This window comes from Lolium rigidum, chromosome 6 (assembly GCF_022539505.1).
Source record: "Lolium rigidum isolate FL_2022 chromosome 6, APGP_CSIRO_Lrig_0.1, whole genome shotgun sequence".
NCBI classification, from domain to species: domain Eukaryota; kingdom Viridiplantae; phylum Streptophyta; class Magnoliopsida; order Poales; family Poaceae; genus Lolium; species Lolium rigidum.
In genome coordinates this window covers 929,978-1,002,066 of record NC_061513.1, presented here as the reverse complement: position 1 = coordinate 1,002,066, position 72,089 = coordinate 929,978, and the positions used below count along the sequence as shown (strand labels likewise).

Sequence of the window (72,089 nt, the reverse complement as noted above, 5' to 3'; positions counted from 1 at the left end):
AAGCTAATGTTCATGTGATGGCATACATGTCACTTAAAGAACAACTCAATTTTTAGTGTTGTTTTTTAGATTCTCAGGGAGACATCTCCCCGGTTCCATTTCATATGATAAAATGAAACCAAAGTTCAACACACTCTACACCTCACTGCTTACAAGCACCCAAACCACAGCTAATGTTGTTTTTTTAGTGTTGTTTTTTAGTGTTGTCGAGTGTCGAATGGAACAATCTTCAAACTTTTTTCAGTTCTATCTGTTATGTTTTCAGGAGAAGGGTCCTCTGTTTACTAAATCAGACAACAAAGTGAAGAAGGCTACTATCGGCTTTTGTGCTAGAACTCCAAAACGGCAAAAATATGTGAAGGTGACAAGGAGGAAGTTAGAGGCCGGCGGTACAAGCTGAATGTACACGCTAGCTTTCCCATTCAAGATAGTAGCGGCTCAGCGGTGCCATTCTTCGTGGTGAGAGCGGTAAGGTAACGCTGTCAGCTTGGGGTCGTCCTAAGGAATGTATGTCAGTTAAATACAATTCAACAGGGAGATGCAACTTGTTAAACGATTTTGACCGTGATGTTAGTGCAATTTTTGTCGCGGCGTAACTCACCAAGATGTTAGTTAAATTATATTGCGATGTAACTCACCCGAGATGGTAGCTTTTTTTTTATCACCAACGTAACTTACAGGGATGTTGATTAAATTACCATGATGTAACTCACGTGTGATGTTAATTAAATTATGGCGATGTAACTCACGTGGGATGGTAGTTGTTTTTATCATCAACGTAACTTGTCGGGATGTTAGTTAAATTAGTGCGATGTATCTACTTTGTCTAGTATTTTTTTATTCAAGCGAGGATTTGTTTGATGAAGGCATATATGCTTGCTCTATCTCGTCATGGTGCTATCCACGAAACTTAGGTTAGTTTTTTCCCTAGTGTATTAAAATGGCGAACTTCAAGTTATGCCATCCTTTTTCCAGGTTCAGTGCCATGGTTCTATGATTTGATTGTGTAAGCTGAGGCATGACATTGGGACAACTTGATCGGTGCATTGTTATGTCATGTAATTTTTTTAGATGTAATCCCTTTTTTAGTTCGGATTTAGATGTATGTTTTCATGCCCCGTAGATGTTTCAGGTATACACATATATGTAACGGATATGTAGCTTTGCTACGTGTACTTTATTAGATGGGATTTTCCTCTAGCTAGGGTATCCCTGTAGATGTAACACATATTTTTATAGCGAGTACTGCTGCAAGTAAGACAAATTCCATCTGATGCTTGTCCGATGTTTCCATCCAGCCGTGTGTATTCTATTTGCTGGACCGCCAAGGCAGGGCACCGTAGCTTTCTGACTTGGTGAAGCCAAGTCACGAAGCTGCGCCAAGGAAAGGAATGGTCGTACACATATGGATAGAAAACTTCATATGCACAACATTTTTTTATAGCTTTTGCTATGTGTAATTTATGAGATGGGAGTATTTCGGTTAATCGGTTATACTGTAGCAATCATGATAGGAGGTGTAACACATCATAATTTCCCTAGCTTTAATCTACTAGATGGAAATTTTCTAGATCGTAGATGTAATACATATGTCATTTTTCTAGGTCTAAATTCTTTAGATGGGAGTTTTTCTGGCTCCTAAGATGGAACACGTGTTAATTTTTGTAGGTCAAATCTGTTACATTGTAGCAATGATAACATGAGGATTTTGACACGCTATAATTTCCCTGGGTAAAATCTATCAGATGGGAGTTTTTCTACTATATCGTTGTAACACATGTCAATTTTCTAGCAGTAAACATTTTTTCTAGCCTGCAGATGTAGCATATGCAAACTTTTTTGTAGGATAAATCAGTTACATTGTAGGAATTATGACATGATGTAACACATGGTAATTTTATGACTAGATGGTACTCTTTCTCTGCTGTAACCGATTTTTGCTACTACTAACATACTACTGTTGTTTTTTTTCAATCATGCATGCCTCATTTTTTTACTACATGTTATTCTTCCTACATCTTTTTACTAGATGTTACTCTTCCTCTACTTTACAGGAAATGTTCCATCCTTTTGTTGATTGGATGTGATCTGAAATTAGATGTACCTGCATGCTGATGTTTATATGCAGTTAAAGTAGATGTAGCACGGATTTCAGATCACAGACCATCCCGATTAGATGTTCAGATTTTACTTGCTCAACTATGAATCCATGCATGTATCATACACAAGAATAGCAAGGTGTAACTGTTAAGTTTGTTAGAGAAGAAGGTGCCGTGGGGGAAAAATTATAGGTGGTCTGTGTCCCGATGGAGGAAGGGAATTTTTGCTGGGATGAGATGTAACTGTTCGAAATTATCTGTGTGGTCTGTGTCCCGATGGAGGAAGGGGGTTTTTGCTGGGATGAGATGTAACTGCTCGAAATTATCTGTGTGGTCTGTGTCCCGATGGAGGAAGGGGATTTTTGCTGGGATGAGATGTAACTGCTCGAAATTATCTATGTTCTTGTTGTTGTTCTTCTCTTTTGTTCGGTTTGAGATCTTGATGTAACACCCCGGTCTTGTTTCTGCTGTTCTTCTCCTCTGTCGTTTGGTACTTTGGTTGATTTTCCGAATGTAACTGGACGGAGGATTTAATTTCGTTTGGTTGAAGATGTGATCCGATGGGGATTTGGCAGAAAAGGTGTTGTTTTGTACATCCGGGTTGTGGTCCCGCACGCGTTTAATGCCAGGAGGGCTTCTCTCCGGCGAGCCAGCTATTTCTTTCTATTTCAGGAAAGTGTGGTCCCTCCGTGTTGCTTTTTATGGTAATTTCGGACTGACCTCGCGTTAGGTAGAAATCAAGGTCGACCTCGGTGTAGCATGGCCCATTACAAATTTACCGGATGTCCCGGAAGGGACTACATTCTCAAAGTTCACAAAATTAACCCGTGATCCACTTGCCCCATCCTACTGCGAGTAGCTACGCCGTCTGCACTTTCTGTTTGATCTCCGGCCGCTTGCACTGCACAAAGCTGGCTCGACGGCTTCCTCCGCCCACCTCTGGCTGCTCGCTCCACCCCAATCTGACACCTCGCTTAGGCCCCGCCGCCGCCAGCCCTGGTTGACGCTCCTTTCCCCAACCTGGCAACCTTTCAACACATCTTGCGTCCGTGGCACTAACGATTCAAAGTTCTTGCCGCTATTGTGGAAACCGAACTATCTATCTTGCTTACATTGACCTATGGCAGGTTGACGATGCTTTCACGAGTGAAAGCAGCGAAAGAGATTCAGCTAGAATGACAGACACAATATGAAAGTTGGAAGCAACTGATTTCAAAAGTTGTTTCAGCAATGATAGATGTATACTTCCAGCAACAAACATAGGCATGCGATGTCTCGCTGCAGCTGGCAACCTTCAACGTCAGCTTACCATCAGAAGTCTCACTGGTAGAAAAACAGGCTTCCGGTGAGCCCCATAAGTCGCGAAGCTGTAGGAACCGCGACTAATGGTACCTTTAGTCGCGGTTCGGGAGGCGAACCGCGACCAAAGGCCTGGGCCCAGGGCGCTCGGTGGCCAGCCGGTGCACGGGGGGGGCTTTAGTCCCGGTTGGCAAGGCCTTTAGTCGCGGTTGGCCAGGCCAACCGGGACTAAAGCCCCCCCCCCCTATATATACCCATCCAGCAGCCAACACTTAGCCATTTGGTGCCATTTTCTTCACAAACTTCACAAGTGGGTGTTAGGTTTGCTTTTGGTTCCTCTTATGCACATAAGGTGTTTGATGAAATGCCCCAAGAGCATGAAACAAACATGATATGAAGTGTTGGAGCCACACTTGAGCTTTCTCATTTATTTTTTCCTCCTCGATCGCGGTTAGCAACTTGAACCTTTGATGTGTCGTTGATAAAATGTGCATGTGTGTGTAGTTCATTGTTTAATTTATATTGTTTGTAGCTAGTTAGTTTAACAAATGCATGATGGTTAATTATATATTTTATATTATAATAATGCAGATGAATCGACAATGGATGTACGGTAACCGACTCTCCGGCGAGTTCAGTACGGGTTTGAAAGATTTCCTCGTAGTGGCTAATGCGAACAAGCGGGGGGTTTTGTTATCTGTCCATGTGTTAAATGTAAGAATCAGAATGGTTACTCTTCCTCAAGAGATGTTCACATGCACCTGCTTCGGCACGGTTTCATGCCAAGCTATAATTGTTGGACCAAGCATGGAGAAAGAGGGGTTATAATGGAAGAAGATGAAGAAGGGGATGATTTCATCGATGAAAGCTATCTTGCTCATTTCGGTGATACTTTCATGGAGGATGCTGAAGGTGAAGGGGAAGGTGAAGGGGAAGGTGAAGAAGAGGCACGTGATGATCCCGTTGATGATCTTGGTCGGACCATTGCTGATGCACGGAGACGCTGCGAAACTGAAAAAGAGAGGGAGAATTTGGATCGCATGTTAGAGGATCACAGGAAGGCGCTGTACCCCGGATGCGATGATGGTCTGAAAAAGCTGGGCTGCACACTGGATTTGCTGAAATGGAAGGCACAAGCAGGTGTAGCTGACTCGGCATTTGAAAACTTGCTGAAAATGTTGAAGAATATGTTTCCAAAGAATAACAAGTTGCCCGCCGGTACGTACGAAGCAAAGAAGGTTGTACTGCCCTCTAGGTTTAGAGGTTCCGAAGATACATGCATGCATCAACGACTGCATCCTCTACCGCGGTGAATACGAGAATTTGAATGAATGCCCGGTATGCATCGCATTGCGTTATAAGATCGAGGCGATGACCCCGGTGACGATGTTGAGGGCCAGAAACCCGGGAAGAGGGTTCCCGCCAAGGTGATGTGGTATGCTCCTATAATACCACGGTTGAAACGTCTGTTCGGGAACAAAGAGCATGCCAAGTTGTTGCGATGGCACAAAGAGGACCGTAAGTCGGACGGGGAGTTGAGACACCCCGCAGATGGAACGCAATGGAGAAAGATCGACAGAGAGTTCAAAGATTTTGCAGCCGACGCAAGGAACATAAGATTTGGTCTAAGTACGGATGGCATGAATCCTTTTGGCGAGCGGAGCTCCAGCCATAGTACCTGGCCCGTGACTCTATGCATCTACAACCTTCCTCCTTGGTTGTGCATGAAGCGGAAGTTCATTATGATGCCGGTGCTCATCCAAGGTCCGAAGCAACCCGGCAACGACATCGATGTGTACCTAAGGCCATTAGTTGATGAACTTTTACAGCTGTGGGGCAGACCTGGTGTCCGTGTGTGGGATGAGCACAAAGAAGAGGAATTTGACCTACGAGCGTTGCTTTTCGTAACCATCAACGATTGGCCTGCTCTTAGTAACCTTTCGGGACTGTCAAATAAGGGATACAATGCATGCACGCACTGCTTACATGAGACTTGAAAGTGTACATTTGCCAAATTGTAAGAAGAACGTGTACCTTGGGCATCGTCGATTTCTTCCGAAAGGTCATCCAGTAAGAAAGAAAGGCAAGCATTACAACGGCAAGGCAGATCACCGGCCGAAGCCTGCGGAACACACCGGTGCTGAGGTATTTGATATGGTCAAGGATTTGAAAGTCATCTTTGGAAAGGGTCCTGGCGGACAATCGGTTCCGAAGGGAGCCGACGGGCACGTAGCCATGTGGAAGAAGAAATCTATATTCCGGGAGCTAGAATATTGGAAAGTCCTAGAAGTCCGCTCCGCAATCGACGTGATGCACGTTACGAAGAATATTTGCGTGAACATCCTAAGCTTCTTGGGCGTGTATGGGAAGTCAAATGATACAAAGGAAGCACGGCAGGACCGAGCAAAGTTTGAAAGACCCCGATGACCGGCATCCGGAACGGTTTCAAGGTCGTGCCGGCTACGCTCCGACCAAAGAAGAGAAGGTCATCTTTTTTGAATGCCTGAGCGAGTATGAAGGTCCCGTCGGGATTCTCGTCCAATATAAAGGGAATAATAAACATGGCGGAGAAAAAGTTCCAAAACCCGAAGTCTCACGACCGCCACGTGATTATGACGCAATTGCTTCCGATTGCTTTGAGGGGCTCTCGCCGGAAAATGTTCGAGTAGCCATTGTGAAGCTATGTGCATTCCTCAATGCAATCTCTCGAAGGTAATCAATCCGGAAGTTCTACCACGGTTACGGAACGATGTGATCCAATCTCTTGTCGAGTTTCGAGTTGGTGTTCCCGCCATCCTTCTTCAATATTATGACGCACCTCCTGGTTCACCTAGTCGATGAGATTTCCATTCTCGGTCCTGTATTTCTACACAATATGTTCCCCTTCGAGAGGTTCATGGGAGTATTAAAGAAATATGTTCGTAACCGTGCTAGGCCGGAAGGAAGCATCGCCAAGGGCTATGGAAATGAGGAGGTAATTGAGTTTTGTGTTGACTTTGTTCCCGACCTTAAGCCGATTGGTCTTCCTCAATCGCGGCACGAGGGGAGACTAAGTGGAAAAGGCACGATCGGAAGGAAATCAATGATATGTATGGACGGCCATTCTCCGACCGAAGACACCACACGCTTCGACCAATTCCAGCTTGGTGGCTCCGTACTTTGAGAAACACAAGAATATTTTACGCTCGGACAACCCTGGGAAGCCTGAATCCTGGATTAGGAAGGCCCACATGGAGACTTTCGGCAGTTGGTTGAGAAAACATTTAATGAGTGACAATAAGGTTGTAGATCAGGCTGTACATGTTGGCCAAGACACCATCTTCGACTATAACGACTTTCCAAGGGTACGAGATAAATGGGAATACATTTTACACGATCGCCCAAGATAAAAAGAGCACCAACCAAAACAGGGGTGTCCGCTTTGATGCAGCAACCGAGAATGGGCAAAAGGTCGCATATTATGGGTACATAGAGGAGATATGGGAACTTGACTATGGACCCTCCTTTAGGGTCCCTTTGTTCCGGTGCAAATGGTTCAAGCTAACAGGAGGTGGGGTAAAGGTGGACCAGCAATACGGAATGACAATGGTGGATTTCAACAATCTTGGTTACCTTGACGAACCATTCGTCCCAGCGAAAGATGTCGCTCAGGTTTTCTATGTGAAGGACATGAGTAGCAAACCGAGGAAACGGAAAGATAAGAAAACGATCGGTACATCATGCGATGATCCAAAGCGCCACATTGTTCTTTCGGGGAAAAGAAACATCGTGGGAGTGGAGGACAAGACAGACATGTCGGAAGATTATAATATGTTTGCTGAAATTCCGCCCTTCAAAGTGAACACCGACCCAAGCATTAAGTTAAATGATGAGGATGCTCCATGGATACGGCACAATCGTAAGCAAGCGGGGACACAAGGGAAGAAATGATGTGTAATAATTATATTGTACCAAACTTTGTTGAATGAATCATGTGAATTATATTACCCGTGATGTGTTTGGTGTCCATTTTCGAATGATTCAATTGACTCGAGATAGCACCGATGATACATGAAATTTGGAGTGACTAAGTCATACTCCGCATGCATACATGAAATTTGGAGTGACTAAGTCATACTCCTGCATACAGGAAATTTGGAGTGACTAAGTCATACTCCTGCATACATAAAATTTGGAGTGATTTAGTCATACTCCTGCCTAGGCGTATAATATGCATACTCGTAGTCTTCATAGCCGCCGCCGTTGTACTGGTAGTCGTCGCCTTCTAAGTTGCCGGCGTCGTCGTCGCTGCTGTCGTCGCTGTCGTCGGGCGGCGCTCGTGGCTCGAGCTGAGGGTAGCGCAGGCGGGGGATATCGCCGGCCGTGATGTAGTCCATGACGCTCTGCGGAGTCCGGCCGTACCACCATAGCCGACGGCCGGCCTCGTGGAAGTTTCCGGGAGGCGGACCGTCCTCCTCATACCGGCGAGCGCCCTCTCACGCCGATTGATGAAGAAGGCGTCCCAAGTATGCTGGTTATCGGGATGCCAACGGGGATTCATCCGCTGCTCCGGCGTGAGGTCGAGGTAGTAGTGGTTCGTGATGGCCGCCCGGCGCGCGGTACCCTGAGGGACGGGAGGGACCGGCACGCCGCCGGCACTTAGGCTCCAGCCGGCAGGGACGCGGTAGCCCGGAGGGCAAGGGTAGTTCGAGGCGCAAAGCTCCTCCACCTGCTGGTAGGTTAGAGTGGGTGCGGTGGAAGCCATGAGTGATGAGAGATTGTAGAGATGTGATAATGCTGGCCAAGCCGGGCTACCTATATATAGTGACAAATGGCGGGAAAAATGGGAGCGGGAAGACAGGAGGCGGGAAGAAAGAGGCGGGGAGAAAGTGGCGGGAAGAAATTGGCGGGAAAAAATTGGCGGGAAGAAAGAGGCCGGAAGAAATTGGCGGGAAGAAAGAGGCGGGAAGACAGGGAAGAAATGGCGGGAAGACGAGGAGGGAAGAGGGGGTCGGCGGAAAGAGGCGGGAAGAGGGGGCCAACGAACTTTTGAATTGAATTAGTTTTATTTTTATGAATTTTTGATAATTTGTATTTTTTAAATTTTGAATTGAATTAGTTTTATTTTTCCGAATTTTTGATATATTATTTGTATTTTTAAGATTTTGAATTGAATTAGTTTTATTTTTATGAATTTTTTGATATATTATATGTATTTTAAACATTTTGAATTGAATTAGTTTTATTTTTCTTAATTTTTTGATATATTATTTGTATTTTTAACATATTGAAATGAATTAGTTTTATTTTTCTGATTTTTTTGATATATAATTTGTATTTTAAACATTTTGAATTGAATTAGTTTTATTTTTCTGAATTTTTTGATATATTATTTGTATTTTTAACATATTGAAATGAATTAGTTTTATTTTTCTGATTTTTTTGATATATAATTTGTATTTTTAATATTTTGAATTGAATTAGTTTTATTTTTCTGAATTTTTTGATATATTATTTGTATTTTATGATTTTAAAAAAGAAAAGTAATTTGAAAAAGACCTTTAGTCGCGGTTGGCCTCGCCAACCGCGACTAAAGGTCTCTCGCGCGTGGAACGGGAAAAACCCGCCGAAATACCTTTTAGTCGCGGTTGGTCTGGCCAACCGCGACTAAAGGTACCCTTTAGTCGCGGGTCGCCTGGCCAACCGCGACTAAAGGGGGGTATAAATGCGGCGCCGAACCGCCGCGTCGAACACTTCGCCATTCTCGTCTTCATCGCGCGCCTGAGGAGGAGATCGTCGCCACGCCGGCCGCCCGGAGGATCCGCACGCCGCCGTACACACGCCGCCGGAGCGCGCCACGCCGCCGTTCGTCTCCGCGCCGCCCTTCTCCGTCCTGCGCCCCTCCTCCTTCTCCGCCCTGCGACGACGTTCGTAGCCGGCCGCCGGCCTTCTCCACGCGCGTGGTGCTGGCCGGGGCCGCCGCCGGCCGCCGCACGCCTGCGCCCCCTGCCTCGGCGCCTTGCGCCCTCGCCTGCGCGCGCGCCCGCCGGCCGGCCGCGTTCGCCGGCGGCCATATGATGTGGCCGGGCGGCGGCGGCGCGCGGCGCCGCCGCGCGCGCGTGTATACGACGAGAGGCGGCGCCGCCGTTCGACCGCGCGAGTGTATACGAGAGAGAGGCGCGCTGCCGCCGGTTTTTTTCTTTTTTTTATGTTATGTTTGTTATTTTTAATTTTAACTATACTTAACAAAAAAAACTTAAAATTTTGTAATTAACTATAACTTCAACTTAACAAAAAAACTTAAAATTTTGTAATTAACTATAACTTCATATATAAAAACTTAACAAAAACTTAAATTTTGTTAAGTTTTGGCCCGTCTTCACCGCGAGCCTCGACACGCGCCGTGACGCCGCCCGCCACCGCCGTTCCTTCGTCGTTGTCGCCGTTCCTTCGTCGTTGTCGCCGTGGTGTCGCCGCCGTACCGTCGCCAACGCCGTCAACGCCGTCAACGCTACCTCTATTCATAAAAATGTAACGCCGCCGTACCGTCGCCAACTTAAAAAGAACTGAAGTTTTGACTTAAAAATTTTGATAAAACTTGAAGGAGATGAATGAGATGACTAAAGAGGGAACTTAATGTAACCGTAACGCAATTTTACTTATACAAAATGTGTCAGACTTATCAATGTGTCCTACGCGCCACCGCCACCGCTCGTCTCGCAGTCACCGCCACCGCACCGGTCTCTCGGTCACGCGGTCACCTGCGTCCCCCCTCTCGCCTCCGTCGTCGCCCTCTCTCTTTATATGTAGAAGAGATGTGATAATCGGCATATACACAATTAATTTGTTTTGACTACATGTTTTCGGGATCGACATATGGCGGACGATAGAGCTGACCCGATTCTAGACAACTATGATCCGGACGCTGAAGACCATATGTTCGGCATCATAAAAGGCGATATTCTATATGTGCCGACCGGACAAGAAGAAGATGATATCTCTTCTTATTTGAACCTGGACGGTGAAGATGAAGGGCGCCGTCAGCAAGATGATGCCGAAGAAACGTCGATAAACGACGATCTTGAATTGGAAGTAGCAACCACCTCCGGCGCCGAGGTATATATATACATTGAGCCTCCGGTGATACAAACTAACCGATTTGAATAAATATGTGTGTACTAACGCGCGCGACTCTCTTTCTTATTTTAGCCCTCGGCCGGATCGTCGAAAAAATCGAGTACGTCGTCAAAGCGTGGCGCAACCAAGACGATGAAACCAAACGAAACATGCACCATCGAGGTTGTCGAGGAAGCAACCGGCAGGCCGCCGGAGCCCAGCAAGAACGCCACCAAGTTTATCGGCCAATGCGGAGCCGTTGTTAGAGACAACGTCTCGATCACCGTCCAGGAGTGGAATGAGCCAAAGAAGGCACGTCTTGGTTTCACTTTTGTCGATAAGAGAACAAAAAAGATTGCTTCAAGAAGCTTATAGAACATTTCGTTCTACCTCCGGAATACCGCGAGATACGATGAGGCGGGTAACAAGATTCGGGAAAACAAGGAGAGGTGCAAGCTAGTCAAACAGTTCGCTCTTTCTAAGATGGCCGACGCATTCCGGAAATACAAGCAAAAACTAGCCCATGACTTTGTCAAGCAGGGCAAGACTCCGGATTTCGAAGGACAATATGAGAAACTGCAACATGATTGGCCAGAATTTGTGAAGCAAAAGAAATCGGAGCAGTTCCTTGAAATGTCGAAAAAAAATAAGAAGAATGCGGCCAAGAAGGAGTACAATCATATTATGGGGCCAGGAGGGTATCGCTTTTGGCAGCCTAGGTGGGAGAAGATGGAGAACGAGCTGAGGACGCGAGGAATCCGTCCAGGTACGGAGGGATGGGACCCAAGGGCCAAAAGCTGGTGGTACGGGCATGGGGGATCGCTGAACCCGGAGACGGGGGAGTGTGTTTATCAGGGCAAAATAATTAAACCCACCCAAAAGCTTATTGAGGCAATGAGGGATGCTCAAGAGGGGAGGATCAAGTTCAACAGAGAGAACGACGCCCTGACAAAAGCCCTCGGGAATCCTGAACACGGAGGACGTGTACGAGGCATGCCCGGGGACATTCCGTGGAAAGTAGGGTTCCCCCAGAACGATGACCCGTACGGTTACAGAAGCCGTAAGAGAAAGATGGATCGGGATGCAGATGTTGTGGCGAAGTTGGTAACGGAAATGGATGTGATGAAGAAAACCGTGAGTGTACTAGTAGCCGAAAGAGATGCAGCTCGGGCGCAGCATGAAGATCATCCAATGGATCTCGGAAGCCAGCAGCGGAGAAGAAGCGAGCGTGGCTTCCACGGAGGCCTCACCGGCTGGTGCACCGACGATCGAAATTACTGCACCGGAGCCTCGCTGGTGGTCGAAATTACTGCACCGGAGCCTCCTCGCTACCCCGTGGACGATATAAAGGAGATGAAAGCATGTCATCCGTATTATCCTATCGGGAACATGTCCATGAAGGTAGCCATCGGCAGTGCTTTACCACCTGGAGCACTCCACCACAACAACCCCATTCAAGATGGCTATGATCGTGTCACGGTGGAGGAGATAGTCCAAGGGTTTGAGGACCTGGACATTGACATTGCTACACCTGAAGGGGTGACAAGACTTGGAGATGTCAAGCGCCAGTTCATTCTATGGCAGAAGAAGTTTATCAAGTTTCCAGGCGAGGCGCCAACAAGTCCACCCCCTACGGTGGTGGTGGTGGCGGCGGTGGCGGTGGTGGTGGTGGTGCTTCACCTACACCTCCTTCACGAGGGCCGACGCCGCCCCCAATTCACCTCCGGCGGGTAAGCAGCCGCCGCCCCCTAGTCCGCCCGGGCGGGTAAGCGGACGCCGCCCCCAATCCACCTCCGGCGAAGAAGCGAAGCAGCGAGTCCTGGATTATTAACCCGGACCCTTACGTACCTAAGAAAACAAAGGTACCGGAGCCATCACTGAAGCCTTTCCCCAGGAGGCCTTGGGAAAGTAGTGCCGAGGAAGTCGAGGCGGGCGCGGCTGCTGATTTAGAGAAATGGAAGGCGAGCTGCAAGAAGAAAATAGAGGGCGAGCCCAAGCCGGTATATTCGATGAGCAAAAGAAGTGGGCTAAGTCATTTTTGAACACACCGTCCCAAGCCGCAAAGAATCCGCACGACGACTATGCACGTGAACTTCGTAGGCAAGCACTCGCGTTCAAGAGGAACCAAGATTTGGCGGAGAAGCAGGAGAAAGCCTTGGAGGAGGCCGAGAAAAAATTAGAAAGGGGGAAAGAAGTTGCCCAGCTCGGGGAACAAAGTAAACAATCGATCGCCCCGCTCATAGTGCAAGCCGCCGGTCCGGATGCCCCCGATATCATAGCAGCTGCGGCAGCTCATGGATTGACCGTAACGAGTGCCGAGAGAACAAGCGGCCGACTTAGGTATCACTCTTCGTGCACTCGTTAGGCCTTGATGAGGCGCCAATGAAGGACGTAGTTTTTACATATGTGAAGAATGGCCCTCTCGTCGAGCCTGCGCGAGGAAGAGGATCTACCTCGACAAATGAAAGGTCTGCTAAATTGGTACAAGAGTTACATAAAACTTAAAAACGCCAAAGACTATATTTATGCGGAAGTTAGAGTTGAGCATCACTTCAAACATTACTATATAACAATTCATCGGAGTGAATTGTTCCAGTCTGTTCAATCTGCGCGACCTCGACAAATCTATCATCGGTTGCTACGTTCGTAAGTGATTTATTAATTTCTACCCCATCTCGTTCATTGCCTGCACTATATATTGTCCTAACTATCTTGTTGTCTACGCTATTATGCAGAATGAAGAAGCGGGAAATGCAAATAAGGAACATCAATGATGTTGGGTTCATTGACCCACACATCGTTAATTCATATGTGTTAGAACACCACCCCGCCGACGTGGAGAAAGACCTGTTTTGGTTTCTTAGAAAACAGCAACTCAAAAGTGATATTCTATTTCCTTACCATTTTGGGTGAGTGTTTCGTCTTGAGCACATTCTCTTTTGTTTACTCTCCATGCATGGTATGTGGCTAATCGATGAGTTATATATGCATGATCTGTGCATGTATCGTGTCCGCGAGTTCCACTCGGATTCGATGGTAATTCAAATTCACACCTCCACAGTTCTCATCCACGACTCTCTCGAATATGGATGCGGCGCTTTGGGCCGACATGAGAAAAATGATGCAAAAGTAATTGTTTTCATTCATTTGCGCTCTATATCGATCGGCCTATTTCGTTCATCATTTCCTAATATCAAGTAACTAATTAATAACTCTCTTGTTCATTTAATTTTCTTTGCCTCGTAGGGTTTGGAGACGGTTCGTAGATGAAAAGGTCGGTGAATTCAAAAAAGAGCTACATTTTAAAAGGGCAGTGCGGACGACCGGGGATATTCAGCCACCGGGGACCAATCTATGTGGATACTATGTTTGTGAGAGGATCCGGAGATACACCAATGAGCGGGACCGGTCGGATGAGCTCAACATCAAGAGGAATAACCTCCGGAAGACGCTTAGTCCGGAAGCTCGCTTCCGACCACTTCGGGAGGAACTAGGCTGGATGGTTCGCGAGGGAAGTCATCGATCCTACAGGACAACACTACGTAGAGGACGTAGAACTATACATGCATTAAATTATGTATGGAAACTTGTTCAAACTTGTATATGGTCATCCGATGATATTGAATATATATTGTATATTCCTCTTGAATTCTTTTTGGTTCTAATTTCAAATTTGTTTGAAATTGTACATTCATATGCATGCATGTATGTAGTACCGTAGAATATGTGAAACGTACTCCTTCAAAATTACAAATAAAGCACAAAAGAAATAAAACAATACAAATTAAACAGAAAACAGGTTTAGGGGGGCCTAAAACCCTAAACCTGCGGCGGCCTTTAGTCGCGGTCGGCCGAAGAACCGCGACTAAAGGGCCTCCGCCCGACGGTCGCCCGGCGCCCACGTGGACGGGCCTTTAGTCGCGGTTCGTAAGCAACCGCGACTAAAGGGGGGGGCCTTTAGTCGCGCTACTTTGGTCGCGGTTGCGCAACCGCGACTAATGGCAGTTGCGAACCGCGACCAAAGGCCCTTTTTCCACCAGTGTCTGCATCAAGTGTGATATCTTGCAATATAAAGACGGTTGCTGAAATTTGTATCTTGGCGGTTTATTTGGCACATCTCATGTCACACGGTGTATAGAAACGCATCATGCACCAGAATTCTTAGTTGAATGTTCCTCATTTACTTGTTTTTTTTAAAAAAAAATCCGGAGCCCATGAAATTTTGGCCAAAATTGAAGTTGTAAAAGAAAGTTTGAGTTTTTCTCCAACTGGACAGCCAAATGAGTTGAAAATTCTGGAGAATGTTCAGTTCAAATTTGTTAATTTGCTGGAAGTTCTTAAATAGTTCGAGGTGTCTTGCATTTTTTGCAAATTTGAGTGAAAAACGAAGCTAAAACAAATGAAATTTGAGGTTTTTTAATCGAAAAATGCTAAGCCAAATGAGTTAAGAATTTGGTAATTTCTGGAAACATAAAGCAGATATCACAAGTATCACATTTTACACAAAGATAACGGCGGTCGCGTCAGCGTGACTTACCAGGGCGTTTCCGTCGGAATCGACGGTCTCGCCGATGAAGATGTGAATGCCGCCGATTGGGACGATGGAGAGCTTGACGGGGTTGGTCCTAGCCGGAATCTAGCACTCTTTCTGAGGGATGATCGGAAAGTTTCCGGCCTAAAGAACACGCCCCACAACGATGGATTCGTCGTAGCTTCTAATGGAGGAACCCTCTCGGTTCCGGCCTCCAGACGCCACTGGCCCCACGGTGGACGCCAACTGTCGTTGTCTATTCGACGGTACCTCGGAGGAGGGATCCTCGCGAAGGGAGAAGAAGTAGGGGCCATCGGGCGGAGAGTCCTCGGGACGGTGGTACGCGATTTACCCAGCTTCGGAACACCTGCACGATGACAGGGCCTACTGCTACTTGTGTGAAATTATCTGCGCGCTTTCGCGTTGTTAGAATGAGTTGTGGTTGTGCCTCTATGGCTCCCGAGATCCGGCTTATAAAGGCGCTCGGATCTAGGGTTTACACGGAGAGTCCTAACTAAAATACAAGATGCCTAACTACGAAATATTACATTGCCGTGCACGTCAAAAATCCACCTTTCCTTACGCGATGTATTGGATCCGGATACTTCATGGGTTTTCGTGGATCCGACTATCTTCATAGGGCGGTTAAGATCCGGCTCCTATTACCTGGGCTAGACTTCATCCATCTTGATCTACAGCAACTGGGCCGCCCGATGGGCCATACGCCACCATCACCGTCTATGGGCCACCCGGGCTTGCCGGATCTAGGCCACGCTGTTGATACACCCATGAAGTATACCCACAACAATGCCAGGACACATGTTGGTCCTATGAGTGTCAGGGCCCTCTTGCGGAGGTTGATCATGAGTTGCCTGCAGATTTTGCTGATTTCCTCACCATGCACGCAGAGATTCGTGACAGCAATGTTCATGATCAACTTCAAGCTGATCTCGTTGAGCATTTGTGGAGGATCAAAGGATTATCAGCAAATGTTGCGGCACCTTGATCTAGCCCTATTTATTACATTTGCTTAGCGGCACGAACAAAACATGTGCCCCAAACGCTCAATCCGGCGCCTTTCGGGGACGGTTTGGGGGACGCAACTGGAGATGCTCTTAGAGCTTGTTTCAGGAATCAGCTCAAATACATAGGCAGTGACACCTCGATCCAATTGATCTAGACATATCTTCATTCTCGCCCCAGGAACACGGGCAATGGGATAACTCAACAAACAAAGGCAAGACCAATATATTATGGTATCACAATACGAATAAGGTTATTATTACACAAGTCAGAGAGATTTTCCGCCGCGTAACATGTGCACACAACAATATTCACATTATTTACTGGACATGATTCTTGAGCCTCTACACAATTCTGACAGTGGGGACGTAGATTTTATTGGGAGGTAATTCCCTGTCTCGGCAGATTGCCGGAACAGAGACTTCTGTCCTCCGAAACTTGTCTTCGGTGGCGGTGGAGCTACGGAACTTTTCTGGGACGAAGGCTGATTGATTTAGGGTTCACGCGTCGGGAGGCTTCTTATAGGCGGAAGGCAATGTCGGTGGAGGCCACGGGAGCCCACACCACACCTTGGTGCGTCCAGGGCCTGGGCCGCGCCAAGGCATGGTCTGGCCGCCCTGTGGCCCCTCTTCATCTCTCCTCCGTACTTCGTCTTTGTTACGGAAAAATAAGATCTTCGGCATTTGTTTCGTCCAATTCCGAGAATATTTCCTGTACAACTTTTCTAAAATACAAAAGAGCAGAAAATAGGTAACTGATACTGTGGCATCTTGTCAATAGGTTAGTTCCAAAAAATGTATAAAGGTGTCACGAAGTGTAAACAAAACATATAGCAATTAGTGTAAAATAAGCATGGAGCATCAAAAATTATAGATACATTTGCAACATATCAAGCATCCCAAGTTTAACTCATTCTCGTCCTCGAGTAGGTAAGTGATAACAAAATAATTTTTGAGGTGACATGCAGCCAACACAATCTTGATCAAGTTATTGTAAAAGCATTGCAAGCTGAGATCAAAGTACTCTAAACATAGACAGGATGTATAAAATTCTAGCAATATAACTTAGCAACTGTGTTGCAACGTGAAAATTAACACAAACATAAAATCATGAATAATGATGCATTGAAAGCAGCTGTTTGTTTTTTAGCTTAGAGAAAACATAGAAAATTAGTACTCAACCTATCCTTCATGGAATAGCAAAACATAAATGCCAGGACATCTTTAAAGTTTAAAGGGTGACTAGATACAAGTAATTTAAGAATAAGCAATAGCATAATCATGAATCAATCAATAAGTCTTGGGACTATGCACATTATACTCAGAATGACAACTATGCTCTCTTAATTGGTGCATAAAGCAAGAAGATGAAAACTCAACATAAAAGTAAAAGAAAGGTCCTTCGAAGAAGGAAGTATGATTAACAAGTTTTATAAATCTTTCCAAAAAGTATGGTACTTATTAGCTTTGAGGTATCATTGCTCCTACCATAAGCATCTTGAATGGTTAAAGTTAATGTGAGGGCAAATATGAGTCATCTGCTTGACAAATCACAAGTTGAAAATCCAGTGCCTCTTGAATATGAGTACGTACACCTCATGCTACTCAACTTAGGTCCCAAATAAGTTATTGTCATTGTTAGTATATATGTATTATTGAGAACGCCAACGGGGTACCTCCTGCCCCATGAATAGAAGTACTTCTTCAGATATAGGAGCAATCCCACACCAAAATTACAAGACAAACAGACAATAAGCATCTCAGCAATCCTTTTATTTACTACGGGTATAGCTTTTTATTGAAGATGCTTCACAGAATGCTCACTATGGTTCGCTGTAAACTTTCACCATGAATAATGCATGGCTTGGGTTGGTGGCCCAGTGTTTCTCTAACACATATACAAACTCCATGGACTTACAAGTTTCCATTTTATTTCGCACCGTTAGGCATCCATAAAAAAAATATGATATCAACTAAATAGTAATAAGTGCAATGTTGAAAGCGTGCCCCATGAAAAAAATGGTTGTGCTAAATCCCAAAACGTAATTTGCTAGCATATAATCTTCGTAAGATAGTCACAATGGCTCAAGTTTATTAAGTACAAGAAAGTAAATGTGCCATCAAGTTCGTGAGAGCTTTACTAACTAATTTTCTCATGATGAAATTTAATTTGAAAGATAAATAAAAACATGATGAATATACTTGGAATAGCAATGATGCTCATAGGTAGATATGGTGGACACAATTGATAAACTTTGGTTTTTAGGAGTTGGATGCACGATAGAGCTCATACTCACTACAGACGAAGGCAAGCAAAAAACTAGGAGCGACCAACTAAGAGAGCAATAATGGCCATAATCATGCATGGAAACAAAACGATATTAATCAAAGCATAAAGTGATATTACAAGTCAAAAACTAAATGATCATAGAGGCTTTAGTTGACTGGTTGTAGGCATAACATGATGTAAACATGTGACAAGTCAACCCAATAAAGCATCAAAGGAGAATACCACAATATTATGCTTTTGTATGATGGAAACAACACATGATTTTTGAAATGGAACATTAAGCACTCTCAGATATTTGAGACAAGTCATGATACAACAATAAATACTAAGCATATAATAAAAATAATATCCAACATGACATGCCAAAGTCTATCCCACAGTCTAGACAAGCTTCCTTTTGCATCACTATAAGCATGAAAAAAATTTCTCGTCTCCAACACCAATCAACTTATTTAAAACAACTCCCATAGCTAATAATCAGTACGGGCCAGAGATCTAATCAACATGAATAAAGAAAACTAAAAAGCTCTGAAGAAAATAAAAGTGGAGAAACCAAAGCTAAACAAAGTACTAGCAAACTAGAACACTCGTAGAACAGTAAAAGTGAAAACTATCTATGCAATTAAAACGGAGTGTGCCATTCTCCAAAATAAATATGTTGGGATCCAACCTTATTCTACAGCAAACAAAACTAAAGTAAACTAAAAACAAAAATAAAGACGCTCCAGGAATAACACATAGCATATGAAGCAATAAAAATATAGCGCACAGAAAGATGACCTGATACTTTGTTGATGAAGAAGGGGATGCCTTGTGCAGCTTTGACGCTTGTACCTCTTGGATATTTCTTGGGGTGGCAGGGGCATCCCCAAGCTTGAGCTTTTGTCCATTCTTCATCTCATTACGTCATTCTTCTCTCCCTACACTTGAAAACTTCCTTCATACAAAACTTCACACAATTCTTTATCAGCAACATTAGTGCAATCAAAATAACAAATCCACTTGGGTTGAGTTCTAACATATATCAAACATCCATTAAAACATTAGCTACTATAGCAACTTCTTCAAAAAGCTCTTTCTCTAAAAGAACTCAAAAAGAAAGAGAGTAATAGGCAAATGCAAATAGTGGCAAAAATCTATTAAAACATAACAGCAGGTAAAGATCGATTGTTTTAAAAATCTTCTGTTGCTCAGATAGAAAAGTGCAAAACTAACGAAAGTTAGATAATAACCTGGGGATATGCTCAAAACTTGTCAGCTAAAAATTACGTTCTGGGAATAGAATTTTTATGGTGACAACACAGAATCTGTTTTTGGACAGCAACTTCCCCAAATCTAACTATCTTTCTATTAGAGGCTACTCTTGGAAAAAAATGAAATAAAAGTGATAAGGAGAGATCGTTACAGAGGCAACAACTTCCAAGACTCAACAAAAGAAAAATTACAGAAATAAAATATGGGTTATCTCCCAAGAGTAATTTTCTTTAACGCCTTTCAGCTAGGCGCAGTAATTTGAGAAGATGCTCACATAAGAAATATGAATTGAACTAAAAGAGAGCATCAAGGGGCAAATATGAGACACATTTAAGTATAACCCACTTCCTATGCATATAAATATTGTAAGAAAATAAATCAAAGAAGCACATAATAACAAGCATAGGAAAGCAAAACAAGTGCAACTTCAAAAATTCCAGCATATAGAGAGGTGTTTTAGTAACATGAAAACTTCTATAACCATATTTTCCTCTGTCATAATAACTTTCAGTAGCATCATGAATAAACTCAACAATATAACTATCACATAAAACATTCTTATCATGAACCACATGCATAGAATTATTACTCCCCGCATAAGCATAGTCATTCTTATTAATTGTAGTGGGAGCAAATTCAACAAAATAGCTATCATTATTATTCTCATCACCATAATAATCAAATATAGGAGGCATATTGTAATCATAATTACTTTTATCCTCAATAGTAGGTGGACTGAAAATAACATAATCATCATTGTAATCATCATATATTGGAGGCATAGTATCATCAAAGTAAATTTCCTCCTCCGTGCTTGGGGGAATAAAAATATCATGCTCATCAAAACCACTTCCCAAAGCTTATACTTTTCCATAGCATTAGCAATAATGGTGTTCAAAGAATTCATACTAATAACATTGCTATTAACATGCAAGTAAAGTTCCATAGGTTTTTTTAATTTTCTCTTCAAACACCTCATGTCCTAACTTAAGATAAATACTATAAAGCTCTCTAATTTTGTTGTTGTTTTCCATTAAGCCTAACTAGTGATAATAAAAACAAGAAGCAAAAAAGATATAATTTCATAATCTAAATGAAATAACTTCGAGCACTCACCAACAACTGAAAGACTTAGTAGCCAGAGGATGTGAGTACCTTTTACCTTACCTCCCCGGCAACGGCGCCAGAAAAGAGTTTGATGTCTACGCACGCTTCTATTCTTGTAGATAGTGTTGGGCCTCCAAGTGCAGAGGTTTGTAGAACAGCAGCAAGTTTCCCTTAAGTGGATCACCCAAGGTTTATCAAACTCCGGGAGGTAGAAGTCAAAGATATCCCTCTCAAGCAACCCTGCAATTACGATACAAGAAGTCTCTTGTGTCTCCAACACACCCAATACACTTGTTAGGTGTATAGGTGCACTAGTCTGGTGAAGAGATAGTGAAATACAAGTAATATGGATGATTATGAGTGGTAATTGTAATCTGAAATAAAAATGGCAGCAAGAAAACATGTAGCATAACTGGTTGTAAATGGTGTTTCAATGCTTAGAAACCAGGCCTAGGGTTCATATATACTTTCACTAGTGGATACTCTCAACAATGATGCCATAATTGAATACATAGATATTATCACTTCACTATGCTACTCCAAACCACTCTCCGATTTGATAACAAACACAAATTCACTGTGTAGGGCTGCATAAGCATTCATAAAAGTTTGCATATTCCCAATCTATGGACGCCCCCCGCGTACTATCACCTTTAGCATACAAAGATGGTAATAACTAGACACCACAATTCATAAGTATTTCTATAAATTAAGCTTAAGAAACAAACATGGTGTGCACACTGTCACCTTCACACCGTTGGACAAGATGTCCCTTGAGATCACATAATAAAACCACTTGAGTAGCATAATAGCTGAAGAACAACAACTACATATTCAAATAGATTACAAAGCTCATGATCACATAAAGATCATACATATGGAGACATAGATAGACCACATAGCTACCGGTAAAGCCCTCATCCTCGGGGGATAACTACTCCCTCCTTATCATGGGAGTCAGCAACGCGATGAAGATGGCGGTGGAGTCGATGGATATGGCTACGGGGGCAATTCCCCGTCCCGGCGGGTGATACGTCTCAAACGTATCTATAATTTCTTATGTTCCATGCTACTTTATTGATGATACTCACATATTTTATACACATTATATGTCATTATTATGCATTTTCCGGCACTAACCTATTGACGAGATGCCAAAGAGCCAGTTGTTGTTTTCTGCTGTTTTTGGTTGCAGAAATCCTACAAAGGAAATATTCTCGGAATTGGACGAAATCAACGCCCATGGGCCTATTTTTCCACGAAGCTTCCAGAAGACCGGAGGAGATACGAAGTGGGGCCACGGGGCGCCGCCACACTAGGGCGGCGCGGCCCAGGGGGGCCCGCGTGGCCCTAGCGTGTGGGGCCCCCGTGACGCCTCCTGACCTGCCCTTCCGCCTACTTAAAGCCTTCGTCGCGAATACCCCAGTACCGAGAGCCACGATACGGAAAACCTTACTGAGACGCCGCCGCCGCCAATCCCATCTCGGGGGATTCAGGAGATCACCTCCGGCACCCTGCCGGAGAGGGGAATCATCTCCCGGAGGGCTCTTCATCGCCATGATCGCCTCCGGATCGATGTGTGAGTAGTTCACCCCTGGACTATGGGTCCATAGCGGTAGCTAGATGGTTGTCTTCTCCTCATTGTGCTATCATGTTAGATCTTGTGAGCTGCCTATCATGATCAAGATCATCTATTTGTAATGCTACATGTTGTGTTTGTTGGGATCCGATGAATATTGAATACTATGTCAAGTTGATTATCAATCTATCATATATGTTGTTTATGTTCTTGCATGCTCTCCGTTGCTAGTAGAGGCTCTGGCCAAGTTGATACTTGTAACTCCAAGAGGGAGTATTTATGCTCGATAGTGGGTTCATGCCTCCATTAAATCTGGGACAGTGACATAAAGTTTTAAGGTTGTGGATGTGCTGTTGCCACTAGGGATAAAACATCGATACTTTGTCTAAGGATATTTGTGTTGATTACATTACGCACCATACTTAATGCAATTGTCTGTTGCTTGTAACTCAATACCGGAAGGGGTTCGGATGATAACCTGAAAGTGGACTATTTAGGCATAGATGCATGCTGGATAGCGGTCTATGTACTTTGTCGTAATGCCCTGATTAAATCTCATAGTACTCATCATGATATATGTATGTGCATTGTTATGCCTTCTTTATTTGTCAATTGCCCAACTGTAATTCGTTCACCCAACATGCTATTTATCTTATGGGAGAGACACCACTAGTGAACTGTGGACCCCGGTCCAATTCTTTACATCTGAAATACAATCTGCTGCAATATTTGTTCTTTACTGTTCTTCGCAAACAAACATCATCATCCACACTATACATCTAATCTTTTGTTTACAGCAAGCCGGTGAGATTGACAACCTCACTGTTACGTTGGGGCAAAGTACTTTGATTGTGTTGTGCAGGTTCCACGTTGGCGCCGGAATCCCTGGTGTTGCGCCGCACTACACTTCGCCGCCATCAACCTTCAACGTGCTTCTTGGCTCCCTACTGGTTCGATAAACCTTGGTTTCTTTCTGAGGGAAAACTTGCTACTTTACGCATCACACCTTCCTCTTGGGGTTCCCAACGGACGTGTGTTAACTGCACGCATCAAGCACTTTTTCTGGCGCCGTTGCCGGGGAGATCAAGGCACGCTGCAAGGGGAGTCTCCCACATCCAATCTCTTTACTTTGTTTTTGTCTTGATTTGTTTTACTTTATTTACTACTTTGTTTGCTGCACTAAAACAAAACACAAAAAAATTAGTTGCTAGTTTTACTTTATTTACCGTCTTGTTCTCTATATCAAAAACACAAAAAAAATTAGTTACTTGCATTTACTTTACTTAGTTTGCTTTATTTACTACTGCTAAAATGGGTACTGTTGAGAATACTAAGTTGTGTGACTTCACTAGCACAAATAATAATGATTTCCTATGCACACCTATTGCTCCACCTGCTACTACGAGCAGAATTCTTTGAAATTAAACCTTCTTTACTCGAATCTTGTTATGAGAGAGCAATTTTCTAGTGTTAGTTCCGATGATGCTCGCTGCCCATCTTAATAATTTTGTTGAGCTATGTGAAATGCAAAAGTATAAGGATGTAGATGGTGACATTATAAAATTGAAATTGTTTCCTTTCTCCTTAAGAGGAAGAGCTAAAGACTGGTTGCTATCTCTCGCCTAGAAATAGTATTGATTCATGGACTAAATGTAAGGATGCTTTTATTGGTAGATATTATCCTCCCGCTAAAATTATATCTTTGAGAAGTAGCATAATGAATTTTAAGCAATTAGATAATGAACATGTTGCTCAAGCATGGGAGAGAATGAAATCTTTGGTGAAGAATTGCCCTACCCATGGACTAACTACTTGGATGATCATCCAAACCTTTTATGCGGGACTGAATTTTTCTTCGCGGAACCTATTGGATTCAGCTGCTGGAGGTACCTTTATGTCCATTACTTTGGGGGCGGCAACAAAGCTTCTTGATAATATGATGATAAATTACTTTGAATGGCACACGGAAAGAGCTCCACAAGGTAAGAAGGTAAATTCTGTTGAAGAAACCTCTTCCTTGAGTGATAAGATTGATGCTATTATGTCTATGCTTGTGAATGGTAGATCTAATGTTGATCCTAATAATGTTCCTTTAGCTTCATTGGTTGCCCAAGAAGAACATGTTGATGTGAATTTCATTAAAAGTAATAATTTCAACAACAATGCTTATAGAAATAATTCTGGTAACAACTATAGGCCATATCCTTCTGCTAATGGTAATAGTTATGGTAATTCTTATGGGAATTCTTACAACAATAATAGGAGTGTACCCCCTGGTCTTGAAGCCATGCTTAAAGAATTTATTAGTGCACAAACTGCTTTTAACAAATATGTTGAAGAAAAGCTTGATAAAATTGATATTCTTGCCTCTAAGGTTGATAGACTTGCCTCTGATGTTGATCTTTTAAAATTGAAAGTTATGCCTAATAAGGATAATGAAAATAAAATTGTTACTATAGCAAATGCCATCCAAGTTCGAATTAATGAAAATATTAGATTGATGGCTGAATTGCATGCTAGGTGGGAAAGAGAAGAAAATGAAAAACTAGCTAAAGAGAATAATGTAGCTAAAGTTTGGACTATTACCACCACTAGTAATGATAATGCTATAAAGAAACCTTTGGGGAGGATTGACAATGTTCGTATTATGGTTAACAATAACCTTGTCCCCGTTGATTTTGTTGTCTTGGATATTGAATGCAATGCATCTTGTCCCATTATATTGGGAAGACCTTTTCTTCGAACTGTTGGTGCTACCATTGATATGAAGGAAGGTAATATTAAATATCAATTTCCTCTCAAGAAAGGTATGGAACACTTCCCTAGAAAGAGAATGAAGTTACCTTATGATTCTATTATTAGAACAAATTATGATGTTGATGCTTCATCTCTTGATAATACTTGATACACACTTTCTGCGCCTAGCTGAAAGGCGTTAAAGAAAAGCGCTTATGGGGGACAACCCATTATTTTACTTCTGCACTTTTGTTTTATATTTGAGTCTTGGAAGTTGTTACTACTGTAGCAACCTCTTCTTATCTTTATTTTATTGCATTGTTGTGCCAAGTAAAGTCTTTGATAGTAAAGTCAATACTAGATTTGGATTACTGCGCAGAAACAGATTTCTTGCTGTCACGAATTTGGGCATGGTTCTCTGTAGGTAACTCAGAAAAATCTGCCAATTTACGTGCGTGATCCTCAGATATGTACGCAACTTTAATTCAATTTGGGCATTTTCATCTGAGCAAGTCTGGTGCCTTAAAAAAATTCGTCTTTACGGACTGTTCTGTTTTGACAGATTCTGCCTTTTATTTCGCATTGCTTGTTTTGCTATGTTTGATGGATTTCTTTGTTCCATTAACTTTCAGTAGCTTTGTGCAATGTCCAGAAGTGTTAAGAATGATTATGTCACCTCTGAATATATGAATTTTCAATTATGCACTAACCCTCTAATGAGATTGTTTTGAGTTTGGTGTGGAGGAAGTTTTCAAGGGTCAAGAGAGGAGGGTGATACAATATGATCAAGAAGAGTGAAAAGTCAAAGCTTGGGGATGCCCCCGTGGTTCATCCCTGCATATTTTAAGAAGACCCAAGCGTCTAAGCTTGGGGATGCCCAAGGCATCCCCTTCTTCATCGACAACTTATCAGGTCACCTCTAGTGAAACTATATTTTTATTCCATCACATCTTATGTGCTTTACTTGGAGCGTCTGTTTGTTTTTGTTTTTGTTTTTGTTTGAATAAAGTCGGATCCTAGCATTCCTTGTTTGGGAGAGAGACACGCTCCGCTGTTTCGTATGAACACATATGTTCTTAGCTTTATCTTTAATGTTCATTGCGAAGGTTGGACTACTTCATTCATTGTTATATGGTTGGAAACAGAAAATGCCGCATGTGGTAAATGGTATAATGTCTTGAATAATGTGATACTTGGCAATTGTTGTGCTCATATAGATCATGTTTAAGCTCTTGCATCATGTACTTTGTACCCATTAATGAATAACTACATAGAGCTTGTTAAAATTTGGTTTGCATGATTGGTCTCTAGAGTCTAGATATTTTCTGGTTAAGGTGTTGGAACAACAAGGAGACAATGTAAAGTCTTATAATACTTACGATATGTTCATATGTGAGCTTTGCTGCACCTTTTATACTTGAGTTTGCTTCAAACAACCTTGCTAGCCTAGCCTTGTATTGAGAGAAATTTTTCTCGTGCATCCAAATCCTTGAGCCAAATACTATGCCATTTGTGTCCACCATACCTACCTACTACATGGTATTTCTCTGCCATTCCAAAGTACATTACTTGAGTGCTACCTTTAAACTTCTATTCTTTGTCTTTGCAATATATAGCTCATGGGAAAAGTAGCCTTAAAAACTATTGTGGTGAAGAATATGTACTTATGTGTCTTATTTCTTAATAAGTTGCTTGTTGAGCGGTAACCATGTTTCGGGGACGCCATCAACTTTTACCTTTGTTGAATATCATGTGAGTTGCTATGCATGTTCGTCTTGTCTGAAGTAAGGGAGATTTTCATGATCAAATGGTTTGAGTATGCATATTGTTAGAGAAGAACATTGGGCCGCTAACTAAAGCCATGATCCATGGTGGAAGTTTCAGTTTGGACAATTAATCCTCAATCTCTTATGAGAATTTTAACTGTTATTGAATGCTTATGCATTAAAGAGGAGTCCATTATCTGTTGTCTATGTTGTCCCGGTATGGATGTCTAAGTTGAGAACAATCAAAAGCGAGAAATCCAATGCGAGCTTTCTCCTTAGACCTTTGTACAGGCGGCATAGAGGTACCCCTTTGTGACACTTGGTTGAAACATATGCTATGCAATGATAATCCATGTTAATCCAAGCTAATTAGGACAAGGTGCGAGCACTATTGGTATACTATGCATAAGGCTTGCAACTTATAGGATATCTTATACATAACACATATGCTTTATTACTACCGTTGACAAAATTGTTTCTTGTTTTCAAAATGAAAAGCTCTAGCACAAAAACGAGTAATCCATGCTTCCCTCTGCGAAGGGCCAATCTTCTACTTTATTGTTGAGTCGGTTTACCTATTCTTTCTATCCCGAAGCAAACACTTGTATCAAGCTGTGTGCATTGATTCTTACATGTTTACCTATTGCACCTGTTATATTACTTTGTGTTGACAATTATCCATGAGATAAATATGTTGAAGTTGAAAGCAACCGCTGAAACTTATATCTTCCTTTGTGTTGCTTCAATGCCTTTACTAAGAATTTATTGCTTTATGAGTAACTCTTATGCAAGTCTTATTGATGCTTGTCTTGAAAGTATTATTCATGAAAAGTCTTTGCTATATGATTCATTTGTTTACTCATTATCTTCATCATTGCTTCGAATCGCTGCATTCATCTCATATGCTTACAATAGTATGATCAAGATTATGATAGCATGTCACTTCAGAAATTATCTTTGTTATCGTTTACCTACTCGAGGGCGAGTAGGAACTAAGCTTGGGGATGCTTGATACGTCTCAAACGTATCTATAATTTCTTATGTTCCATGCTACTTTATTGATGATACTCACATGTTTTATACACATTATATGTCATTATTATGCATTTTCCGGCACTAACCTATTGACGAGATGCCGAAGAGCCGATTCTTTGTTTTACTGCTATTTTTGGTTGCAGAAATCTTACAAAGGAAATATTCTCGGAATTGGACGAAATCAACGCCCAGGGGCCTATTTTTCCACGAAGCTTCCAGAAGACCGGAGGAGATACGAAGTGGGGCCACGGGGCGCCGCCACACTAGGGCGGCGCGGCCCAGGGGGGGGGCCGCGCGGCCCTAGCGTGTGGGGCCCCCGTGACGCCTCCTGACCTGCCCTTCCGCCTACTTAAAGCCTTCGTCGCGAATACCCCAGTACCGAGAGCCACGATACGGAAAACCTTACTGAGACGCCGCCGCCGCCAATCCCATCTCGGGTGATTCAGGAGATCGCCTCCGGCACCCTGCCGGAGAGGGGAATCATCTCCCGGAGGGCTCTTCATCGCCATGATCGCCTCCGGATCGATGTGTGAGTAGTTCACCCCTGGACTATGGGTCCATAGCAGTAGCTAGATGGTTGTCTTCTCCTCATTGTGCTATCATGTTAGATCTTGTGAGCTGCCTATCATGATCAAGATCATCTATTTGTAATGCTACATGTTGTGTTTGTTGGGATCCGATGAATATTGAATACTATGTCAAGTTGATTATCAATCTATCATATATGTTGTTTATGTTCTTGCATGCTCTCCGTTGCTAGTAGAGGCTCCGGCCAAGTTGATACTTGTAACTCCAAGAGGGAGTATTTATGCTCGATAGTGGGTTCATGCCTCCATTAAATGCGGGACGGTGACGGAAAGTTCTAAGGTTGTGGATGTCTTGTTGCCACTATGGATAAAACATCGATGCTTTGTCTAAGGATATTTGTGTTGATTACATTACGCGCCATACTTAATGCAATTGTCACGTTGCTTGCAACTTAATACCGGAAGGGGTTCGGATGATAACCCGAAAGTGGACTATTTAGGCATAGATGCATGCTGGATAGCGGTCTATGTACTTTGTCGTAATGCCCTGATTAAATCTCATAGTACTCATCATGATATATGTATGTGCATTGTTATGCCTTCTTTATTTGTCAATTGCCCAAATGTAATTCGTTTACCCAACATGCTATTTATCTTATGGGAGAGACACCACTAGTGAACCGTGGACCCCGGTCCAATTCTTTACATCTGAAATACAATCTACTGCAATATTTGTTCTTTACTGTTCTTCGCAAACAAACATCATCATCCACACTATACATCTAATCCTTTGTTTACAGCAAGCCGGTGAGATTGACAACCTCACTGTTACGTTGGGGCAAAGTACTTTGATTGTGTTGTGCGGGTTCCACGTTGGCGCCGGAATCCCTGGTGTTGCGCCGCACTACACTTCGCCGCCATCAACCTTCAACGTGCTTCTTGGCTCCTACTCGGTTCGATAAACCTTGGTTTCTTTCTGAGGGAAAACTTGCTACTGTACGCATCACACCTTCCTCTTGGGGTTCCCAACGGACGTGTGTTAACTGCACGCATCAGCGGGTTGCCGGAACAGAGACTTCTATCCCACAAAACTTGTCTTCAGCGACGGCGGAGCTACGGAACTTTTCTAGGATGGAGGCTGATTGATTTAGGTTTCACACGTCGGGAGGCTTCTTATAGGAGGAAGGGCAAGGTCGGTGGAGCCCAGGGGGCCCCACACCACACCTTGGCGCGACCAGGGCCTAGGCCGCACCAAGGCATGGTCTGGCCGCCCTATAGCCACTCCTCGTCTCTCCTCCGGACTTCATCTTCATTACGGAAAAATAAGATCTTTGGCTTTTGTTTCGCCCAATTCCGAGAATATTTCCTGTACAAGTTTTTTGAAATACAAAACAATAGAAAACATGGAACTGGCACTGTGGCATCTTGTCAATAGGTTAGTTCCAAAAAATGTATAAAAGTGACATGAAGTGTAAAAAAATATATAGCAATTGGTGTAAAACAAGCATGGATCATAAAAAACTATAGATACATTTGTAACGTATCATCCCACTACCCGGGAGGGGCCACATGGGTTGAGGGGATGCTGCGGGGGCCTCATGGGCTAGCTTCACCAGGCCCAACAAGCCCAGCCAGCCCTCCTCAGGATAAGATCAAATCCCTATCTTTTAGGGGGGTGGGGGTGAGACTTGTGGGGGGGGGGGGGAGTTCCCCCACCCCCTCCCCATGCATCGGCCCTAGGAGGAGGTGGGCCAAAGGGGGCAACCCTAGCCGCACCCCCTCTATATATAGAGGTGAGGGGTGGCCGGCCACCTTGCCCTCTCTCCCAACCCTATCCGCCACCTTGCCCTCTCTCCCAACCCTATCCGCCACCTCTCTTCCTCCTCCTTCTTCCTGCGCCGGTTGGCGAACCCTGAAGAAATTCTCCTCCACCACCACCACCACGCTGTCGTGCTGCTAGGATTTCGAGGGGATATACTATATCCGCTGCTCCGTTGGAACGGAGAGAGGATCGTTTGCATCGACTCCGTACATGTGACCGAGTACGGAAGTGCTGCCCAATAGAAGCACCGGAAGGATCTTCTTCATCAACCACGAGATCCGATCTCATTAACGATTTGGATCTTCGAGGTTTAGTTTCTCATCTATCTCGTTTCTTTGATATCATAGATTAGATCTTGACTCTTCCATAGATTAGATCCTGGTTTTATTCGTAATTGCGGTCGAATTTTTTTGTCTTACATGCTACGAACCCTACAACCTCAAGAAATCTTGACACACATACCCTCTTATAATCCTCTGCAATCACTTGTGTAAGCTAATTAAGGATGTTGCATTGATGAGACTGATCGCTATACTCAAGAGGGTCTAAATATATAAGTGATACCATAAATTTCTTTTGTAAAACCTTTTTCCTAGACTAGAATTATGTTGGCCGTGCAAGTGCTCGGGCCACCTTGCTAGTTTAAATTAAATATAAAAATAGTAACTGAATAATTTACCCTTACTCCAGTAGTGGCGCTTAGTTTCTTCCGACTTGGCACCTACATCCGCATCCCATAGCATTGACGATACAAAATTTCTCCCACTTTTAGCATGTGCATAAGATATAAGATGTAGATACATGCTCTGGTATCAAAAAGTTGAGCATCATCGTCAAGCTCATCATAGCTATAAGGTGAATGAATTACTTTTGTGCATAGCTTTTTTTTTTTGCTTCAGAGTGAAAACCAAAGTATTGATTGCATGGCTAGTGGAGTAGATATATGATCAGATAGCCTGAAATCCTAAGTTTGAAGTCATGTTTGTCTCACCAAGGAGGCAGGGGACGATGTTCTCGTCAACAGCGAAATGCTTGTAGTGACTTATTTCGATAATCTTAGAGCTCCACCACTTGGCTAGGTTGGTTGTAGCCAGCATAAGGACGCATCCGTGTGGTGATGTGATGGGGTGTGTGTGCGACCGTGCTACATGCACATGCTATAACGGAATTGCTAAGTTTCACCTAGTTAAGACATAGCTTATGTTATAATTCATTTACCTAACTCTTCATTATGTGATTTGGAATGAGAAAAGTATGAAATATTTTAGCATCTACCAGTGGTGCCAAGAGATCTGGGAAAGAAACCTGAAAGGCTAAAACCGAGAGAGAGGGGGGACAGATCGAAAAAGGTTTAGGTCTTTTGGATCGATATGAAGGATGCTTCCGTAGAGTGACAGATGCTCCGAGCAAAGCAGCTAGATTGCAGGCATATACGCAGGCGCGTGTGCGTACGTGTTGGATGATGGCTAACCCATCCACTGCACTGGCGAGCACGCGCTGTGCCCCTGCCTCCGGCTCATACCATCATTGTCATCTTGTATGCTTAGAATTTAGCTCATGTTAGTGATCGATTCCATTTATAAAGCTTAGCGCCAATCTGCCAATGCCACAAGGCCTGCTCGTCTTGTAATTAATCTCTCTTAACTAATCTTGAACTGTACCCTAGAGTCAATGCATAACAGCCATACATGCATGTATTTCTGTTGCTTGGATCGATCCAGGGTAAATTAGTTAAGCTTAGCGCTGCCGTAAGCGAAGCTAGCGTCGCGTAGCCCCCTATATGTATGTGTTGGAAGAGAGGGAACCCGCTCCAGGGCACGGGCGAGCACGCGCCGGGCGCGCTCCGGCACGGGCACCCAGTGTGGCGAATCCGTCCCTGGCATCTGTCCCCGATCGAATAACATAAGCTCTCCCTGAGATCGACTGCACTTGTAAAACCATTCAGCATCGATCTGCCTATCTATTTTATACGTTCTACCTGCTACTCCCGAGCCTGCGAGTAAATGGCATGCATTGGCTAGTACGGTAGTAATTCTGCCAGCGATATCACAGGATTATAGTATGCGTGTGTGTTTTGTCTGAGAACGGATGGATCATTGAATTTATCTCAGGCTTCCTAACTAAAATACCCCCAACTTGAGTGTACCCGAATTGGAATCGTACCAATATTAGGCCAACAGCGCGCCGAGATGCTTGACATATACGCGCGCGCCCTTCTTTTTTGGTTTCCAGAAAGGGGCAATGCATCTTATATATAGATTCCAATACGTATTGTACGAAAGATGGCTTAATATTAGTTGGTCGACCAGACCTAGCCGCCCACTACTGGATCCGCTATATATATAAAACTGTTACACGGCAACATAAACAATCAATCCATCGTCAAACTAAGTAAGTAATTGCGCGATCTAGCTCCAACGGCCTCTTCTTACCTTTAGAGAATTCCAATCTTTAGATTATTTTAGTCCCTTAGGATAATAGGGTTGCGGATTTCATATTTCTATGTGGCATTTCTATCAAGTCTGGAAGTGTAAGGGTATGCTTGATTCAAATGTATCACAAAGGATTTCAAGCCAAGGAATTGTTTTTCTTGGTGTATGTAGCTTCATTTCGCATGATTGAAATATCACTGACTCCTTGAAACAGACTTTCGCCGCACTTTATAAATAAAGTCACACACCAAAGATAAATTTTTAAAAAAAGGTACAAGAAGAGTCGTCAAGACTTGTTTTCGATTAGTAAAACACCAAGTCAAAGTTCAAACAAAGTAAAAATATTTAATGTTTGTGTTTATGCAATGGAATGATTGTTGCTAATGTTTTATTGGAAGTTCCAATGCATGCTGTCTCCAGACCGAGACAAGGGTTGGAGCTCCACAACGACGTCCCCACAATGGTAATGACGCATACACCACCGCTGCCAAGACCACGAGGTCAAAGGTTTTCCCCTTCAGCCCTAGCATGGCATTTGAGGGAATCTTCCATCCGCTCATACCTATTGCTACAAATCCATAGCATATGCAATTTGGAGGATTTTAATCTTTACAAAATTTTCTCACTTGGATCACTTGATTTTATATGTTGGATTGACTTTTGTAGAAATTTTTCCACTAATTTTTTTTGCACTAAAATTTTCATCAACTCAAGTCCCCTAAATATATTCCTTTTTACTATTTTTTGATCAACCAAAGTTTGGTGCAAACACAACCCCATATCACTCAAGTATACATGATATTGCAATCATGTATTTTTAAACGTATTTCAGTGGTTTCGGATTCATGTGAATCAAAGAGGCTAGATCTTGACATTCAAATCATGGGATTTTCTTGCCTTTTTTTGTTAGTTCCAAGGCAAGTGAGAAATATTTCTAAGTTATAGTGTAGAACTGTCCAATCAGACTTCGGATTAATACAAAACGGAAGGATGGGAAAATCTTTATCTGATGTCTATCACGAGTGGGATTTGGGATAACTATTTGTAAGTCAACAACGCCATGATAACTCACATTTGCTATGAATCAAAGTTATCATAATTAACTTGGTCCCAAACCTGAATTTTTGCAAGTCCGAATACCTAGTACACTTTCTCTCTATCTCTCTTCGTTTTTATCCTTATTTTTTTCCAACTCCTACAATTCAAGGAGACCCTTATTGAATTACATCTACTCTTAAAACACTAGAAATGCAATAATACAAATCGAGTAAAATCGATCTTATTAGTGCATGAAGTAAAAAAACTTGGGATGCCAACAGTATTTGTTGTTACCTGGAGACTTAATTAGACACGTCCCTATTATCTGGAAAAGTCGTAATAGCTAGTATGTGAAACTGACACCCCTCAACACCTGCACCTATATAAATGGAAGGCCACAACGCCGGAATTGGCTCAAGCTGACTCCAGACGAGAGAAATAGTTTGGGAGTAGTAGTTATAAGTTATAACGCTAATCTTCTCAAAAACTCCATTAGGAAGAGTCTTCTCCTACTAGCTAGTAGCAGGTAGGGTAAGTTACCCGGCTCTAGCTAGCGTCTCACAAAAAATAATGCAGTCAATTTCCTAGATTAGCTAGCTAGGTTCCCTCTATCTGTCCCTCATCAAATCATCATCCATCAATCCCTAATCAACCTTCGAGCTTCCGGCCAGCAATGGGGCACCAGCACCAGCTCTTCGACGACCCCTTCGCCAGCAGCATCTCCTCGCTGGAGGCAGACATCTTCTCCGGCGCCGGCGGCCACCAGCAATGGCCGGAACTCGACCTCGACCTCGATGGCATTCTGTTGGCCCCGGCGGCGACCAACGCCGGCACCTCCTCGGGCGGCTACGGCTCCGCCGGCGGCGAAGGCTCAGGCTCACACCGCAAGATCAGCCACAACGCGTACGAGCGCGACCGCCGCAAACAGCTCAACGGGCTCTACTCTTCCCTCCGCTCCCTCCTCCCGGACACCGATCACACCGTGCGTACTACAAAATTCTCAAATCAAATTGATAAGTCCCGATCGATCATTTAATTCACCTGCAAACCTCTGATCGACCGATGCGTCTTCGATTTGTAGAAGAAGCTGAGCATTCCGATCACGGTGACGAAGGCGCTCAAGTACATTCCGGAGCTGCAGAAGCAGGTGGAGGGTCTGGAAAAGAAGAAGGAAGAGCTGACCCGGGCGAACTGCAAGCCGGGAGTTCTCAGCATGAGGGAGAACGCGGCCCCGATCGTCTCCGCCACCTGCATCGACGAAACGGACGTCATGGTCCAGGTCAGCCTGCTGAGCAACACGGCTGGAGCTCTGCCCATGTCCAAGTGCATCAAAGTGCTTGAGAAGGAAGGGCTTCGCGTCGTCAGCTCGTCCACCTCCGCGTTTCAGAACAAGACGTTCTATAGCCTCCATCTTCAGGTACACATATGTCCTTTTCTCTGGACGCTGCCATCCATGTTTACTTGATCTTAGCAATACTACTTGCTGGTTTCTGAAAATAGATATCGCAATACTACTTGATCTTAACATAATGCATATGCATTCTACTAGTAGATTTAGAGAATCCCCCAAAAAAGTAGAATTAGAGAATATAGGTACAATGGATCGTGTCAGGGCCTATTAATGGTACTATTCACCATAAAATTAGAACAATGTTTATGTAAGGATCAAAACATTGGCTAGATGGGAAGCGCGGATGAAGTAATTCACTATAACCTATTATTAGATCATTTGTTTTTGGCTTCGGTACACATCTTTCCCCCGCACTCGTCCCCGTTCACAGCAAATATCAATGCTGGAAGTACATCAAAATTGTTGGGCGGACCAGCCGAAAGAAGACCATTTTTTTGGGTCAATTTTTGTCCTCACTCTTCTGTGTTTTGAGCTGACCTAGGTGGGCCATGGCCTAGTATTGTTTGAACATAGGTCCGCCACTGATTGTACAGTACAAGTATATATAGTGGCAGGTAATTTTTGAAATATCTCGTTGATGAGTTGGATGGTACAGTTTAAAACATCTTGTGGATGAGCCGGAAGGAATTTATACAATACAAAAAGTCTCAAATGGATCAGCATGGGCTTTAGCCCAAAATCACACACAATACTCCTTACAAATAAAAATTTATATACGGCCCAACTTGCACTAAATATATTCCTTCAAGAAGGGGAATGCCATTAACTTGATAGCTCATAGCCAACACACATGGTATCAGGGTCCTTCTTTATAATGTATGAACTGGGTTTCAAGAAAAGTTACATTTACGTGCCAGCAATAGTACAAAATTGAGAAATCATTGCAAATAAAGGTTGACCGGGATCTATCTTGCGGGCTTCCAGTGTTCTAGCTACAAGGATGTCAACATTTTTTGTTGATCCATCATCATGCCCTTGGCTTGGTGGAGATCGATGACGACTTCCATGATTCTTGGTGCCCTTGTTTCCGTGTATACATGGCCAACATGATCACTTGGGTGGATTAGTTTGCTTCTTCCTCCAATTTCTACCTGGTCTGGTTAGTCCATACCAAACTAGGTAGGGTGTTGAGATAATGTAAGAATTCTTGGTATTATCCCACCTCCTTGCGAACCCCAACTTCAAGGTGTGTCATCGTGCTAGTGAAATTAATGGATGGGTCTTGATAAGGTGCAACAAAGAGATATTATACTACAAGCTTGAAGGCCTAACTATTTGATCCCCTACATCATGCTCCCACAAACCCTCCGCAAAATCTATTATATTTTAAATGTCCATGATGCTTAACCAGAAAAAAAACAGAAGTATACTAGAAAATCCCACAAAACGCAAAACATCATCAATAGTAATAATAACTTAAATAATCAAGATAGTGAGGGCATGCTAGCATGAAGAGATACAAATCAAGCTCTCACCGTGATTGTTGCAAATGGCTCGATTAAGCCTTCAACTCTTTCTTCATCATAGTGAATGTAAAATGTCTAACTCCAACAAACAGATAAACAGTTGTTCATAGATAAATGAGATACTACCGTGCACACTAAACCGTGTGCACTATTTTAGTATGTTTCATTACTTTAAATCGGGCGCAAATTTTTGAACCATGATGAAACATGATATAACTTTACAGCACGAATCATAAAGCAGTTAATGGATGGCTGAAACATGCATGCAACCTACTCCTATCATCATGTTTATCGTTCACATCATTATGACAATCATGCCGACTTGGTGACATGCAAGGAACCTTCTCCTATCCCTTCCATGCGTACTTCCCCATAAAAGAGTTGATAAATAGTTTGGATGGGGAAAATAAATATCATGATAGCTATTTTATTTGAATCAATATGACAATTTTTATGTGTCATCTAATTAATTTAAAATTTTCAATAATCAGCACACTAAAAATGTGGCAAACCTAACTAAACGCTAATGCATGTGCATCTTAAAATGTTCATTTGGATTTTCATAAAATAACTTATATTTGCTTCTACTTTGTGTTGAAACAGAGAACCCAACGAACCATGAGCAAGGTGTGTCCTGCGTTCTGTGACGAACTGGAAAATGCCATCAAGAAAAAGGCGGGGATGCATCAGTAGCGGATTATAGCATACTGATATGATGTATCTGCACCAGTAGTTTAACTACCGTGAATCAAAAGGAATTCCGTAGATATAGAGAAAACCATAATTAAATAGTACTAATGCATTGGTGATATAAAGTGCAGCGCGTGTTCCATGTGATAAACCATTATATTTATATCCGTTTGTCCAACCAGTCACTCATTATTCTCTGGTGCTTCATGTTTTCGAATGTTTTGAACTTTGTTTGGTTTCGTCATATTTGATAGTGGAACATGTCCAGTAGGGAAAAAGAAGTTGAAGTACTGGCCTGGGAGCAATTGCATGCATTCAGATAAAAGACAGAGGCCATGTCTATATGTCTCATACTGTGGTTCATACATATCAGAAATGATTAATTCTATCTTTGAAGCATGTGTAATGATGTTCGCAGATAATATGAAATAAAGATCATTTTGCCTCCGCACCGTGTTTTTACATGAACTAACCAGGTAGGCATATGCAAATGTCGACATAGCAAAGAGCTAACTTACTACTTGCATAATTGGTGTCAGTGAGCGCATTGGCTACAGCCCAGCGAGCAATATGTTTAACTAATACAATAGCTAATACTGTATGATATCATAGTGTCATTATGTGGACATCCTCTAGTTTTTTGTTTTGTTTTTGAAACGGACACATCGTGTAGTGTAGCATGCTGCAAACTGAGCACATGGCAAATTGCATCCTTCAATCAGCAAAGCATTGCGTTTGTGCTTCCAAGACGAGGAGTTGATCGTACTTGCTTAGAGTCGCAGTACATTCTGTCGTACTAGTGTACTAGCCTCTGTACTTCTCACTCGTTCTGGACACTTTGTTTTTGGACAGCTCATTCAGGTTCCTTTGGCACTTTTAGAGAGGTTCCACTGGCAAAAACAATTATGTGGAGATTCCTTTGCAATTTTTGTATAAGAACCGATTTATTCATTAACTAAGAAGTTACATCAGGTTAAGAAAATTAAAACACACATGAACAAAACATATCTCTGAGACAACCAAGCTCCATCAAAGTCCTTAAAAAACAAATCACTAACTCCTTCATAGTTATCCTTAACTAGCACCATCTTTCGAATCTCCACTATTTCGCTGCGCCGGCGGTACCTGGGCACCACCGGCGCCCCTAAAGTTTTGTACACCGGCGGAAAATAGCACCGGCATGCAATTTTTTTTGGTGCGCCGGCACTATGCCTGGGCCTATAGTTGTTTGCCTATTACTGTGTTCTAATGATTTCCTTTTCCTTGTAGACATAAATTGAGACAACGAGATGACCCAACAAATTATAGAGGATAAGGGCACCTTCATGGCTGACGACCGAGAGCACCTGTAGATTATCAGTTGCCTTCAAAAAAATCTTGCTGACGCCAAGCAGAAGAAGAAGGGGTCACGCCGTGGAGGATCAAAACCGGAAAGAAGGTTGTAGGGTCATACCAAGCTCACCACAGAAAATCTCTTCTACAGTTACGCATTTATGCATATCTAAATTTTTATATTGTGATCCAAATTCATATACTAAAGGGAGGTTAACTTCTGATGAGCGGAGCGAGGCCCGTCGCCGGTAGGCTTGGGCTGAAGCGTAGTGGATTGTTGGCACCGCCTATAGACCCGTTGACGGTACGGATCGTTGGCACCGCCTATATATACATCTTGTAAGCCGCCGGCTAGGGTTTATCAGATTATAAGATAACCCACGGTGTTTGTAAACACTCCCCGATATAGTGAAGGTTTGCTGGCTGGCGCCCATGGTTTTTCCACTTCTGTGTTGGAAGGGGTTTTCCACGTTAAATCTTGCGTCTCCGTTGTGTTTACCTTTATCGTTCTTCGTTATTTGTTTATCGCTTTTATATCATAAATTTTCATATAGGAGTTGCTGGCTCTACCAATGGATAATAATGCGTTCCATTTTTGGGTGTTGCTAGGATACAATGCAACACATAAAACTTCATTGGTAACCAGTAGGATAACCGTTAAAAAATAGCTACATATTTCAAGCAACCGTTGTATGCGTTAGTAGAGACAAGCTATTCGTATTGAATATTATATTTACAAAAAAAATCTGAAATAGATGATAGGACAATTGATCTGGAAGAAGGTAGATTTCTTTGTCGGTGAGAGAACATAGAGTTCATGTGTGACATCGCAAAACACTTGAAGTGTAGAACAAAACACTGATAATAGGCTATGAATGCTTTTTTGTAAAAAATATATTTATTATTGGAATAACATCCCGTACATCAAAATTATAAGAGTAGATAGATTACAATCTTGCTTCACAATTTGCTAATGCACCTACTTCCATATCTGTTGTTTGTAATATTCTCCTAAGATCCTCGGAGCTGATATCCAAATATAGCAAGTCTTGTGATGTATGTGTATGGGACCTGGAGATACAAAAATACTTTGTTCAGTACTCAAGCAGCTGCCAGTGAAGCATGTACAGAATCTGTGTACTTTGTAGAAATTTCGTAGGCGTGCTCACCTTGGTGTCATGCCGATTGTTACCATCTGCGTTCGAAATAGGTCACAAGTCATAGTGGTGTCCACACAGATGGAAATAAAAAAGGGAACCTGGGTACGAAATAGCCAATATTGGATCCGAACGACTCCACAAAGTAAATACCAAAATCCTTTAGTTAGCTAGATGGTCCATCTAACAGGAAATAAAAAAATCTAATCAACTAATCGATAGAATGGTCAACAAAATTATTACAAAGTTATAAAATTAGTCTGACATGCATACGTAGAAGTTCATACAAACACTAGGAATTGAGCTTTTTTGCAGAGCCGAACATATGATACCTAAACTTTAAGAAACAAATACATGTGTACTTAGCAAAACAACAGGAAAAACATTGACTCATGTCTTGAAACTCACATAGGGTCAAGTAAGTCCTCCTATATAAGGAACATCAGATGGACCAAATGGGAATCAATAAAAAATAATATTATCATTTACTTTTATATATTTTTCAGTAATTAGGATTAAGTTTCTTACGTAATGATGGAAGGTACATGTAAACAGCGATAAATATGAGTGTTTTTGCCACTCATCACTTCTCCTCCCTGCTATCTGGAATGGGGGCATGAACTTGCTTATCGCAAGTCTCTGCTCGCCGATTATACCCACAACCACCACACAAGGACAGAGCATGAAGGAAAAAAATTAAACCTTGGGTTCATGAGGCAACATTCTGTTTATACCTCATGAGGAAACATTCTGTTTATACCAAGAAGATTGTCGCTGGTCTTGTATAGACCATGGGCAGGGCCGAATTGGATTGACCAATTCACTTTTTATACTCTCAGGTAGGCTAAATGTGACCAAACTTTTGGGCCTTTAGCCTGAATCACAAACCCTTGTTCGGAAAGCTAACCATGTATACGTGGATTCATGTGAGAATTAAAAGGGAATATTTTTTCGATAAAGAGAATATATTAATATCAATAAGATACCAATTACACCCAGCCTCTGCAACAACGCACCACCCTAATGTAATATAAAAGGGAATATGAATATATCAGGTCAGAATTAGAAGGGAATAATATAAATATGTCCTAATTTCTCTAGAGGCCCCATTCTTATAAACATAAACAAGAATACTACTTAGAAATTGGGAAGAATTAGCCAAAGATCACGAGGGCTTGAGGATTCTGAACTTAGAAATCGTGAATGTTGCTTTACTTTCAAAATGGTTATGCATTATTTTCAATTAGAAATGGGACTAACAAGCCATATGTACCAGCAAACACATAATGAAAAGCACTCCCAAACAAGTTAATTATAAGAATGCAGCCTCTAGCAGATCAAGAAACTTTTCTCTTCTTATTGCAATTACTTCCATATGCTCTTTGCCACTTCTCTTGCTCAGATTGCAACCATCAATGAGGTATTCAAGAGAGGATTACATCAGCTTTAATTTAAAGGGCCTTAGTGATGGAAAGATTTAAACAATAGCAATAACTTATACATTTTTAGTTGTATTACTTGAAATTATGAAATTAACAAGATTTTATGGCAACTGAACACATCAAGAGTTTTAGAGTTGGATCTTATTATTCTGTTAGTCCATAATCATGGAAATCACCTTATAAATTTGTTTGGCTAGTTAAGATACCTCTAAGAGTCTAACCTTTTGAAAGGACACGGATGCCGCCTAGAGAGGGGGGTGAATATGCGGTTTAAAACTTTTACAATTAAGGCCTAACAAATGCGGAATAAAACTATCGTTTAATTTGTCTAGCACAAAACCTATATAACTTGGGTTACTTATGCTAAGCAAGAAAATCAACTATGTGATAGCAAGATATATAACTTCAAGCACGAAGGCTATCACAAAGTGAAGTGCATAAGTAAAGAGCTCGGTTATAGAATAACCGAGGTGGCACGGAGACGATGATGTATCCCAAGTTCACACTCTTGCGAGTGCTACTCTCCGTTGGAGTGCTACTTAATTGGACGATCCCAATATACCACCACAAAGGCCTCACACTTGAGGGATCTCCACAACTTAATTGGAGGCCCCAAGAACACCACAAAGACCAATAAGCCGTCTAGGGTCTGAATATACAAGAGGAACAAGCTCCGGGAACAAGCTTCCGGAGTGAATATCTCACGAATTTTCACCAAATCCTTCACTCTCAAATTCAAACAAAACTACTAAAACTATTAGGGGAATAAGAGAGGGAGAACAAAAAGCAAATCCACAAAGAACTCCAAGATCTAGATCTGGTATGTTCCCCTAACTTGGAGAGGATATTGATTGGTGGAAATATAGATCCGGATCTCCTTCCCCCTTTCCCTTAAAAATATGCAAGAATCATTTCGGTAAATAATCCGGGGGTATACTGGGAGCATTTCGCTTAAGTCTTTAGCCATTTTTTGGCGACGGATATTTCCAAATAATCCTCCCCAAGCTCTACAAATTCATGCAGGGAACCATCACATTCCATCAATGGAGGATAGAAACAAATGATGAGAGTTTTAACCTAACTAAAAAGATAAACCGGTAAAACCTCCAACCTTGAAAATGTAACAAGTCTTCCGTGCAAAATCCGTTCTCGATGAACTGGAGCTTGTCATGGAGATTAACACAATCTCTAAGTCATATCATGGATAATAACCAAATAAAAATCAAGAAAGATGATGCAAGGATGCAAAGGTTTGAGCTCTCTCCGAAGGATACGATCGAGTTACTCACTCGAGAGCTCTCTTGATAGTACAGCCAGAAAATGACAGTTTTCATTGATATTTAATTACTGACTTACTATTTTGAGATTTTGTATAGACAAGCATAAAAGGCGCGGTATCACTATGAAATACAAAAATCCTACCACTACTTTATGATATCTTGATAAATAGTAATGCAAAAAACATGCTAAAATGCACTCATCGACCACTATGCCAAGAAGATTGTCGTTGGTCTTGTATAGACCATGGGCAGGGCCAAAAAACAAAACTAAAGATGGCCGAATTGGATTGACCAATTCATTGTTTATACTCTCGGGTAGGCTAAGTATGACCACATGTATCCCCGCAAAAAAAGTACGACCAAACTTTTGGCCCTTTGGTCTGAATCACAAACCCTTGTTTGGAAAGCTAACGATGTATGTGTGGATTCATGTGAGAATTAGAAGGGAATATGAATATATCAGGTCAGAATTAGAAAGGAATATAAATATGTCCCAATTTCTCTAGAGGCCTCATTCTTATAAACATAAACAAGAATACTACTTAGAAATTGGGAAGAATTAGCTAAAGATCATGAGGGCTTGAGGATTCTGAACTTAGAAATCATGAATGTTGATTTACTTTCAAAATGGTTATGCATTATTTTCAATTAGAAATGGGACTAACAAGCCATATGTACCAGCTAACACATAATGAAAAGCACTCCCAGGACAAGTTATTTATAAGAATGAGGCCTCTAGCAGATCAAGAAAATTTTCTCTTCTTATTGCTATATCTTCCCTATGTTCTTTGCCACTTCTCTTGCTCAGATTGCAACCATCAATGAGGTGTTCGAGAGAGGATTACATCAGCTTTAATTTAAAGGGGCCTTAGTGATGGAAAGATTTAAACAATAGCAATAACTTATACAATTTTTTAGTTGTATTACTTGAAATTATGAAATTAAAGGCCTAAGAAATGCGGAATAAAACTAGAGTTTAATTTGTAAAGCATAAAATTTATATAACTAGGGTTACTTATGCTAAGCAAGAAAACCAACTATGTGATAGCAAGATATATAACTTCAAGCATGGAGGCTATCATAAAATAAAGTTCATAAGTAAAGAGCTCGGGTATAGGAATAACCGAGGTGACGGGGAGATGATGATGTATCCCAAGTTCACACTCTTGCGAGTGCTACTCTCCATTGGAGCGGTGTGGAGGCCAAATCACTCCAAACACCACAAAGGCCTCACCATATTCTTCTCGAGCCTTCCCACCAAAAGGGAAGTCTTCAAGCCACTATGGAACCTTAAGGGTGGTCACCGAACCCGTACAAAGCTTGGGGCTATCTCCACAACTTAATTGGAGGATCCCAGTATACCGCCACAAAGACCTCACACTTGAGGAATCTCCACAACTTAATTGGAGGCCCCAAGAACACCACAAAGACCACTAAGACGTCTAGGGTCCAAAGATTTCTAGAGGGACAATCTCCCGAAGTGAATATCTCACGAACTTTAACCTCCACTTATCACCGCCGAGAAGTCAAACCGATGCACCAAATGCAATGGCTAGAACACCACAAAGATGCTCAAATCCTTCACTCTCAAATTCCAACAAAACTACTAAAGCTATTGGGGGAATAAGCGAGGAAGAACAAAAAGGAAATCCACAAAGAACTCCAAGATCTAGATGTGGTATGTTCCCCTAACTTAGAGAGGATATTTATTAGTGTAAATGTAGATCTAGATCTCCTCTCTCTTTTCCCTCAAGAATATGCAAGAATCATAGGAGGAATCAAAACTAGGGCAAGCTTTGAAGGTCAACAATAGAGGGGAGAGATAGGAAAGAGCCCCCATCCCAAGGAGGAAGAAGGGGGTCTTAAATCCCCCCTCCAAACGAAATATGACCGTTTGGGTCCTCTCAGCCCGGATTACCCCCCCCCCCCTCCTCCCCCACCGACTTGAAATATCCGGTAAATAATCCAGGGGTATACTGGGAGCATTTCGCTTAAGTCCTTAGTCATTTTTCGGGGCCGGATATTTTCAAATAATCCGCCCAGGATAATTCCGGCCGGATTACCCCCCCCCCTCTAGGGCCGGATAATGCCCCCTGAAAAGTGACTGTACAGCAAAATGAGAACGATCTTAACTTGAGCATCCTCCAGTTTTGATGATCTTGGGCTCATTTCGAAGCTATCTAGAACCAGTTCTACAAATCCATACAGGGAACCATCATATTCCATCAAGAGATGATAGAAACAAATGATGAGAGTTTTAACCTAACTAAAAAAGACAAGCCGGTAAAATCTCCAACCTTGAAAATGTAACAAGTTTTCCGTGCAAAATCGGTTCTCGATGAACTAGAGCTTTTCATGGAGATTAACACTAGCTCTAAGTCATCTCATGGATAATAACCAAATAAGAACCAAGAAAGATGATGCAAAGATGCAAAGGATTGAGCTCTCTCCGAAGTATACGATCGAGTTCCTCACTCGAGAGCTCTCTTGTAGTACGATCAATATCCTATAAACCGGTGTCCCAACTAAACCACGAGACCATTAAGAAAGAAACCCTATCAAGAGAAAACCTTAGGCTTGCGCATTCCACTTGAGCTCGATGATTACAATCTGACCGCAACAAGATGGAATGACTTTCTTGATTGTGCTTGCTTGATGAAATCTTGCGGATTGCTCCCCCATCTCCACTATGGGAGAGTTTCTTCTTCGGTGCATCTTCACATATCCACGAACACCAAATGAATGGCAAGCTTCAATCATATGATGTCTTCGAGTTGGCTTGAACTTGCACCACATTTTTTCGTGCTCACTTAATCTTCTTTTTTAAGACAAACTTGTCACTTGATATGGTTCATTTTATCCTTCTAGCAACCTTGAATCTAACATATGGTTCAAGCATTGCATATGAACAAATCATATAAATACAACTTAACACAAACATTAGTCCATATGGATAGTATTAATTACCATAACCTAACATGGAGGCTCCATGCACGTTCACCTTTTCTCTATCTGATTCTAAAGAAGAGCATTTGAACCAGGGACGTGCTTATTCAGTTGGGAGGGAAAGTGTGATAAAAACATTGAAAAGACATATTTCCGCTTCCAATAAATTTTGGGTGGTCGACAACAACAACTATTTTGAGACCAAAACTTTTCTACGTGGTGTTTTCAACCAATCAGTCACAGGATAGTTAAATGTTCCATTCAAAACATCCAGCTGAGTAGGGTTCAACCATTTGAATATGGTTGTGCCTGATATCATCACCCAGGGTGGCTGGTTGCGCACTAATAATAGACTATGTAATGCATAGGCGATTTGTGTTTGATTTATTTCAGTGGTTGATTTTGTATACACTCTATGTGATCCCTAAACTGTAATACTTTAGAGAATAATGATGCAATAAAAGTGATTATGTGCATCGACAGGTGCGGAGACTGGGATAATGCCATTTCTCGGAACAAAAGTCATATGTCGATTGGAGAGGCATCATTCAGGCATGGAGAGAGAGAATTTAGGATCGATAGTAAGGGACACATCTATATGATCTATCCATAGAGATGCTCGATCCGAGCAAGCAGCTAGAACGTGGGCATATAACCAGGCCTGCGCGTGTACGTGTTGGACGATGGGTAACCCCGTCGGCAGCACGAGCGGGCACGCGCAGCCCCTCTCTCCTCCCTCGGGCTCACGTCATCATCCCGACGATTGAGCTCATATCAGCCAATCTGCCATTGCCACAAGGCCTTCTCTTCGCTGCTGAGACCGTCATACATACTTCCCGGATCAAGGGCAGATCGATGTGCCCTGCGCTAAGAGAAGCTATCGTTAAACTCCTGCATGCGTTGGACGAGATCAGGGATCAGGGCCGGAACCCGCTCCAGGGCACGGGCGGGCACGCGCCGGCCGCGCTCCGGCACGGGCACAGCGCGCGCGTGGAGCGACGTTGACGCGAATCCTTCCCTTGGCATCTGTCGCCGATCGATTAACATAAGCGTCCTGCGATTAGGATAAGCCGTAGCATACTCCGTAGCTCCCCCTGAGATTGCACTTGTTAAACCATTCATCATCGATCTGCCTCTCTATTTGCTACCAGTGCACATGTGGTGACCGCGCCCCGAGTAAATGGCATGCAATGGCTTTCGTTAATTTAGTCAAGTAGTAGTACACTACTGGTACGGTCATTCTGACCTAAGCCTAACACCACCTATTATATATAAATTTATAATGCTACTGCTACTACTACTACTATATGACTATAGGCGTCTGTTATTTCATACACACGATTGTCGATTGAAACATCACTGTGATAAACATTTTGCACTTCATTTGGGAGAAGTCGTTCCATCTGCCCAAACATGTTGCCACAAAGTGGCCCTGTATGCAAATTCACGTGACGCCTCTCTGACTCAAAAGAATTTCCTCATGTACTTTGGAGTATTTGAATCCTTAAAAAATTTATGGCTTGGTTCACTTAATAGGAATTTTTACTATGAAGTCTTTGCGCACTAAGTTTTCATCAACACAAATCTCCTCGATATATTCCATTTTACTATAGTTCAATCAAATAAAGTTTGGTCCAAAAAAACACAGTCATGTAGGACAAGTACGTGAACATAACATAGCAATCATGTATATTTTTGCATATATCCATGGTTTTGGATTCATGTGAATAAAAGAAGATAGCCCATGATTGACAAATAATGATTTTTTCCTATCAGTTTCCTTATTTCCCAGGACACTAAAACATGACCATTTCAAGTCATAGTCTAGAACCGTCCAATCAAATTTCGGAATTCCTGCAATGCAAAAACAAAAGAAGACGAGAAAATAATTATGTGCTAGCTATCACCCGTTGGATGAGAAATAACTATTTCTAAGTCAAAACTCCATATAATGACCATGCATATCATGTAAATTACAAACACACAATATTCTTTCAGTAAGAGGCGATGTTAGTGTTGTTAGTGAGGTGTCTATGGTGACTTCGTTAATCTCAAGACCTGATTTGTTGACTCGGTCTTTGGGACTTGTTCGTTGGGGTAGAATGTGTGTCTGTGTGTGTATGTTCATATGGGTTAGTGTTTGGGCATGTACATGAGCGTCTGCATTTGTATTGTGTTTCTAAAATACGATCCTAATTAATTCGGTTTTAAACATCATTTTCTTCATATAAGAAGGCCAATACACTTTCTCTCTACCTCTCCCTTTTTTGATAAATGGAAAATTTTAATATTAAGGTCATATCGATTGCACCTGGTCTCTGCATCAAGGCAGTATCAAGAGCTCGTCAACACATCAAGAAAACATAGAGTCAAATTATGAAAAAGGCATAGAAAAAATGTCTCACAAAACAGTTGTAGCAAACACTAGCATCAACCACTAATGCTAACAACATGGGTAGTAGAACAGGTGAGCAACCATGACGCCTTCAAGAAGAAATCAGCGCACTTCACCCTTGTTGCTAGATCCAGCCACGTAGGTTAGATCATTAATTTTCACTCGAAGAGAAGGCTGAGCAATCTCGGGGCAATGCCTTCAACAAGGGAACTGAGTGTAAAGACCATAATTGCCAGGTTCAACCAATAAAGATCGGCCAAAGAGCTTCCACCCTCGGAATCGAGACCCCAGACGGAAAGATTGCCACCACAACAAAGTCGCAATGTGCTGCCACCACCTGTTGATCCACCATCGAACAACTGCACATGCACTAGCCTAAGGGGATTTATCCACGCAACTGAAACGTTGAGCACACACACAACATATCGCCGAATAGCGCCTAGGGACTCTTGACATGAATATCGATACCCTAGCGTCAAGGGTCCGCCAACGTAGAGAAAATTGGCCAATCATGTTAGTACGTTGGAAACAGTCCGAACCCACACATCAAGCAAAGTAGAGTCACAAAATATGACGTTGTAGGACTTCACGGGCTGTGTCGAGCAATCCAACCAAGCATTGAGCGGGGGAACACCACTCACTTGAGCATGCCGATAGGAACCTCCATCAGATGCCGAAACCCACCAATCTTACGGTTCTTACGAAATGTACCACCGGCCAAGAGCTGGGAAGATTTGTCTCCATCGCCGCCATCAGTCAATGGAAACAAATATTGTCCACCATCAATCCAAAGATTGCCACCCTGTAGTATGTGCTTTGCCATGCATGTCTGATGTCCAGGGCTGACGGTCGGCCACGCTCCGGCCGAAGGTCTCCCGCCGCGGGAAGAGGCAATGAGATGAGTACCCATCGACCATCTGGCTGCGGCGGTTGGTAGTAGGAGGGGAGAGACGGGGGGCGGCAGCTAGGGTTTCCCAAGCCATCTCACTAGGAGTGACAATGGGTAGATTTCCATCCCTTTCTATCCACATTTCCCAATTCATACGATTCAATGAGACCCTTATTGATTTATATACTACAATACTCCTAAGATAAACACTAGAAATGCGCAATCAAAATCGAGTAAAATCAACCTTTTAATGCAGAAGGTCAAAACCCCTAGGTGCCACGGTCTCTGGAGACTTTGACACATCCATTATTTGTTAGGTAGCAAAATTAGTTATCTGGAAAGTCCTATGTGACACTGACATCCCCCTCATCACCGGCCTATATAAATGGGAAATCACAACTATGGAACTAGCTCAAGCTGACTCCACATAGTACTCCATGAAAAATAGTAGTTAATGCTAATCACATCTCCTCTAAAAACTTTACAACTAGTAGCTAGGGTCTCAGAATAATGATGTTAATTAGCTAGCTTGGCTCGGTGGTTACCTAGCTAGGTTCCCTCTCTCATCATCCATCAATACCTAATCAACCTTGGAGCTCCCGGCCAGCTATGGGGCACCAGCACCAGCTCTTCCACGACCCCTTCGCCAGCAGCATCTCCACGCTGGAGGCAGATATCTTCTCTGGTGCCGGGGGACACCAGCAGTGGCCGGAACTTGACGTCGACCTCGACCTCGACGGGGACTACGGCATCCCGGCGACGGCCCCGTCGGCGAACAAGGCCGGTACCTCCTCCGGCGGCTCGGGATCCCACCGTAAGATCAGCCACAACGCGTACGAGCGCGACCGTCGGAAGCAGATCAACGGGCTCTACTCCTCCCTCCGCTCCCTCCTCCCTGACACCGATCACACCGTACGGAATAATAACAATTTCTCAAACCCAATACGCCCATTGATCGTTTAATTCTCCTTCAGATCTTTCATGAATAGTTGAATACTGATTGATCGATGAGTCTCTTCGATTCACAGAAGAAGCTGAGCGTTCCGATCACAGTGACGAAGGTGCTCGAGTACATCCCGGAGCTGCAGAAGCAGGTGGACACTCTGGAGAAGAAGAAAGAGAAGCTGACCCGAGCGAGCTGCAATCCGGGCGTGCTCACCATGAAGGAGAACACAGCTCCAATCGTCTCCGCAACCTGCCTAGACGACAGGGACATCATGGTCCAGGTCAGCCTGCTGAGCAACATGGCCGGAGCTCTGCCAATGTCCAAGTGCATCAAAGTGCTTGAGAACGAAGGGCTTCGCCTCATCAGTTCGTCGACCTCCCCCTTTCAGAGCAGGACGTTATATAGCCTCCATCTCCAGGTATCTGCATTTCCTATTGATGTGTGCTTAGTTGATCTCAACCAATGGCACTTTCCTTGTTCCATAATTATGAGGATAACTAGCACAGCGGCTCTTGCAATATGGGGCATCATATTTAGCATGAAAATTATTAAGTATGTATGTTTACCTTGTGTAGGCATTTTTTTCCTTTCACATACTTGCCCTATATTTGAAAAACAAAATACACAACATTTTACACATGGATATAGTACATCTCTAAATGTGTTACATTTACTCAATTTTGCATATTGTTGTGTTTCTAATTATTAAGAAAATAGAAGTATGATACATTTCACACTTCGAGAACATCCTTAATAGTTGTTTTATTTAATTTTTGTTTCTGATTTTATATGTGCACATACATTGTAATGCCATTAAGATTTTTTTGCTTTACTAATTTTAGCACGTTAATTTGAGTAATATATGTATAGTGCTGATCAAAAGAACTTAACTTGAAAATTCATTTGAGTTTAAATTTAATCATGACAAGTCCTTCAATTCAGAAAACCACAATTGAATACTTTAATCAATAAAGAAATATTTTAATTTCTCTATAGTGAGGTATATTCATGGGAATGGTTAATTAGTGATCTTGCATATTGATTTACACTTAAAATGTTGAACATATGCAACTGAAATTTGTGGCATTTAAGGTCCTTAAAATCTTTAAATTGATAAACTTCTTGAATAATTTAAGGACATAAATATGCCATGAATTTTCCTCCATGGATACAAATTTTGAAGTGTATTACTCCTGAGTCAAGAGGCACCTAAGGTGAAGTAGAGAGAGAGAGTAATTCGAAATTAGTATTTTCACCTCATCCTAAGCTACCCATTATGTGATATAAACCCAGATAATATTACCTATCCTAAGTCTTATCTAGAAAAAAAATCAAGTAATATTTGTGGTATTTAAAACTATGATTTGATCAATAAATCATAATAAGATGTGGAACCATTTATGATAAAGTAATGAATGTGAGACATAAAATCTAACTATATATGCCAAGCCCATATATATATTGTTAAATATTTTGAAATTATGAAGTAATCATATTATATCCCTTGATTTCGGAAAACTACGGTATCAAGTAATATTTGTGGTATTTAAAATTGTGATTTGATCAATAAATCATAATAAGATATGGAACCATCTATGGTAAAGTAATGAATGTGAGACATAAAATCTAACTATATATGCCAAGCCCAGATATATATTGTTAAAATGTTTGAAATTATGAAGTAATCATGTGGGAAATTATGAAGTAAAATGTTTGCATGTTGCCCTTAACGTGCAGTATTAAGGTTAATTTTACATTTTATAGTACGTACATGTTTACCACAATATAAACTATTCTTCGCGGGAGGAGGCCCCAGGAAAAATAATTGCGTGAATTCGGCTTTTTACCATCTGGTTATGGGTTTGTGATACTAATTACCCGTATAGTGAAAATTCGTGTGGATTAACCCTTTTAGAAACATTGGACCATGTATGTCCATTGGGCAAGGTGTCATGTGATGATTGGAGTTCAAAATTATTAAGATGATTGTGTGGAATGAAAAAGTGTATAAAAAAATCTAGACATAATTATCGATGACGCCCTCCAGTATTTACACATTTTGTCGTGCCAGATCTACTTATCAATCACAAGCAAAATACTAAATTTGGGTTTAACTCAAAATCTCATAAATAGTATATTTTTATCAAAGTTCCACCAGATTGGTTAATATGTATCAAAAATGCACAAGTAAGAAGTGGAATTCACGTAAAATAATTATACTGGTATGCGTGAGGGACTTTATTTACTTGATTTACATGAGCTATTTGTCCTGAAACCTACAAGGATAAAATGTGGCTTGATTATAGACATTATCTTGTCAAACGAAAAAACTCTCATGAATCCTCTTGTAAAGTTCTAACCATAAATTTTAGATCTAATAGCCAAAAAAAATATTTTGATGATGTGGCTTAATGTGTGTTGCCTTTTAAAAACTCTGTATATTTATTTTAGTATTTGTAATATAATAGATAGGTATAAGTCCAAGGGGAACCCTCATAAAAATGGAGGATCCAAATGAAAATGATAGACATTTATCTAAAGAATATAATAATTTAACTAGATTTAGTGAATATGTGTTCAAATTGGATCATGTATTCATGTCAGGCCTATTATGGGCAGCTTTTATCCAGCTATCCGCTACAAATTAAAACTATGTTTATAGGAACCGCTAACGTTGTATATCAGGATAAAATCTTGGCTAGATCAAATACAGATCAACTTTTTTTCGATCAAGGAGCATAGCCCCAGCATCTGCATCCAAAGGATGCACACAGCTTTCTTCTTTATTAAATTATTCGTAATGCCTTACAAGGGGAATACAAAGATCAATCTCGAAGCCTCCTTCCTAGCGACAACTTGCTATACCTATGATGAAGGGGGGGCCATGAACAAGGCCATACTTTCTGACGGTACACCAACACACATCATCCGAAAAGCAAAACTCTGAGGGTGTGCCATTGCACATGTCGCAGAGTTCGCAACCGCCATCTATCTCGAACCCATCTCCAAGCGAGATCAACGTATTAACCGTGTCAGGCCTGCCGTCGATGTCACCATAACACCAAACAGCTCCACCATCCTGCCCGCGTCCAGCAATCCTCGCCCATCTTCGATACCCCGCAGCTCCACGCCGCTGAGAATCATCGAGTACAACGTGGTAGATGAACACCACTCCACCAAAAACCACCTCCATCTAGCCGTTGCTCCAAAAACGATGCCCCAAGAGGTAACACGATGCAGGAAGCGCTGTCATCGTCCGATCCTGGCTGGATCTAAGGTTTCCCTCGGAGCAGCACGAGTGCGTTCCCGCGGACTGCGACGACGATGCCTTCAAGAAGGAAGCGACGCTTAACGCCGCCATCGCCCGCCAATCTTGACACGGTTTTTACCGACAGCCGCGAGTTCCCAACTCAGCGAGAGCAAACGGAAAGGCCAGCAAAGATGATGCCGTCACAGGGGAACGACGCCAAAAGCCGCCGCCATCATCCGCCAAGAACGAAGTCAAGGCTCCGCTCGCTCGTCGTCGACTAGATCTTCATCGCCAATGGAACTGAACTTAAAGGTTGAGTCATCGTGCCAATGGAACTGATATATGGGGTCTTGTCAAAGCACAACAAAGAGATTCATAACATACATGCTTCATGAAACAACAACACACTTTAGATCGCGTCGTGGTTGCAGATGACTCATTTACGCATGGGACTCCTTCTACAACAGAGTTTACTGGACAAGTCTAAGAGTCTAATTGTAACTAACAAACAAGGATCGTCCCCATCACAAAGACAACATGCCAACTTGATGAATCTCATCAAGAAGAAAGGTCAACAAAGTTTTGGTGGGAAAATCGATGGTTGGATAATTATTTTATTTACACCGATATGAAGACTAATATAAATTATCATGTATATTTGACAAATTCAGCAACCACACCATAAAGATGTAGAATTTTTAAATTATAACTAAGCGCTTATAAAGGGCACTTTACAACTAAGAGATAGTGCATGTGTGTAGTAAATACTAACCTTACAGCATCAGAATGGGATTTAATATATACCGGTGAACTTACAATTCTATCCTTTTTTGTAATGAAACAGAGAACCCAACAAACAATGGGAAAGGATTGTCCGGCATTCTGTCATGAACTGGAGAATGCCATCAAGAAGAAAGCAGGACTATATCTACAGCACTAGTAACGATGTGTGTTGTTGTATTTAACTACCATGAATCACAATGCATGCACTAGATAGTATTGATGCATGCATGTCATAATCTACGATCTGTTTACGGAGGTCTGTACACGGTTGGAGGACACGGTGAGGGATACTTTTTTCCTACATGGGTGACAATGTAATCTACGGATTGGGCCTCCGCCTTCACCTCAGGCGTTTTACATTTGCTCATGTCTAATATGTAATTCTCCTTTTTTAGCACTCCAGACTTTTGAGACTTTTTAAACGGCTATATAGAGGTCGGGTGTAATTGCTTTTTATGATTTTATGAGTAATAAAGCGCCTATTATCAAAAAAATGCCATAATGAATAGCGTGTTCCACATATATATACATGTTGGGATTCTATATATTTCTATGTGTGTATCAAACTATGCACTTGGTATACTTAGGTACCTCATGATTTCGAGTGATTGTACGACTTTCTTCTGATAATATATTTCTGTTAGTCAAACTAGTCCATATGTTTGTATGGAAAAGAAAAGTACAGGATTGGCCAAGAATCAGACTTGCCATGCCCATGTCTGATTCACAGATTCACGAGCCGCAGATGCATTCCCGGACACCGGGATGAGAACGGCCCTTTAGGTTTGGTATGGGGCATTACCACGCTCCGGACGATCTCCACAAACACTACAAACACATGAAAAATGTACGCAGGTTTACACAGCTCTTGTGAGCTAACGACCCTATGTTGTGCACGTTTGAATTATGGTGGGCATGTATGAAATGTACAAGGACTAATTCAACTTACCAGGGAGGCTCCGCGGACTTTCTCTTTGCTCTAGGCAGAGCAAGCAGGTTGGTTGTGAAGACTAGCTAATTTGGTTGTGAAGACTCACTTCCTTAGCTAGATCCCCAACATTTGAAACCCCTTCTCCAGTAGCATTGGACCTCCTTTTATATCAACAAAGGGTTGCCACAAGGCTACACAAATATTCCTACACTCGTACTTCCACGTGTGCGCAGTCTATGGCGTGGCGCATGCCAGTCGTCCTCTTGCCAGCTCCGGTGCGTGACGGTAGACGTGGTCGCGAAGTGTTTCATGTCAGATTGACATGACGGGACTGTCAATCAGTCCCATTCTTCCTGCGCCATCCACGAAAAATGCACTAGCAAAACAGAGGTAGGATGACAGGTGGAGAACGGGATCTGTTGATTCTTCCCGCAGAAAGGTGTGGCTGTTAAGTTTTAGTCCCCAGGGTCTTTTGGTTGGCGGGGCAGTGGAGCCCTGATACGTCTCCGACGTATCGATAATTTCTTATGTTCTATGCCATATTATTGATGATACCTACATGTTTTATGCACACTTTATGTCATATTCGTGCATTTTCTGGAACTAACCTATTAACAAGATGCCGAAGTGCCGGCTCTCGTTTTCTCGCTGTTTTTGGTTTCAGAAATCCTAGTAACGAAATATTCTCGGAATTGGACGAAACGAAGACCCGGGGGCCTATTTTCCACGGAGCTTCCGAAGACCGAAGAACATACGAAGTGGGGCCACGAGGTGGCCGGACCACATGGCGGCGCGGCCAAGGGGGCCCGCGCCGCCCGTGGTGTGGGCCCCTCGTCCGGCCCCCGACTCGCCCTTCCGCCTACTTAAAGCCTCCGTCGCGAAACCCCGAGGCGAAAAACCACGATACGGAAAACCTTCCGGAGACGCCGCCGCCGCCGATCCCATCTCGGGGGATTCTGGAGATCTCCTCCGGCACCCTGCCGGAGAGGGGATTCATCTCCCGGAGGACTCTACACCGCCATGGTCGCCTCCGGAGTGATGAGTGAGTAGTTCACCCCTGGACTATGGGTCCATAGCAGTAGCTAGATGGTTGTCTTCTCCTCATTGTGCTTCATTGTTGGATCTTGTGAGCTGCCTAACATGATCAAGATCATCTATCTCGTAATACTATATGTTGTGTTTGTCGGGATCCGATGGATAGAGAATACCATGTCATGTTAATTATCAAGTTATTACACATGTGTTGTTTATGATCTTGCATGCTCTCCGTTTCTAGTAGAGGCTCTGGCCAAGTTTTTACTTTTAACTCCAAGAGGGAGTACTTATGCTCGATAGTGGGTTCATGCCCGCATTGACACTAGGACAAGTGACGAGAAAGTTCTAAGGTTGTGTTGTGCTGTTGCCACTAGGGATAAAACATTGGCGCTATGTCCGAGGATGTAGTTGTTGATTACATTACGCACCATACTTAATGCAATTGTCTGTTGTTAGCAACTTAATACTGGAGGGGGTTCGGATGATAACTTGAAGGTGGACTTTTTAGGCATAGATGCAGTTGGATGGCGGTCTATGTACTTTGTCGTAATGCCCAATTAAATCTCACTATACTTATCATGTCATGTATGTGCATTGTTATGCCCTCTCTATTTGTCAATTGCCCGACTGTAATTTGTTCACCCAACATGCTTTTATCTTATGGGAGAGACACCTCTAGTGAACTGTGGACCCCGGTCCATTCTTTTAATACTGAAATACAAATCTGCTGCAATACTTGTTTTTACTATTTTCTCTTCAAACAATCATCTTCCACACAATACGGTTAATCCTTTGTTACAGCAAGTCGGTGAGATTGACAACCTCACTGTTTCGTTGGGGAAAAGTACTTTGGTTGTGTTGTCCAGGTTCCACGTTGGCGCCGGAATCTCTGGTGTTGCGCCGCACTACATCCCGCCGCCATCAACCTTCAACGTGCTTCTTGGCTCCTCCTGGTTCGATAAACCTTGGTTTCTTTCTGAGGGAAAACTTGCTGCTGTGCGCATCATACCTTCCTCTTGGGGTTGCCCAACGAACGTGTGAAATACACGCCATCAAGCATATTTTGTGGCGCCGTTGCCGGGGAGATCAAGACACGCTGCAAGGGGAGTCTCCACTTCTCAATCTCTTTACTTTGTTTTTGTCTTGCTTTATTTTATTTACTACTTTGTTTGCTGCACTTATATCAAAACACAAAAAAATTAGTTGCTAGCTTTACTTTATTTACTGTCTTGTTTGCTATATCAAAAACACACAAAAATTAGTTTACTTGCATTTATTTTATTTAGTTTGCTTTATTTACTACTGTTAAAATGGCCAACCCTGAAAATACTAAGTTGTGTGACTTCACTACCACAAATAATAATGATTTCTTATGCACACCTATTGCTCCACCTGCTACTACAGCAGAATTCTTTGAAATTAAACCTGCTTTACTTAATCTTGTCATGAGAGAGCAATTTTCTCGGTGTTAGTTCCGATGATGCTCGCTGCCCATCTCAATAATTTTGTTGAACTATGTGAAATGCAAAAATATAAAGATGTAGATGGTGACATTATAAAATTAAAATTGTTCCCTTTCTCATTAAGAGGAAGAGCTAAAGATTGGTTGCTATCTCTGCCTAAGAATAGTATTGATTCATGGACTAAATGCAAGGATGCTTTTATTGGTAGATATTATCCCCCTGCTAAAATTATATCTTTGAGGAGTAGCATAATGAATTTTAAACAATTGGATAATGAACATGTTGCTCAAGCTTGGGAAAGAATGAAATCTCTCGGTTAAAAATTGCCCAACCCATGGACTCGACTACTTGGATGATCATCCAAACTTTCTATGCGGGACTAAATTTTTCTTCGCGGAATTTATTGGATTCAGCTTTCTGGAGGTACCTTTATGTCCATCACTCTTGGTGAAGCAACAAAGCTTCTTGATAATATGATGGTTAATTACTCTGAATGGCACACGGAAAGAGCTCCACAAGGTAAGAAGGTAAATTCTGTTGAAGAATCCTCTTCCTTGAATGATAAAGTTGATGCTATTATGTCTATGCTTGCGAATGATAGGACTAATGTTGATCCTAATAATGTTCCATTAGCTTCATTGGTTGCCCAAGAAGAACATGTTGATGTAAACTTCATTAAAAATAATAATTTCAACAACAATGCTTATCGGAACAATTCTAGTAATAACTATAGGCCATATCCTTATAATAATGGTAACGGTTATGCTAATTCTTATGGGAATTCTTACAACAATAATAGGAATACACCCCCTGGACTTGAAGCCATGCTTAAAGAATTTATTAGTACACAAACTGCCTTTAACAAATCGTTGAGGAAAAGCTCAATAAAATTGATATTCTTGTTTCTAGAGTTGATAGTCTTGCCTCCGATGTTGATCTTTTGAAATCGAAAGTTATGCCTAATAGGGATATTGAAAATAAAATTGTTACTACAGCAAATGCCATCCAAGTTAGAATTAATGAGAATATAAGATTAATGGCTGAACTGCGTGCTAGGTGGGATAGAGAAGAAAATGAAAAACTAGCTAAAAAAGAAAATGTAGCTAAAGTTTGGACTATTACCACCACTAGCAATGCTAATGACTCATATGTTGCTGCACCTCCTACTATCAATGGTAAAATAATTGGTGTTGGCAATGCTTCTACTCCTAGTGCAAAGCGCGCAAAACTACCTTAAACTGCTAAAACTGCTGAAACTGCTTGTGATAAAACTGCTGAAATTTTTTTCAACCTTGGGGATGATAATCCCATTGCTTTAGATTGTAATGATTTAGATTTTGATGATTGCCATATCTCTGAAGTTATAAAGTTCTTACAAAAACTTGCTAAAAGTCCCAATGCTAGCGCTATAAATTTGGCTTTCACAAAACATATTACAAATGCTCTTATAAAAGCTAGAGAAGAGAAACTAAAACTTGAAACTTCTATTCCTAGAAAGCTAGAGGATGGTTGGGAGCCCATCATTAAAATGAGAGTCAAAGATTTTTATTGTAATGCTTTATGTGATCTTGGTGCAAGTATTTCTGTTATGCCTAAGAAAGTCTATGATATGCTTGACTTGTCACCATTGAAAAATTGTTATTTGGATGTTAATCTCGCTGATAATGCTAAAAAGAAACCTTTGGGGAGAATTGATAATGTTCATATTATGGTTAACAATAACCTTGTCCCCGTTGATTTTGTTGTCTTGGATATTGAATGCAATGCATCTTGCCCCATTATATTGGGAAGACCTTTTCTTCGAACCGTTGGTGCTACTATTGATATGAAGGAAGGTAATATTAAATATCAATTTCCTCTCAAGAAAGGTATGGAACACTTCCCTAGAAAGAGAATGAAGGTACCTTATGATTCTATTATTAGAACAAATTATGATGTTGATGCTTCATCTCTCGATGTTACTTGAGTTACACTTTCTGCGCCTAGCTGAAAGGCGTTAAAGAAAAGCGCTTATGGGAGACAACCCATGTTTTTACTCCAGTATTTTTGTTTTATATTTGTGTCTTGGAAGTTGTTTACTACTGTAGCAACCTCTCCTTATCTTAGTTTTATGTTTTGTTGTGCCAAGTAAAGTCTTTGATAGAAAAGTAAGTACTAGATTTGGATTACTGCGCAGTTCCGGATTTCTTTGCTGTCACGAATCTGGGTCTATCTCCCTGTAGGTAGCTCAGAAAATTACGCCAATTTACGAGCATGATCCTCAGATATGTACGCAACTTTCATTCAATTTGAACATTTTCGTTTGAGCAAGTCTGGTGGCCTAATAAAATCCATCTTTATGGACTGTTCTGTTTTGACAGATTCTGTCTTTTATTTCGCATTGCGTCTTTTGCTATGTTGGATGAATTTCTTTGATCCATTAATGTCCAGTAGCTTTATGCAATATCCAGAAGTGTTAAGAATGATTGTGTCACCTCTGAACATGTGAATTTTTATTATGCACTAACCCTCTAATGAGTTGTTTCGAGTTTGGTGTGGAGGAAGTTTTCAAGGGTCAAGAGAGGAGTATGATGCAATATGATCAAGGAGAGTGAAAGCTCTAAGCTTGGGGATGCCCCGGTGGTTCACCCCTTCATATATTAAGAAGACTCAAGCGTCTAAGCTTGGGGATGTGATACGTCTCCGACGTATCGATAATTTCTTATGTCCTATGCCATATTATTGATGATACCTACATGTTTTATGCACACTTTATGTCATATTCGTGCATTTTCTGGAACTAACCTATTAACAAGATGCCGAAGTGCCAGTTCTCGTTTTCTCGCTGTTTTTGGTTTCGAAATCCTAGTAACGAAATATTCTCGGAATTGGACGAAACGAAGACCCAGGGGCCTATTTTTCCACGGAGCTTCCGGAAGACCGAAGAACACACGAAGTGGGGCCACGAGGTGGCGACACCACAAGGCGGCGCGGCCCGGGGGGCCCGCGCCGCCCTATGGTGTGGCCCCTCGTCCGGCCCCCGACTCTGCCCTTCCGCCTACTTAAAGCCTCCGTCGCGAAACCCCCGATGCGAAAAAACCACGATACGGAAAACCTTCCGCAGCCGCCGCCATCGCGAAGCCAAGATCTAGGGGACAGGAGTCTCCGTTCCGGCACCCTGCCGGAGCGGGGAAGTGCCCCCGAAGGCTTCTTCATCGACACCACCGCCATCTCCACCGCCATCTTCATCACCGCTGCTGCTCCCATGAGGAGGGAGTAGTTCTCCCCGAGGCCGAGGGCTCCGCTGTAGCTATGTGGTTCATCTCTCTCCCATGTACCTCAATACAATAATCTCATGAGCTGCTTTACATGATTGAGATTCATATGAGTTTTGTATCACCACTATTCTATGTGCTACTCTAGCAAAGTTATTAAAGTAGTTCTATTCCTCCCGCACGTGTGCAAAGGTAACGAGTGTGTGCACCGTGTTAGTACTTGGTTTATGCTATGATCATGATCTCTTGTAGATTGCGAAGTTAACTATTGCTATGATAATATTGATGTGATCTATTCCTCCTACATATGCATGAAGGTGACAAGTGTGCATGCTATGTTAGTACTTGGTTTAGTCTTTTGATCTATCTTACACTAAAGGTTACTAAAATATGAGCATTATTGTGGAGCTTGTTAACTCCGGCATTGAGGGTTCGTGTAATCCTACGCAATGTGTTCATCATCCAACAAGAGTGTAGAGTATGCATTTATCCGTTCCGTTATGTGATCAATGTTGAGAGTGTCCACTAGTGAAAGTCTAATCCCTAGGCCTTGTTCCTAAATATCGCTATCGCTGCTTGTTTACTTGTTTTTACTGCGTTACTACTCGCTGCGTTACTACTGCTTGTTTACTGTCCTGGGCAAAGCACTTTTCCGGTGCCGTTGCTACCGCTTATTCATACCACCCGTATTTCACTATCTCTTCGCCGAACTAGTGCACCTATTAGGTGTGTTGGGGACACAAGAGACTTCTTGCTTTGTGGTTGCAGGGTTGCATGAGAGGGATATCTTTGACCTCTTCCTCCCCGAGATCGATAAACCTTGGGTAATCCACTTAAGGGAAACTTGCTGCTGTTCTACAAACCTCTCGCTCTTGGAGGCCCAACACCTGTCTACAAGAATAGAAGCTCCCGTAGACATCAAGCACTTTTCCGGCGCCGTTGCCGGGGAGGAAAGGTAAAAAGGCACTCATACTCCGGTTCCAGTGTAACGATACTTTTCCGGCGCCATTGTGTTTGTGCTCGAAGCTATTTCCTTTAGATCCTGCAATTGCATCTTTTTGTTTCTTGTTTTCACTAGTTAGGCATAATGGAAAACAACAAAAAATTTAGTGAGCTTTTTAATCTTTTTCCTGATTTAGAATTGTTTGGTGTGAACATTAAAAAACCAATGGAACCTTATTTGCATGCTAGTAGCGATGTTATTAGTATGAATGCAATTACTACTAATGCTATGGAGAAGTCTAAGCTTGGGGAAGCTGGTTTTCATGATCTTTTTAGCTTCCCATCTTTAGGGGAGAAAATTTGCTCTGATAATACTTTATCTCCCATATGCGATAACTCTAATGATGCTTGTGATATTTTAAATGCACCTACTGAAAGTATTCCATATAAAATACCTATGAAAATTATTGAACGTGTTATGGATAACCGCTATGAAGGGGATGGAACTGTGCATCCGGGAGATCATTTACTGTTTTTGCATGAATTATGCGGGTTATTCAAGTGTGCGGTATCTCTATGGATGAAGTGAAGAAGAAATTATTCTCAATGTCGTTGACTGGTAAAGCGGCGCATTGGCATAAACTGCTAAAAGATGAGCATTCTCTTGATTGGAAGGATATTGTGCCTCTATTTTATTCTAAATTCTATCCTCCAAGTGAAATTCACAAAGACCGAAACCGAATATATAATTTCTGGCCTCATGATGGAGAGAGTATTGCCCAAGCATGGGAGAGATTGAAGTCTTTAATGCTCAAATGCCCCAATCATGAGCTTCCGGGTAATATCATCATTGATAATTTCTATGCAAGACTTTCTTTTCAAGATAAGACCTTGCTGGATGCTACTTGTTCCGGATCATTCACGCGCAACAAAGAAGAGTTTAAAAGGGATCTTCTTGATCGGATTAAGGAGAACGCCGAAGATTGGGAGAACGACAAAGGTAAAGAGTCAGGTATAAATTATGATTATGAATGCATTGAAACTTTTATGGATACCGATAAATTTCGAAATATGAGTGCTACTTATGGTCTTGACTCTCAAGTTGCTGCAAATCTTTATAAAGCCTTTGCTTCTCATTTAGAATTGCCTAAAAAGAATTTTGATAAGTATCATGAATCTTTTAAAGAGGCTTGCATGAAGAATGAAATTGTTGTTAATTATTGTAATGAGCATGCTCAAACTCCTAAGAATGTTATTTCCTATAAGCATGTTAATTTTTGTGGAATACATAGACCTTGTGGAATTAATCAAATCAAAGATGAATATTGTATCCATCATGCTAATGAAAAAACTAGAAAGTGGTTTAGGGCTCTAGATGATCTTGGTAAAAAGGTTTGTGCCCTCTATCCTTTTATTTGTGAAGTTTGCCATGAAGTGGGTCATTTTAATTTTCAATGCTCCTCCAATAATAATTTGAACCCAATAAGTGCTGCAAATTTCTATTGTGATGATGAAATTACTCCTAATCTGCATGATGAACTTACTTTATTTTTGGGGTGTGAAGAACTGTCGAGAAAAATCTCTTTGTTACATATGAGTGATCTTGATATTGATGATGTCCTGCATGGGTGTTTTTCTTATTGCATTGATAATAGCCATACAAATACTTACATACAAAATATTTTAGAAGATGACACCTTGCCAAAATACGATAGGACCGCTGTGTGTTTTCAACTAATTAATGAAAAGGAGGGATCCTCCCAAGTTTCTTCTATTGTTTCTGAAAGTAAATCAGGTTATGCGAACAAGCCACCCTTCAAGCCTCTTCCTCCTAAAAAAGGGAACGAGGAGAAGGAAGAGAAGAAGAAGAAGAAGAAGAAGAAGGGAACGAAGAAGAAGAAGAAGAAGAAGGAGAATAAAAAGAAAGAGGTAACGGCGTATCCCCGCGTGAATGAGATAACGCTAGGTAACCGTAAGTATGTTGCTCCTAATGATTATTGTGACAATGAATCTGAATACGATGATCTTCCTATGCCCTTTACATACATTAGCGATCATGAATTTGAATGAGCACACTACTTTTGATATTACAAATCTCTGGGAAACTAATTCTGAAAATGATGATAATAATTGCCATAGTGTCAGTACTATCCATGCTTCCTCCCATAATGATATAGAAAGCTCTAAGCTTGGGGAAGAGGAGTTTGAAAATCCTTTAGCTACTGGTCATTATGTTCTTGATACATCTCCTTCTAATAACAATGATGGTGTGGACACGGATAAACCGACCTGTGAAAGATAACTATTCTATTTCCTATAATGACACCGTGCCCCCGATCTCTCGATGATTATTATAAAGAATGCTATGATATAGGATCTAACTATCCTTATGAAACTTGTCATAGTCATGATTGGATTACCAAAAACAATTCCCTTAATATGCAATTTGTTTACCATGTTCAAATTCTTGATAATAATCTTGCTCCAATTACTATTAATGAGAATAACTTTTCTTATGCCAAATTTAATGATATTTCTATGCATATGAACCATGATAAGAATGTTTTAAGTGATGGGTATATTGTGGATTTCATCAATGATGCTACTGAAAGTTATTATGAGAGAGGGAAATATGGTTATATGCATCTTAATAATATTAAGTTTCCCCTCTTTATGTCGAGAATCTTGAAGTTACTCGTGTTTTATCCTCTTATGCTTGTCACTTTGTTCTTCATGAATTCATTTGTGTACAAGATTCCTCTTCATAGGAAGCATGTTAGACTTAAATTTGTTTTGAATTTACCTCTTGAAGCTCTGTTTTTGCTCCAAAAACTATTTCTTGCGAGTGCATCATTAAAACTGCTGAGCCCATCTTAACGGCTATAAAGAAAGAACTTCTTGGGAGATAACTCATGTGTTATTTTGCTACAGTACTTTGTTTTATATTTGTGTCTTGGAAGTTGTTTACTACTGTAGCAACCTCTCCTTATCTTAGTTTTGAGTTTTGTTGTGCCAAGTAAAGTCTTTGATAGTAAAGTAAGTACTAGATTTGGATTACTGCGCAGTTCCAGATTTCCTTGCTGTCACGAATCTGGGTCTACCTCCCTGTAGGTAGCTCAGAAAATTAAGCCAATTTACGAGCATGATCCTCAGATATGTACGAACCTTTCATTCAATTTGAGCATTTTCGTTTGAGCAAGTCTGGTGGCCTAATAAAATCCATCTTTACGGACTGTTCTGTTTTGACAGATTCTGTCTTTTATTTCGCATTGCCTCTTTTGCTATGTTGGATGAATTTCTTTGATCCACTAATGTCCATTAGCTTTATGCAATGTCCAGAAGTGTTAAGAATGATTGTGTCACCTCTGAACATGTGAATTTTTATTATGCACTAACCCTCTAATGAGTTGTTTCGAGTTTGGTGTGGAGGAAGTTTTCAAGGATCAAGAGAGGAGTATGATGCAATATGATCAAGAAGAGAGTGAAAGCTCTAAGCTTGGGGATGCCCCGGTGGTTCACCCCTGCATATTCTAAGAAGACTCAAGCGTCTAAGCTTGGGGATGCCCAAGGCATCCCCTTCTTCATCGACAACATTATCAGGTTCCTCCCCCGAAACTATATTTTTATTCCGTCACATCTTATGCACTTTGCTTGGAGCGTCGGTTTGTTTTTGTTTTTTGTTTTGTTTGAATAAAATGGATCCTAGCATTCACTTTATGGGAGAGAGACACGCTCCGCTGTAACATATGGACAAATATGTCCTTAGGCTCTACTCATAGTATTCATGGCGAAGTTTCATCTTCGTTAAATTGTTATATGGTTGGAATTGGAAAATGCTACATGTAGTAACTCTAAAATGTCTTGGATAATTTGATACTTGGCAATTGTTGTGCTCATGTTTAAGCTCTTGCATCATATACTTTGCACCCATTAATGAAGAAATACTTAGAGCTTGCTAATTTGGTTTGCATATTTAGTTTCTCTAGAGTCTAGATAACATCTAGTATTGAGTTTTGAACAACGAGGAAGACGGTATGGAGTCTTATAATGTTTACCATATGTCTTTTATGTGAGTTTTGATGTACCGTTCATCCTTGTGTTTGTTTCAACTAACCTTGCTAGCCTAAACCTTGTATCGAGAGGGAATACTTCTCATGCATCCCAAATACTTGAGCCAACCACTATGCCATTTGTGTCCACCATACCTACCTACTACATGGTATTTATCCGCCATTCCAAAGTAAATTGCTTGAGTGCTACCTTTAAAATTCCATCATTCACCTTTGCAATATATAGCTCATGGGACAAATAGCTTAAAAACTATTGTGGTATTGAATATGTACTTATGCACTTTATCTCTTATTAAGTTGCTTGTTGAGCGATAACCATGTTTCGGGGACGCCATCAACTATTCTTTGTTGGATATCATGTGAGTTGCTATGCATGTCCGTCTTGTCCGAAGCAAGAGAGATCTACCACCTTCATGGTTGGAGCATGCATATTGTTAGAGAAGAACTTTGGGCCGCTAACTAAAGCCATGATTCATGGTGGAAGTTTCAGTCTTGGACATATATCCTCAATCTCATATGAGAATAATAATTGTTGCCACATGCTTATGCATTAAAGAGGAGTCCATTATCTGTTGTCCATGTTGTCCCGGTATGGATGTCTAAGTTGAGAATAATCAAAAGCGAGAAATCCAAAATGCGAGCTTTCTCCTTAGACCTTTGTACGGGCGGCATGGAGGTACCCCATTGTGACACTTGGTCAAAACATGTGCATTGCAAAGATCCGGTAGTCCAAGTTAATTAGGACAAGGTGCGGGCACTATTAGTATACTATGCATGAGACTTGCAACTTGTAAGATATAATGTACATAACTCATATGCTTTATTACTACCGTTGACAAAATTGTTTCATGTTTTCAAAATAAAAGCTCTAGCACAAATATAGCAATCAATGCTTTCCTCTTTGAAGGACCATTCTCTTTACTTTTATGTTGAGTCAGTTCACCTATTTCTCTCCACCTCAAGAAGCAAACACTTGTGTGAACTGTGCATTGATTCCTACATACTTGCATATTGTACTTGTTATATTACTCTATGTTGACAACTATTCATGAGATATACATGTTACAAGTTGAAAGCAACCGCTGAAACTTAATCTTCCTTTGTGTTGTTTCAATGCCTTTACTTTGATTTATTGCTTTATGAGTTAACTCTTATGCAAGACTTATTGATGCTTGTCTTGAAGTACTATTCATGAAAAGTCTTTGCTATATGATTCACTTGTTTTCTCATGTCATTACCATTGTTTTGATCGCTGCATTCACTACATATCTTTACAAATAGTATGATCAAGGTTATGATGGCATATCACTTCAGAAATTATCTTTGTTATCGTTTTACCTGCTCGGGACGAGCAGAACTAAGCTTGGGGATGCTTGATACGTCTCCGACGTATCGATAATTTCTTATGTCCTATGCCATATTATTGATGATACCTACATGTTTTATGCACACTTTATGTCATATTCGTGCATTTTCTGGAACTAACCTATTAACAAGATGCCGAAGTGCCAGTTCCGTTTTCTCGTTGTTTTTGGTTCAGAAATCCTAGTAACGAAATATTCTCGGAATTGGACGAAACGAAGACCCAGGGGCCTATTTTTCCACGGAGCTTCCAGAAGACCGAAGAACACACGAAGTGGGGCCACGAGGTGGCGACACCACAAGGCGGCGCGGCCCAAGGGGGGCCCGCGCCGCCCTATGGTGTGGCCCCCTCGTCTGGCCCCCGACTCGCCCTTCCGCCTACTTAAAGCCTCCGTCGCGAAACCCCGATGCGAAAAAACCACGATACGGAAAACCTTCCGGAGCCGCCGCCATCGCGAAGCCAAGATCCGGGGGACAGGAGTCTCCGTTCCGGCACCCTGCCGGAGCGGGGAAGTGCCCCGGAAGGCTTCTCCATCGACACCGCTGCCATCTCCACCGCCATCTTCATCACCGCCGCTGCTCCCATGAGGAGGGAGTAGTTCTCCACCCCCGAGGCTGAGGGCTCCGCTCGTAGCTATGTGGTTCATCTCTCTCCCATGTACCTCAATACAATAATCTCATGAGCTGCTTTACATGATTGAGATTCATATGAGTTTTGTATCACCACTATTCTATGTGCTACTCTAGCAAAGTTATTAAAGTAGTTCTATTCCTCCTCGCACGTGTGCAAAGGTAACAGATGTGTGCACCGTGTTAGTACTTGGTTTATGCTATGATCATGATCTCTTGTAGATTGCGAAGTTAACTATTGCTATGATAATATTGATGTGATCTATTCCTCCTACATATGCATGAAGGTGACGAGTGTGCATGCTATGTTAGTACTTGGTTTAGTCTTTTGATCTATCTTACACTAAAGGTTACTAAAATATGAGCATTATTGTGGAGCTTGTTAACTCCGGCATTGAGGGTTCGTGTAATCCTACGCAATGTGTTCATCATCCAACAAGAGTGTAGAGTATGCATTTATCTCGTTACGTTATGTGATCAATGTTGAGAGTGTCCACTAGTGAAAGTCTAATCCCTAGGCCTTGTTCCTAAATATCGCTATCGCTGCTTGTTTATCGTTTTACTGCGTTACTACTGCTGCGTTACTACGCTTGTTTACTCGTCCTGGGCAAAGCACTTTTCCGGTGCCGTTGCTACTGCTTATTCATACCACCTGTATTTCACTATCTCTTCGCCGAACTAGTGCACCTATTAGGTGTGTTGGGGACACAAGAGACTTCTTGCTTTGTGGTTGCGGGGTTGCATGAGAGGGATATCTTTGACCTCTTCCTCCCCGAGATCGATAAACCTTGGGTAATCCACTTAAGGGAAACTTGCTGCTGTTCTACAAACCTCTGCTCTTGGAGGCCCAACACTCGTCTACAAGAATAGAAGCTCCCGTAGACATCGGGATGCCCAAGGCATCCCCTTCTTCATCGACAACATTATCGGGTTCCTCCCCTGAAACTATATTTTTATTCCGTCACATCTTATGCACTTTGCTTGGAGCGTCGGTTTGTTTTTGTTTTTTGTTTTGTTTGAATAAAATGGATCCTAGCATTCACTTTATGGGAGAGAGACACGCTCCGTCGTAACATATGGACAAATATGTCCTTAGGCTCTACTCATAGTATTCATGGCGAAGTTTCATCTTCGTTAAATTGTTATATGGTTGGAATTGGAAAATGATACATGTAGTAAATTGCTATAATGTCTTGGATAATTTGATACTTGGTAATTGTTGTGCTCATGTTTAAGCTCTTGCATCATATACTTTGCACCCATTAATGAAGAAATACTTAGAGCTTGCTAATTTGGTTTGCATATTTGGTTTCTCTAGAGTCTAGATAACATCTAGTATTGAGTTTTGAACAACAAGGAAGACGGTATGGAGTCTTATAATGTTTACCATATGTCTTTTATGTGAGTTTTGCTGTACCGTTCATCCTTGTGTTTGTTTCAAATAGCCTTGCTAGCCTAAACCTTGTATCGAGAGGGAATACTTCTCATGCATCCCAAATACTTGAGCCAACCACTATGCCATTTGTGTCCACCATACCTACCTACTATATGGTATTTATCCGCCATTCCAAAGTAAATTGCTTGAGTGCTACCTTTAAAATTCCATCATTCACCTTTGCAATATATAGCTCATGGGACAAATAGCTTAAAAACTATTGTGGTATTGAATATGTACTTATGCACTTTATCTCTTATTAAGTTGCTTGTTGAGCGATAACCATGTTTCGGGGACGCCATCAACTATTCTTTGTTGGATATCATGTGAGTTGCTATGCATGTCCGTCTTGTCCGAAGCAAGAGAGATCTACCACCTTCATGGTTGGAGCATGCATATTGTTAGAGAAGAACTTTGGGCCGCTAACTAAAGCCATGATTCATGGTGGAAGTTTCAGTTTGGACATATATCCTCAATCTCATATGAGAATAATAATTGTTGCCACATGCTTATGCATTAAAGAGGAGTCCATTATCCGTTGTCCATGTTGTCCCGGTATGGATGTCTAAGTTGAGAATAATCAAAAGCGAGAAATCCAAAATGCGAGCTTTCTCCTTAGACCTTTGTACGAGCGGCATGGAGGTACCCCATTGTGACACTTGGTCAAAACATGTGCATTGCAAAGATCCGGTAGTCCAAGTTAATTAGGACAAGGTGCGGGCACTATTAGTATACTATGCATGAGACTTGCAACTTGTAAGATATAATGTACATAACTCATATGCTTTATTACTACCGTTGACAAAATTGTTTCATGTTTTCAAAATAAAAGCTCTAGCACAAATATAGCAATCGATGCTTTCCTCTTTGAAGGACCATTCTCTTTACTTTTATGTTGAGTCAGTTCACCTATTTCTCTCCACCTCAAGAAGCAAACACTTGTGTGAACTGTGCATTGATTCCTACATACTTGCATATTGTACTTGTTATATTACTCTATGTTGACAATTATCCATGAGATATACATGTTACAAGTTGAAAGCAACCGCTGAAACTTAATCTTCCTTTGTGTTGCTTCAATGCCTTTACTTTGATTTATTGCTTTGTGAGTTAACTCTTATGCAAGACTTATTAATACTTGTCTTGAAGTACTATTCATGAAAAGTCTTTGCTATATGATTCACCTGTTTACTCATGTCATCACCATTGTTTTGATCGCTGCATCCACTACATATGTTTACAAATAGTATGATCAAGGTTATGATTGCATATCACTTCAGAAATTATCTTTGTTATCGTTTTACCTGCTCGGGACGAGCAGAACTAAGCTTGGGGATGCTTGATACGTCTCCGACGTATCGATAATTTCTTATGTTCTATGCCATATTATTGATGATACCTACATGTTTTATGCACACTTTATGTCATATTCGTGCATTTTCTCGGAACTAACCTATTAACAAGATGCCGAAGTGCAGTTCTCGTTTTCTGCTGTTTTTGGTTTCAGAAATCCTAGTAACGAAATATTCTCGGAATTGGACGAAACGAAGACCCGGGGGCCTATTTTTCCACGGAGCTTCCGGAAGACCGAAGAACATACGAAGTGGGGCCACGAGGTGGCCGGACCACATGGCGGCGCGGCCAAGGGGGGCCCGCGCCGCCCGTGGTGTGGGCCCCTCGTCCGGCCCCGACTCTGCCCTTCCGCCTACTTAAAGCCTCCGTCGCGAAACCCCCGAGGCGAAAAACCACGATACGGAAAACCTTCCGGAGACGCCGCCGCCGCCGATCCCATCTCGGGGATTCGGAGATCTCCTCCGGCACCCTGCCGGAGAGGGGATTCATCTCCCGGAGGACTCTACACCGCCATGGTCGCCTCCGGAGTGATGAGTGAGTAGTTCACCCCTGGACTATGTGTGGTGACCCGGCATACCACTGCATGGTGTAGTATGCAAGTCTGATATAACACCAATGAAACACCGTTCCACTAGTATTATATCGCTCAGAGTGGTACAACAGAAACATATGCGGGTCCAAGGCATGTCTATAGAATTACAACATTGACTACGTTACATAAGATCATCACAGACCTCCTACTTTACAATGAGGTAAAACTGCAAATAACTCCAGAAGAACGACTCGTATACTAGCCTTATCACGAACTCCATTTGTAGAGTATTTAACTAGCTACAGAGGCTATGAATAGATTCTAGCTAAATAGGAGCTAAGTTTAGGAAGCTAGTTCCTTTGTATTGCTAATATAGGTTTCTCCTTGTTGGATGTGGTATCTGCCTCTTCTAACAGGTTCATGTCCCTTGAAGTAGTTGTTGACTCCTCGGTCTTCGTGTTGCACTGTAGATCCTTCTTCGGTGCCTCCATATCTAAGCAGGGGATTTAAGAGTGGGATGAGTACGAGCGTACTCAACAAGTTCATTATAGGAAAGAGGTGTTTAATGCACTAGCTACAGCATTAGACCGAAAGTCTAATACCAATGCAGGTTTTCATAATCATTTCTTCAAGAGGTTGCTTTTATTCAGAAGAGCTATGTCCGTCAGCCTTCACCGGTTTACTAGAACTTCATGGAGCTCCTTTCCGGCCGTGTTCGCAGTTCCATATCCCGGAACGGGAGTGACGAGTCACGGTTCTTTACACTCGCAGAGGTGTGTTGCTTTACCCATAAGAGATCTTAACCTTGGTGCCAACCGGGCGCGCAACCCGTCCACACTTCCTATGGTGTGAGGCCCGGTATAAGGTCTAGCCAATCATGTTCCTCCGCTACCTCGAACACCCACCCGTTGTTGCATACCCCGACCCTGGGTCCTCGTCGGTCCTCTTACACCACTTAAGGATGGACCCCGACCACGACAACAGTTTGGGACTCGTTAACCAAACTCCTTCGCCGGTAGCCGCAACCCATCATAGACCGCAATACCGTGGGGACTTTAGGCTTCCCCAGCCCACCGCTTGCACTTCGAGCGACAAGTGTCTACGGACTATGCCGTGGGGACTTTAGGCTTCCCCAGCCCACCGCTTGCCCCGACGGATACAAGTGTCTACGGTAAAGCGCATCCGTTGATGAACGAGAGGTGGAAACACTTTTGACTACTCCGTCCCACTCCGGATCTTATGGTTAACACGGATATTACGGCACAAGAATCACTGGCGACATTTGTTGTTTAATCCTAGATGGATATAAGCCCGTGCAATGGAACCTCCACCATATCAACACAATCCATGGTTCCATTGCCCACCACATAGTCATATTCATAGTTATGAAAGTAGTGGTTTTGGTTTTTATGCAATAGTGTTAATCATAGTACTTTGCAAGTAATTTGATAGAAATAATCAAA

At 42.0% G+C, this 72,089-nt stretch overlaps 2 protein-coding genes across 2 annotated transcripts; both read left to right on the top strand.

The window, feature by feature from the left end:
- The first annotated feature begins 34,305 nt into the window (after positions 1 to 34,305).
- On the top strand, positions 34,306 to 37,324 carry LOC124667104 (protein IRON-RELATED TRANSCRIPTION FACTOR 2-like). The gene is made up of 3 exons (XM_047204432.1): positions 34,306 to 34,614; positions 34,714 to 35,049; positions 37,113 to 37,324. The coding sequence occupies exons 1-3, from the start codon at positions 34,306 to 34,308 to the stop codon at positions 37,200 to 37,202; spliced, it is 735 nt and encodes a 244-aa protein (XP_047060388.1). The 3' UTR covers positions 37,203 to 37,324.
- An 11,925-nt stretch (positions 37,325 to 49,249) lies between these two features.
- LOC124659302 (protein IRON-RELATED TRANSCRIPTION FACTOR 2-like) lies at positions 49,250 to 53,795 on the top strand. The gene is made up of 3 exons (XM_047197222.1): positions 49,250 to 49,552; positions 49,669 to 50,004; positions 53,681 to 53,795. Exons 1-3 carry the CDS (start codon positions 49,250 to 49,252, stop codon positions 53,774 to 53,776), a joined length of 735 nt encoding a protein of 244 aa, XP_047053178.1. The 3' UTR covers positions 53,777 to 53,795.
- Positions 53,796 to 72,089: the final 18,294 nt, after the last annotated feature.

Excerpts from the sequence above, each read along its gene's own strand:
- LOC124667104 (XM_047204432.1), top strand. The coding sequence starts at position 34,306 with ATGGGGCACCAGCACCAGCTCTTCGACGACCCCTTCGCCAGCAGCATC. Across the intron at positions 34,615-34,713 it reads TCCCGGACACCGATCACACC|AAGAAGCTGAGCATTCCGAT; the intron begins GTGCGTACTACA and ends TTCGATTTGTAG. Across the intron at positions 35,050-37,112 it reads TCTATAGCCTCCATCTTCAG|AGAACCCAACGAACCATGAG; the intron begins GTACACATATGT and ends GTGTTGAAACAG.
- LOC124659302 (XM_047197222.1), top strand. The coding sequence starts at position 49,250 with ATGGGGCACCAGCACCAGCTCTTCCACGACCCCTTCGCCAGCAGCATC. Across the intron at positions 49,553-49,668 it reads TCCCTGACACCGATCACACC|AAGAAGCTGAGCGTTCCGAT; the intron begins GTACGGAATAAT and ends TTCGATTCACAG. Across the intron at positions 50,005-53,680 it reads TATATAGCCTCCATCTCCAG|AGAACCCAACAAACAATGGG; the intron begins GTATCTGCATTT and ends GTAATGAAACAG.